The sequence below is a fragment of the Oncorhynchus nerka genome, linkage group LG15 (assembly GCF_034236695.1).
Source record: "Oncorhynchus nerka isolate Pitt River linkage group LG15, Oner_Uvic_2.0, whole genome shotgun sequence".
Lineage (NCBI taxonomy): Eukaryota > Metazoa > Chordata > Actinopteri > Salmoniformes > Salmonidae > Oncorhynchus > Oncorhynchus nerka.
The window spans coordinates 48969026-49022290 of record NC_088410.1 but is presented as its reverse complement, the minus strand read 5'-3'; the positions used below and the strand labels follow the sequence as shown (position 1 = coordinate 49022290).

General features: G+C 42.3%; 3 long non-coding RNA genes across 3 annotated transcripts; 1 reads left to right on the top strand and 2 right to left on the bottom strand.

Annotated features, from left to right (window-relative positions):
- The first annotated feature begins 1246 nt into the window (after positions 1–1246).
- LOC115143634 (uncharacterized) lies at positions 1247–3576 on the top strand. The gene is made up of 3 exons (XR_003865677.2): positions 1247–2175; positions 2290–2368; positions 2496–3576. It is a non-coding gene; the product is annotated as an uncharacterized LOC115143634 (long non-coding RNA).
- A 25006-nt stretch (positions 3577–28582) lies between these two features.
- LOC135559914 (uncharacterized) lies at positions 28583–42446 on the bottom strand. The gene is made up of 3 exons (XR_010458601.1): positions 42338–42446; positions 42043–42247; positions 28583–28978 (listed from the first exon to the last, which is right to left on the bottom strand). It is a non-coding gene; the product is annotated as an uncharacterized LOC135559914 (long non-coding RNA).
- A 332-nt stretch (positions 42447–42778) lies between these two features.
- On the bottom strand, positions 42779–43762 carry LOC115143633 (uncharacterized). Its single transcript, XR_003865676.2, has 3 exons — positions 43220–43762; positions 43007–43111; positions 42779–42859 (listed from the first exon to the last, which is right to left on the bottom strand). It is a non-coding gene; the product is annotated as an uncharacterized LOC115143633 (long non-coding RNA).
- Between the last annotated feature and the right edge of the window lie 9503 nt (positions 43763–53265).

Here is a 53265-nt window from a genome sequence, read left to right as displayed (position 1 = left end):
TGCCTGATGTTACACTCCAGGGGTAGTGTTAATGCAGAATTCTGTGTTTTTCAGGCAGAAAAAAAATGCAGAAAAATCTTTCTGTGTTTTGTAGATGAAGATCTAAAATTCTTCTTATTTTAATTTCCGCGGTGCATCAGACTAAATTTGTGCTTCAGTGCCTCAGATGAGAATTCACTAATGGGCATTCTATTTCTCCTGTACTTTTCATGGTGTAGCCTTTTATCTGGTAAAATGCAAGATTTAACTTAAAGCAAAACATTAGGAAATGTAGCTGGATACAATCTTTCTATGATAAACATTAGACATGTGATGGCCATGCATACAGTGGCTTGTGAAAGTATTCACCCCTTGTCATTTTTCCTATTTTGTTTAGAGGTCGACCGATTATGATTTTTCAACGCCGATACCGATTATTGGAGGACCAAACGAGCCGATATGGATTAATCGGTCTTTGTAATAATGACAATTACAACAATACTGAATTAACACTTATTTTAACTTAATATAATACATCAATAAAATAAATTTAGCCTCAAGTAAATAATGAAACATGTTCAATTTGGTTTAATTAATAATGCAAAAACAAAGTGTTGGAGAAGAAAGTATAAGTGCAATATGTGCTATGTAAGAAAGCTAACATTTCAGTTCCTTGCTCAGAACATGAGAACATATGAAAGCTGGTAGTTCCTTTTAACACGAGTCTTCAATATTCCCAGGTAAGAAGTTTTAGGTTGTAGTTATTATAGGACTATTTCCCTCTATACCATTTGTATTTCATTAACCTTTGACTATTAGATGTTCTTATAGGCACTTTAGTATTGCCAGTGTAACAGTATAGCTTCCGTCCCTCTCCTCGCTCCTTCCTGGGCTCGAACCAACAACACAACAGCCATCAATTGAGCAGCGTTACCCATGCAGAGCAAGGGAAACAACAACAGGCTCAGAGCGAGTGTTTGAAACGCTATTAGCGCGCGCTAACTAGCTAGCCATTTCACTTCGGTTACACCAGCCTCATCTCGGGAGTTGATAGGCTTTTTTTTTAATTAAAAAAAAAAAAAAATTATTAACAACAAATCAATACATAAAGCACATGAGGGAACACAAGCATACATAGATTACAAGCAATGGACAATCGAGCTAGGAAGTCATAAACAGTGCAATGATTGACGCACAACGAAGAGCTGCTGGCAAAACGCACGAAAGTGCTGCTGGCAAAACGCACGAAAGTGCTGTTTGAATTAATGTTTACGCGCCTGCTTCTGCCTACCACCGCGCAGTCAGATACTTAGATACTTGTATGCTCAGTCAGATTATATGCAACGCAGGACACGCTAGATAATATATAGTAATATAATCAACCATGTGTAGTTAACTAGTGATTGTGATTGATTGTTTTTTATAAGATAAGTTTAATGCTAGCTAGCAACTTACCCTGGCTTACTGCATTCGTGTAACAGGCCGTCTCCTTGTGGAGTGAACCGAGAGAGAGGCAGGTCGTTATTGCGTTGGACTAGTTAACTGTAAGGTTGCAAGATTGGATCCCCCGAGCTGACAAGGTGAAAATCTGTCATTCTGCCCCTGAACGAGGCAGTTAAACGGCCTAGGAACGGTGGGTTAATTTATTAATTCCCAGCTGCAGCAAAATGACCCAGCATCTGTCGTGTCAACTGGCCAGCAACAGGACAAATCAATCAGCCAAAGAGTCTGGCCGTCTGTGTTTAGACTTCCAGAATATCCAGCCATATTAAAAGAAAAACTTGAAAAAAAAGATATTGTTAGATATTACTGCATTGTCAGAACTAGAAGCACAAGCATTTCGCTACACTCGCATTAACATCTGCTAATCATGTGTATGTAACCAATAACATTTGATTCGAAGTGGACGAAAAGTCTGATAGAAAGAAATTGTAAAAAAAAAAAACGAATGTAACATAGCCAAGTACTGTCATCTGAATTGAAGATATGTAGTTGATGCATTATAAAGAAATTGACTTTCAGAATTTCTCAGAGATGAGAAGCAAATTCGGTATGGATGTGGACAGAAACGTTCTGTCCGAATTTGGCATAGTTGCCAACAAAATCATTGCAGAAACGGAGAGGAAGGGTATGGCCTTGGAGTTGCTGAATCTCTACAAGACTGCACTTCTTTCACACACGGAGGAGGCTCAAAGGGTATTTTTTTTAAAATCTGTTACTGCATTTAACATGTACCCTTAACAGAATGGAGCTGTTCTAATTCTATTGATTCTAATCCAGCCTTTTTATTATACACCCTCCAATTTAAAGTCTGAAGATCACTGCAGCCATTTTACTCTTCCCTTACCCCTTCAAAGAATATCCAAGTGGACTGTATGTCACAGACATGGTATGTATTTCCCAGCAGACAAATAAATAAATGCAAAGTTAGTAGTACTGTGTAAGGTGTACTGTACTCAGTTGTTACTTTACTGTTTGAAATATGACTCAAGTATTTATTTTTTTACGTCTTACAGTGTGTAAAGTTCCCATCACCTACCATAAGAATAGAGGGGAATCAATTTGCGGATGAGAGCCACATCCAACTCTTCCTGGATGTAGAAGAGTTACTCACTGAAGAGCTGGAGTACATCTCCATGGGATTGGGAGTGGCAATGGGGGTCCATTTCCTTTTTAATATTGAGTATGCAGCATCAGTGAAAAGCACTATGCTGCTAATTCTGAAATGTGTTGTGGGAATTGATGAGGGAGGTAAATTACCAACAAATGCACGAATGGCAAACTTTTTGCTGTAGAGAGGGATAAGAGAGACCAGAGATTTCTGTGATACCTGCGACTTTCAAAGTTAATCAAATTAATTTGTGACTTTACAAGTTTGCCACTCAATGTTATTATTATTGTTATTAATAATAGAATACTGTAGCAACTTGGACAAGGTATGCCCATATGCAATTCAATATTACTTTCCTTTACTTTAAACCTAATAAATAAAAGGTGTACAATCGGTACAAATACGGTAAAGCTATACAGCCCACTCATCCTGTGGTAGAGTTGCATTGAACAGGCACAACTCTGGGTGATGACATCACTCAAAGCAGAAAAGTCACGGTCAAGGCCAATGCCAAAAATAACCATAAACACATGAATAGTAATCATACTATACTGCAGGTAAGTACAATCACATATTCAATGTAATAATTTTGTGTCCACACTATAACAAATACATTGGACATAAAAGGAACCTTAACACCCTAAAATGTTATTTGTGGAACCTTTTGAAATGTTGCAATCTGAGGAACCCCTAAATGTGCCTCCAGGAACCTTCTCTTTTTAGAGTACATACTTACATTTTACATTTACCTTTCTTTTTTTAAAGACTGTCAAGCTGTCCTCAATTGGGGAACCTCTATCTGGGACAATGGCCTCAGGATTATGGAGCAGTGTGTTTTATAAACAAAACTTCACCATTTAAAGAGAAGTAAAAACTTGTCATTGTCCAGCTACTGTCTAATTTTGATATCTTCTTTCTTAAAATGTTTCAGATTGATGACCAATAAATGTGTCCCACTTCAATATGAAGGGACAGAGGAGCAAATATACCTTTTGTACCACTCGTTTGTGCTCCATTGAATTATGATACAATTACTGTATGCAGATTAAATGTAATTGGTACCTATGGAAACAAATAGAAATGTAATTAACAATGTTTTCAATATCCAACTTTATCCTCTGAAGTACAGTAGGTAATAAGCTGTAGTCAGGTGTTCATTACCAGGTTATGATTAGGTCTTAACTATTACCAGTATATAATATAGCACATAGGTCACAATTATTACCAACCTTTCACATGGTGGCCAGAAAAATACGTAATATTCTGGTCAGTAATACCCTGACTACACAGCTCGTGTCGGGTGCACGAGCGTTGCAAAATAAATTTAGAAGTCTATATTTCATTATTGTACCCACTGCTCGTGCGCGCCAACGAGCGTCTGCGTTACCTAAGGCTAAAATAGAAGTAAGCTCTATTTGTGACACAGATCGCGCTGCAAGTCCTGCCTCTCCCATTTCCTCATTGGTTTATAGAAGCAGATACCCACGTGCCATCTCCTCATTGGTTATGCCCACGTGGGTGATTGAAAGACAAACTAAGCTGTCGGTCGTCGTGGAAATACTATGAAAGTTTAGATACCAATCGCCATATAAGTTCAAAGAAGAAAAAGCCTGGAAGGAGGAGAGATGACTGGAAACAATTCGGTTGACCGTTTTATGTGTGGATTAATTGTCGGAGTAGAGGACTTTGTGCATTTCAGGAAAAATAACTACTCAATGTTTATATCCCAGAACAAATTAGTGCTAGTTAGCAACTTGCTTCAAACTGCACCCATAGACATAAAAATGGTATCCACAAGTTAATCTGACTCTGGGGAAGTAGATAAAGGGCCTCATTGCCAAAATCCAGAAGTATCACTTGTGTTGAGGTGGAGCAACTGAAATAAGTAAGATTCTGAAATGACTGCCTGAATGACTGCCTCGCCTGGTTCACTAACTACTTCTCAGATAGTTCAGTGTGTCAAATCGGAGGGCCTGTTGTCCGGACCTCTGGCAGTCTCTATGGTGGTGCCACAGGGTTCAGTTCTCGGGCCGACTCTTTTCTCTGTATATTTCAATGATGTTACTCTTGCTGCGGGTGATTCTTTGATCCACCTCTACGCAGACGACACCATTCTGTACACATCTGACCCTTCTTTGGACACTGTGTTAACAAACCTCCAAACAAGCTTCAACACCATACAACACTCTTCCATGGCCTCCAACTGCTCTTAAATGCTAGTAAAAATTAAATGCAAGCTCTTCAACCGATCGCTGCCTGCACCCGCTTGCCCGACTAGAATCATTACTCTGGATGGTTCTGACTTCAAATATATGAACAACTATAAATACCTAGGTGTCTGGCTAGACTGTAAACTCTCCTTCCAGACTCACATTAAGCATCTCAAATCCTAAATTAAATCTAGAATCGGCTTCCTATTTTGCAACAAAGCATCCTTCACTCATGCTGCCAAACATACCCTCGTAAAACTGACTATTGTACCGATCCTTGACTTCGGCGATGTCATTTACAAAATAGCCTCCAACACTCTACTCAGCAAATTGGATGCAGTCTATCACAGTGCCATCCGTTTTGTCAAAGCCCCAAATACTACCCACCACTGCAATCTGTATGCTCGTGTCCTCGCTACATATTCGTCGCCAAACCCACTAGCTCCAGGTCATCTACAAGTCCATGCTAGGTAAAGCTCCGCCTTATCTCAGTTCACTGGTTACGATGGCAACACCCATCCGTAGCACGCGCTCCAGCAGGTGTATCTCATTGATCATCCCTAAAGCCAACACCTCATTTGGCCGCCTTTCGTTCCAGTACTCTGCTGCCTGTGACTGGAACGAATTGCAAAAATCGCTGAAGTTGGAGACTTTTACTCCCTCACCAACTTCAAACATCAGCTATCTGAGCAGCTAACCGATCGCTGCAGCTGTACATAGTCTATTGGTAAATAGCCCACCCATTTTCACCTACCTCATCCCCATACTGTTTTATTTATTTACTTTTCTGCTCTTTTGCACACCAATATCTCTACCTGTACATGACCATCTGATCATTTATCACTCCAGTGTTAATCTGTAAAATTGTAATTATTCGCCTACCTCATGCCTTTTGCACACAATGTATATAGACTCTCCCTTTTTTTCTACTGTGTTATTGACTTGTTAATTGTTTACTCCATGTGTAACTCTGTGTTGTCTGTTCACACTGCTATGCTTTATCTTGGCCAGGTCGCAGTTGCAAATGAGAACTTGTTCTCAACTAGCCTACCTGGTTAAATAAAGGTGAAATAAAATAAAAAATAAAAATGTCTCCACTGCCAAGACCAGCATCAGGTCACGTTCTCTCAGCAAACGTCTGCGCGTGCCCTCGTCAATTATGCCAAACACTATTTTATCTCTGATCAGTTAATCTCTTAAAGCACCATAGTCACATGTAGCTGCCTTTTCCCTTAGCCTAGTGACAAAGCTGTCAATTGACTCCTCGTCCTCCTGTTTGCAACAACCGAAAACATAATGCTCGTAAATAACGTTCTTTGCTGGCTTAAAGTAATGTTCAAGAGCATCAATAATAGCTGTTGCGTTACCTTGCTGAGCTGCAAGGTTGTGTTTGTATACGTGTTGCAATTCAGTTCCCATTATAGTCCTCAAAGTGGCAGCCACTACCTCATCGTCCTTTTCCAGAAGTCCCGTGGCTAGTGCATAGTCCTCCCATTCACCTCTAAACGTGTCCCAGTTCGCACTCCAATATCCGCTGAGCTTCATAACGGCGGGAGGGGAAATGTTCGCTGCCATGTCTAACTGAAGCTATCTAGCAAACTCACTCTAGCTAAGGTCAATTCCGGCAAAGTTTTACTCAAATAAGCATTTTTTTGGTCAACCAGAACAGGTGACTTTAATTTACGGAAAGCATGGTTAGTTATCCGATCTTACACCATGTTTGAATGTTAAATGACGAGACAGAGGTATTGATGCGAGTAACCAGTCTTGTTCAGTACATTGGAATTAGATCCGGGTATCTCAAGTACACCGGTAAAAACACTGGAGTTGCAGTAATTAACATTTACCAACAGATGGCATCATTGTGCCATTTTACAGCCATAACATTATTCCTGTTCTGATTTCAGATTTGAATAGCAGAGAAGTAGACTAAGATTTCATATTTGTGTCTACGTTATTGAGAAAGTGGTGAAAGTAGCTGATGTGTCAAAAGTTACATTGTTTACTAATTGTCTCATTCTTAGAATGTGCTCCCTCAGTAGCCTCCATACCAGTCTTTTTAGCTAATATTCCACTCCTTGCCACTCCTGTAATATGCCCGAAAAGACTGGCCTTTCTTCAGCCTTCCAATATGAACATGAATATATCATTAATGAGCTCCAGGAGATCAGAGGATTTGATCCTGATTCGATAACCCTCATAGCTATCCTCCAGTCACAAAGGTTATGCAAATTTTGGAACTTTTCGTCCATTGGTGTTCGGTTGTTATCAATCGTTTTTTGTTGTTCAGACAATAACCCGTCTGTCAAAAGTTGCTAGCTCATGTCTAAATTCTTAAACTAAATACATACTGGAATTTCAATCAAAAAAAGTCTTAGCTTTGATTTTTAATCCTCAAAATACAACAACTTGCCTAACTAACAGCTAAATGTTTGTTTTTGACTTTGTTATTAATTCTAATTCTATTTTCGAGGCTCAACATGTTGTCATGGGATTTTTTTAATTTTTATTTACAACAACAAATGAGGAACATATGAGATTGCCAAAAGAGGAGTGAGTCTCTTTGGCAAATGACAGCACTGGAATGTTAGCTAAAAAGACTTTCCACTGGGAAAAGTAGTGCCTGAACTACTCCCCCAGTGCTATAATTATTCAGTTCTGATGGAGTTAAACAGTGGTAAGTTATCTTAGTAGAATGCATTTCTGTTCTGATTTCAGATTTGATTATCAGAGAAGTAGACTAAGATTCTATACCGTCTCAGTGTTTGTCTAACTTGTTGGGACAGTGCTCGAAGTAGCTAATTCTGTCAAAAAGTTCTTAATAATTAATAGAATGTTGGAAGTCTGGGAGTTTTTAATAATGGGACTTTCAGAATGTTGAAGAAATCCCATGAAAGAGGATGATATTTTTTAAGGTCAACACGAAGTTTAAAAAGTATAAATGTTATCAAAAAGTTGCATAATAGCAAATTAATCCAGATCAGTCTGCACGTTGTGAAGTTTGAATGGCGTCTCTCGCTTAAACATTGTAAGAGAAAAAGGGTGCTAAATAATAATAATAGGTCATTATTACAATATTTAAAGTGGGACTTTTGCTTTCAAAGTCCCATTAATTAGAATTCCATGTCTATGCAATAATGCAGGCTCATAATACCAACGCATCATCATCCTTCTCAGGTATTCACAGAATTCTCAAAATACGATTAGCTCAGCAATATTAATACTTATAATATATACTTATAATATCAATCTTCTTTTTAAAAAATGCTAAAATTGAGAATTATTTGATATCAGGTGAGAGGAATTCAATCAAATCAAATGTATCTATATAGCCCTTCGTACATCAGCTGATATCTCAAAGTGCTGTACAGAAACCCAGCCTAAAACCCCAAACAGCAAGCAATGCAGGTGTAGAAGCACGGTGGCTAGGAAAAACTCCCTAGAAAGGCCAAAACCTAGGAAGAAACCTAGAGAGGAACCAGGCTATGTGGGGTGGCCAGTCCTCTTCTGGCTGTGCCAGGTGGAGATTATAACAGAACATGACCAAGATGTTCAAATGTTCATAAATGACCAGCATGGTCAAATAATAATAATCACATGCAGAACAGTTGAAACTGGAGCAGCAGCACGGCCAGGTGGACTGGGGACAGAAGGAGTCATCATGTCAGGTAGTCCTGAGGCATGGTCCTAGGGCTCAGGTCCTCCGGGAGAGAGAAAGAAAGAGAGAAAGAGAGAATTAGAGAGAGCATACTTAAATTCACACAGAACACCGGATAGGACAGGAGAAGTACTCCAGATATAACAAACTGACCCTAGCCCCCCAACACAAACTACTGCAGCATAAATACTGGAGGCTGAGACAGGAGGGGTCAGGAGACACTGTGGCCATATCCGATGACACTCCCGGACAGGGCCAAACCTGAAGGATATAACCCCACCCACTTTGCCAAAGCACAGCCCCCACACCACTAGAGGGATATCTTCAACCACCAACATACCATCCTGAGACAAGGCCGAGTATAGCCCACAAAGATCTCCGCCACGGCACAACCCAAGGGGGGGGGGGGGGGGGGGGGGGGGGGGGGGGGGGGTGCCAACCCACTCAAGTGACGCACCCCTCCTAGGGACGGTATGAAAGAGCCCTAGTAAGCCAGTGACTCAGCCCCTGTAATAGGGTAGAGGCAGAGAATCCCAGTGGTAAGAGTTGAACCGGCCAGGCAGAGACAGCAAGGGCGGTTCGTTGCTCCAGAGCCTTTCCGTTCACCTTCACACTCCTGGGCCAGACTACACTCAATCATATGACCCACTGAAGATATGAGTCTTCAGTAAAGACTTAAAGGTTGAGACCGAGTTTGCGTCTCTCACATGGGTAGGCAGTCCATTCCATAAAAATGGAGCTCTATAGGAGAAAGCTCTGCTTCCAGCTGTTTGCTTAGAAATTCTAGGGACAATTAGGAAGCCTGCGTCTTGTGACAGTAGCGTACGTGTAGATATGTACGGCAGGACCAAATCAGAGAGATAGGTAGGAGCAAGCCCATGTAATGCTTTGTAGGTTAGCAGTAAAACCTTGAAATCAGCCCTTGCCTTGACAGGAAGCCAGCGTAGGGAGGCTAGCACTGGAGTAATATGATCACATTTTTTGGTTCTAGTCAGGATTCTAGCAGCCGTATTTATCACTAACTGAAGTTTATTTAGTGCGTTAACCGGGTAGCCTGAAAGTAGAGCATTGCAGTAGTCTAACCTAGAAGTGACAAAAGCATGGATACATTTTTCTGCATAATTTTTGGACAGAAAGTTTCTGATTTTTGCAATGTTACGTAGATGGAAAAAAGCTGTCCTTGAACCAGTCTTGATATGTTCTTCAAAAGAGCGATCAGGGTCCAGAGTAACGCCGAGGTCCTTCACAGTTTTATTTGAGACGACTGTACAACCAGTAAGATTGATTGTCAGATTCAACAGAAGATCTCTTTGTTTCTTGGGACCTAGAACAAGCATCTCTGTTTTGTCCGAGTTTAAAAGTAGAACGTTTGCAGCCATCCATTTCCTTATGTCTGAAACACATGCTTCTAGTGAGGGCAATTTTGGGGCTTCACCATGTTTCATTGAAATGTACAGCTGTGTGTCATCCGCATAGCAGTGAAAGTTAACATTATGTTTTCGAATGACATCCCCAAGAGGTAAAATATATAGTGAAAACAATAGTGGTCCTAAAACGGAACCTTGAGACAAACTGATATCTTTCAGACAGATAAGATCTAAACCAGGCCAGAACTTGTCCGTGTAGACCAATTTCCAATCTCTCCAAAAGAATGTGGTGATCGATGGTATCAAAAGCAGCACTAAGGTCTAGCAGCACGAGGACAGATGCAGAGCCTCGGTCTGATGCCATTAAAAGGTCATTTACCACCTTCACAAGTGCAGTCTCAGTGCTATGATGGGGTCTAAAACCAGACTGAAGCATTTCGTATACATTGTTTGTCTTCAGGAAGGCAGTGAGTTGCTGCGCAACAGCCTTTTCTAAAATTTGAGAGGAATGGAAGATTCAATATAGGCCGATAGTTTTTTATATTTTCTGGGTCAAGGTTTGGCTTTTTCAAGAGAGGCTTTATTACTGCCACTTTTAGTGAGTTTGGTACACATCCAGTGGATAGAGAGCTGTTTATTATGTTCAACATAGGAGGGCCAAGCACAGGAAGCAGCTCTTTCAGTAGTTTAGTTGGAATAGGGTCCAGTATGCAGCTTGAAGGTTTAGAGGCCATGATTATTTTCATCATTGTGTCAAGAGATATAGTACTAAAACACTTGAGTGTCTCTCTTGATCCTATGTCCTGGCAGAGTTGTGCAGAATCAGGACAACAGAGCTTTGAAGGAATACAGAGATTTAAAGAGGAGTCCGTAATTTGCGTTCTAATAATCATGATCTTTTCCTCAAAGAAGTTCATGAATTTATTACTGCTGAAGTAAAAGCCATCCTCTCTTGGGGAATGCTGCTTTTTAGTTAGCTTTGCGACAGTATCAAAAAGGAATTTTGGATGGTTCTTATTTTCCTCAATTAAGTTGGAAAAATAGGATGATCGAGCAGCAGTAAGGGCTCTTCGATACTGCACGGTACTGTCTTTCCAAGCTAGTCGGAAAACTTCCAGTTTGGTGTGGCGCCATTTCCGTTCCAATTTTCTGGAATCTTGCTTCAGAGCTCGGGTATTTTCTGTATACCAGAGAGCTAGTTTCTTATGAGAAATGTTTTTAGGGGTGCAACTGCATCTAGGGTATTGCGCAAGGTTAAATTGAGTTCCTCAGTTAGCTGGTTAACTGATTTTTGTCCTCTGGCGTCCTTGGGTAGACAGAGGGAGTCTGAAAGGACATCAAGGAATCTTTGTGTTTTTGATGAACTTTTGATGTTCCTTGGTTGGGGTCTGAGCAGATTATTTGTTGCAATTGCAAACGTAATAAAATGGTGGTCCGATAGTCCAGGATTATGAGGAAAAACATTAAGATCTACAACATTTATTCCATGGGACAAAACTAGGTCCAGAGTATGACTGTGACAGTGAGTAGGTCCAGAGACATGTTGGACAAAACCCACTGAGTCGATGATGGCTCCGAAAGCCTTTTGGAGTGGGTCTGTGGACTTTTCCATGTGAATATTAAAGTCACCAAAGATTAGAATATTATCTGCTATGACTACAAGGTCCGATAGGAATTCAGGGAACTCAATGAGGAACGCTGTATATGGCCCAGGAGGCCTGTAAACAGTAGCTATAAAAAGTGATTGAGTAGGCTGCATAGATTTCATGACTAGAAGCTCAAAAGACGAAAACGTCATTTTTTTTTTTGTAAATTGAAATTTGCTATCGTAAATGTTAAATACTTTTACAATATTCAACATTATAAAGGCAGAAATGTATTGATAAACTATTTTGACTCTTCTTAGAGTTGGCCACCTGGCCAAACTGAGCAATCGGGGGAGAAGGGCCTTGGTCAGGGAGGTGACCAAGAACCCGAAGGTCACTCTGACAGAGCTCTAGAGTTCCTTTGTGGAGTTGGGAGAACCTTCCAGAAGGACAACTATCTCAGTAGCACTCAACAAATCAGGCCGTTATGGGAAAGTGGCCAGACGGATGCCACACCTCACTAAAAGGCACATGACAGCCAGCTTGGAGTTTGCCAAAAGGCACCGAAAGACTCTCAGACCATGAGAAACAGGATTCTCTGGTATGATGAAAACAAAATTAAACTGTTTGGCCTGAATGCCAAGCGTCACGTCTGGAGGAAACGTGGCACCATCCCTAAGGTGAAGCATGGTGGTGGCAGCATCATGCTGTGGGGTTGTTTTTCAGCAGCAGGGACTGGGAGACTAGTTAGATGAACGGAGCAAAGTAGAGAGATCCTTGATGAAAACCAGCTACAAAGCGCTCAGGACCTCAGACTGGGGCGACGGTTCACCTACCAACAGGACAACGACCCCAAGCACACAGCAAAGACATCGCAGGAGTAGCTTCGGGGCAAGTCTCTGAATATGCTTGTGGCCCAGCCAGAACCCGAACCCGATCGAACATCTCTGGAGAGACCTGAAAATAGCTGTACAGCAACGGTCCCCATCCAATCTGACAGAGCTTGAGAGGATCTAGAGAAAAAATGGGAGAAACTCCCCAAATACAGATGTGCCAAGCTTGTAGAGTCATACCCAAGAAAACTTGGTTGTAATTGCTGCAAGAGGTGCTTCAACAAAGTACTAAGGAAAGGGTCTGAATACATATGGAAATGTTATATTTCTTTTTTTTTTAATATAAATTAGCAACAAAAATCTAAAAGCCTGTTTTTGCTTTGTCATTATGGGGTTTTATGTGTAGATTGATGAGGGGAAAAAACAATTTAATCAATTTTAGTATAAGGCTGTAACCTAACAATGTGGAAAAAGTCAAGGGGTCTGAATACTTTCCGAAGGCACCGTATGTACACTCAGTTAATTAGGTACACCACCCCGTTCAAAAAATGGTTTGTTCCTACAGTCATGTGGCCGTGGCTTGCTATATAAAGCAGGCAGACATCCATCAAGGCATTCAGTTACTGTTCGATTGGGCAAAATGAGTGACCTAAGTGACGTTGAGCGTGGTTCGATCATCGTTGCCAGGTGCACCGGTTCCAGTATCTCAGAAACTGCCGTCCTCCTGGGTTTTTCACACAAGACATTGTCTAGGGTTTGCTGAAAATGGGGCGACAAACAAAAACCACCCAGTCTGCGACAGTCCTGTGTGCGAGAACAGCTTGTTAATGAGAGAGGTGGAAGGAGAATGGCAAGAATCGTGCAAGCTAACAGGAGGGCCACAAATAGCACAATTCCACCAGAGAAACCAAACCCTGCCAGGCTGTGCCGGAACCAGTACGAACTAGCCTTTTTGGTTCGACAGCGACATTGTGATCCTCGGTGACTGGTATTTTTTGGAAGGAGGAGGGAGATGCACTGGAGGAGTTAACCGGGAGTTTTGTGCCATCCTTTTCATTTTTGTTTGTGGGCAGCAATGGAGTCTGAACAAGAGGAGACAGCTGAAAAGAGACAGAGAATTACACAGCATACTGTAAGTTATCAGGCAAGGAGAGGATCGCTACAGCCGGTTGAAAGAACAGCTTACGCATTGAAAGAAACATTTGTCTATCAGTCTTTGTGAATTGTTCAAAACTGATTTGGAATGAGGACAGCTATTACAGTTGCTTACAATAAGGTGCAGTCCTGCAATACGGTATTACTCTTGCAGTATGCTGTGTGTGATAGGCCCCTAGGATGTGTGTACAATGCATACATCCTACAGGCCTATCACACACATTGTATGTACAATGCATCTATTTAGCTAGCTAGCTACATAATGTGTATCTGTCTTTGTGATAGATATACATTGTATATACCTAGGCCTACATCATACACCGCATTTAAGTGTTATAGCTAACTGTCCTCATTCAATACTGCAAGTCATTTAGCAGCACATTCTTATGAGAAACCCTTCCTGACCTAATCAGATGAAAAGTAACCAACTATATGATTTCCACCTATGCTATGGTAAATTGATATGTGTCCCATTGACAAATGAACATAATGTTTAATCAAATATTTTCTCTATTTTCTTTCTTTGTGATTTTCTCCCTCCTGTTACAGACACCGAACTCCACCCTCACCATTTGGACAACAAAGTGCCTGGACCAAAAACAGAACTTCTAGCATGACAGACCAAGCCTGGTCCATTAGCTCATTGGCTCTCTCCCTTTTTTGGTCACAAACACCTCACCCAATTTTACCCTTGGGGATTATTAAAGTACCAAATATATTTTCATTTTACCATTAGTCAGACATTATGTCCTTATACGTTTTACCCCCTGTGAATACCCTACTACACAATTCTATGTTTGACGAATGTATGCCTAATCGTTATTTCCTACATTTAAAATCAACACAAGTAAGCATGTTTAAGACGTTTATTGCTCCAAAATGTACATTGTCATTGTTTAACAGCAGGCGATATTCAATTAACAGTAATTGAAACCCAGCTACACAATACTTTTGTTGTAGTACAAATTTAAGTGAACCAAAAAAAGTATTTTACATAAGAACTTAAGAACCAGTTTAGTTTAGTGACATGTCTGCTGCTGGTGTCTGACGTCCTTTTATGGCTTGGCAAACTGTCCAAAAGCTATGAAGCGGTTGTTAAACGAGGCGGTCTGGGCCATTTCAACCACCCTGGCTGTCCTGTCTGCTACACTGGCTGCTGCCTCATTTTCAAGCATCTGATTGAAGTGCTGATCCCGCTACTGACACTGGGCCTCAAAAGTGTTTCCATAAATGAGGCCTCGGCCTCCCTCCTGAAATTCAGATATTCGCTGGTTGTGCTCACAGTGTGTTCTCTTCCCTGTGAAAATATATAAGCAGAAGTAATGACATGTATAGTACATGAATGATAAGATACAGACGCCAAAGCATATCTGAGGGCAGCCAGTGTGAGTTAGGGTTGAATGGCGGGAACCAGGTTACAGAGATTTACCGCCCAAAACCACTCCCTTTTCCCGGTATAAATAACTGCGAGAAACCGGTAAATTATAATAATTTTTTATATGAACAGCATGGCATGAAATGGAACTGTTAAATGATATACGCTCAGGGTGGGGACTGACAGCTCATCTCAGTATGGAGTGCAGTTCACAATGCATAAGGACCTATAGTGTCATCTCATCATGGTAACTTTTTTTCTTGTGACAGGTAGGCCTACATTTTCTGCAGCATTTCCTATGATACAGTAAAATAAAGACCAAATGCTCTCTAATTTACCAATCTCCACCTTGTTTTTTAATTGTAAAGATTTATTTGTTATAGTTGCAGCTGCATAGTTTTAAAAACAGCCAAACACTCAAATATCGTGTGCACGCACAATCACTCTCTCGTAGTCTTTCTCTCTCCATCACTCCATTCAAATTGCATCCAAAATAGATAATCCTGTTCTAGATTGATATATAGCCTAATACAGTGCATTCGGAAAGTATTCAGACCCCTTGACTTTTTCCAATTCTTTTTACGTTACAGCCTTATTCTAAAATTAGCTGCACAGCTATTTTCAGGTTTCGCCAAAGATGTTTGATCAGGATGAAGTCTGGGCCCTGGCTTGGCTACTCAAGGACATTCAGACTTGTCTTGAAGCCACTCCTGCGTTGTCTTGGCTGTGCGCTTAGTGTTGTTGTTTTCATCAAGGATCTCTCTGTACTTTGCTCTGTTCCTATTTGTCTTGATCCTGACTACTCTCCCAGTCCCTGCTGCTGAAAAACATCCCAAAGCATGATGCTGCCACAACCATGTTTCACCATAGGGATGGTATTGGCAAAGTAATTAGCAGTGCCTGGTTTCCTACAGACGTGACACTTGGCATTCAGGCCTAAGAGTTCAAACTTGGTTTCATCAGATCAGAGAATCTTGTTTCTCATGGTCTGACAGTCCTTTAGGTGCCTTTTGGCAAACTCCAAGCGGGCTGTCATGTGCCTTTTACTGACGAGTGGATTCCGTCTGGCCATTCTACCATAAAGGCCTGATTGGTGGACTGCTGCAGAGATGGATGTCCTTCTGTAAGGTTCTCTCATCTCCACAGAGGAACTCTGGAGCTCTGTCAAAGTGACCATCAGGTTCTTGGTCACCTCCCTGACCAATGCCCTTCTACCCCGATTGCTCAGTTTAGCCGGGCGGCCAGCTCCAGGAAAAGTCTTGGTGATTCCAAACTTCTTCCATTTAAGAATGAGAGAGGCCACTGTGTTCTTGGGGACCTTCAGTGCAGCAGAAATGTTTGGGTACCCTTCCCCAGATCTGTGCCACGACACAATCCTGTCTCGGAGCTCTACAGACAATTCCTTTGATCTCATGGCTTGGTTTTTGCTCTGACGTGCACTGTCAACTTATATTGACAGGTGTGTACCTTTCCAAATCATGTCCAATCAATTAAATCTACTACAGGTGGACTTCAATCAAGTTGTAGAAACATCTTAAGGATGATCAATGGAAACAGGATGCACCTGAGCTCAATTTCGAGTCTCATAGCAAAGGGTCTGAATACTTATGTAAATAAAGTATTATAGTAAAAAATCTAAAAATCTGTTTTCGTATTGTGTGTAAATTGATGAGAAAGAAAATAATTGAATCAATTTTTGAATAAGGCTGTAACGTAACAGAATGTGGAGTAAGTGTATGTTGTTTATATAAAAATATTATGAATCTAATATTTTCATAAATAAGCAAAAGACTGTAAATGTTACTTTTTGCCCCGGTCACCCCTACAGTAGTTCTTCACACAGAAGTGGTGACTCACATCAGACTTGCTCTTAGGCTTTTTGTCAGGCCGGTTCCAAGATTAAAGTTTCCTTGGAAGATAGCTCATTGAGTGCTAATAAGATTGGTTTCCTGTGCCTTCCAGGGTTCAGATTTGTTGACCATCGACGTGCTTGTTTGAGAGTGACCATTAGTTAGTGGAGTGGTAACATTGTGTAGACATCTGTGGCCTAATGTTTGAATATCTGTTTGAAAATTACGGCCAGAAAAAAAACTGATTTGAACGTAATTTGGGGCAAGAAATAGATTTACGGAGATTTGGCCGTGCAGTCATATTTCGATATGCAAAAACAAAAACTAAATAAAACGAAGAGACAAACAAAGACAAATGCTTCTCCATTATGTCGGCTGGTTCGATTAGGCCTTCCTCTAATTCAGAAGTTTTATTACATTTCTTGTCTCACACACACACAGCTAAATGTTTTGAGGTATGGATTTTCATTGGGCAATGGATTGCTCTCACTGTTAGTAAAGTCTCTTTGAAATACTTCAACTCCGTAATCTGATGCAAACCAAGACTCCAAGCCTGACTCTGGCGTTCTATCACTGTGGCAAAGTCAAAGTCATCCAGTTTTGGTTGATATTTTATTGTTGTTAACAAACTTGAATTCAACTTGAAATAAACCAAACGTTGAGACTTGAAAATTGGCCGATTTTTTGGGGGGTTTAAAACTATGCAGGTTGATGACTTTTTGAAAATTCAACCAATCATGTAACAGGGGTATGGAGATATGTAGATCGTTTAATTGTTATTTAAACGTACAGTACTATTACTATGTTTACTCAACCAATTTTTGCCCAAGAGGTAAGCAGCAATGTGACAGGGATGGACCAAACACGGATGGAAACAGAATGTATCATATTTAGCGTACAGTAGCCTTATATGCATAACTATGAGTAGAAGTCATTCACCTGAAAATCAAGTGACATTTTCAAGCTGTTGTCACAGTTTATCCCCTGTGTAATGATACAGTTATCAATGTTCCTATAGTCCATCCACTGTGGCAACATAATATCATCATCAACTGCCCTGCAGTACTTCCCCTCACATTTTAAATTCAACCCTTGATGGATAAAAGTATTATTGCTACCAAAGTTACACACCACCGGCTGAACCATTGAGAACCACAGCCACTGAATGTCCATGTCAGCTCTGTTTAAAAGTCTACAATTGTCTCTGCACAATCACACCACCACTTGCCTTGAACTGTAACTGTATCCATTTGAACCAGTCAGTGGAGACGAGGGCAACATTAATTGCACGTATCAGACTAGGCATGGCACCGAGTCAAATGCATTTAGCGTTTCTAATTGGTAAGGAATTGCTCTGTTTGAATTGGCCAGGGCTACCAGAACTAGACCCCATTCCAGACACACACATGAACACGCACACACACACGCATGCACAATACACACACACACGTTCGCGCACAGACACACACTGGTAGAAACCTGAGGCTGTACTTCATCTGGCCTTTCAAACGTCACTTGGAGAGCAGACAAGGAAATGATGGTGGACAGAGTGATACTTCAGCCAGTTCAGGGATAAAAAATAAAAAAGTTAGGTTCTTTTGAAAAGCCTTTTCATGATTCTATATGGGTACAAAGGATGGGCCATGAAATGACACCATGCTGTGTGCAGACATGCTCAAGAATATGAGCTATTGTAAAGTTCTGTTTAACGGTTTTGCCCTGCTATAACTACAATTTATTGATGTGCTTACATTTAATAAGTGGAATATTTTAAATCTAATACTTATGTGGATGTTTCAGATTCTGTCAATCCTGTACATTAAGAGGTTGTGTTCAGTTTGAGGACGTACTTTTTTTCTCCCTGCTCCTTCTTCAGCCGACAGTTGCCTTCCCAACTGATAATGAGCCATAGAAACTACACCTAAACTATATTGAAACTAATTAAACACATGTAATAGATATAGGCAAAATACAAAATTAAATTGACAAGTCTGATGGGTGACAACATTATCAATTGTCAAGTTGTGAAATGAAGAGACTGCGTTTATACAGGAAGCCCAATTCGGATCATTTTCCCACTAATTGGTCTTTTGACCAATCACATCAGATCTTTTTCCATACTGATCTGATTAGTGATAAAAAATATTGCATTGTTTACCTCAGTCAACAGCTGTGGCTCCAGTCGATACAGCAGACAATAAGGTGAGTAGTTGTTGGAGCCCTGGACTCTGCTGTTGTGTGCAAAAAAAATGACTTTCAGGTTGTCCTCCCACCATTCCCGATACCCGTCAAGGAACTTTCACATGGCAATCTTGAGGGTCTGGATGGTCCATTCATCCAAACCTGGAGGAGTAGGTAAGAAAGGGATATCTATTGACAATGTAAGATATTGAAATATAATATACAGTGCATTCGGAAAGTATTCAGACCCCTTGACTTTTTCCACATTTTGTTACGTTATAGCCTTATTCTAAAATGGATTAAATAGTTTTTCCCCCTCACCAATCTACACACAATACCCCATAATGACAAAGCAAATTGACAAAAAAAAAAAAAAAAAAAAATACATAAGTATTCATAACCTTTACTCAGTGCTTTGTTGAAGGACCTTTGGCAGCAATTTCAGCCTGGATTCTTATTGGGTATGATGCTACAAGCTTGGCACACCTGTATTTGGGGAGTTTCTCCAATTCTTCTCTGCAGATCTTCTCAAGCTCTGTCAGGTTGAATGGTGAGCGCCACTGCACAGCTAGTTCGGGCTCTGGCTCTGGCTGGGCCACTCAAGGACATTCAGAGACTTGACCCAGAGCCACTCTTGCGTTGTCTTGGCTGTGTGCTTAGGGTCGTTGTACTGTTGGAAGGTGAACCTTCACCCCAGTCTGTGGTCCTGAGTGTTCTGGAGCAGATTTTCATCAAGGATCTCTCTGTAATTTTCTCTGTTCATCTTTCACTTGATCCTGACTAGTCTCCCAGTCCCCACAGCATGATGCTGCCACCCTCATGCTTCACCGTAGGGATGGTGCCAGGTTTCCTCCAGACATGAAGATGGGAATTCAGGCCAAAGAGTTCAATATTGGTTTCAACAGAGCAGAGAATCTTGTTTGTCATGGTCTGAGTCCTTTAGATGCCTTTTGGCAAAGTCCAAGCGAGCTGTCATGTGCCTTATACTGAAGTGCTGCAGAGATGGTTGATCTACTGGAAGGTTCTCCGATCTCCACAGAGAAACTCTGGAGCTCTGTCAGAATGACAATCGGGTTCTTGATCACCTCCCTGACCAAGGCCTTTCTTCCACGATTACTCAGTTTGGCCGGTCGGCCAGCACTAGGAAGTGTCTTGGTGGTTCCAAACTTCTTCCATTTAAGAATGATGGAGGGCACTTCTTGGGGACCTTCAATGCTGCAGAAATGTTTTTGGTACCCTTCCCCAGATCTGTGGCTCCACACAATCCTGTCCCGGAGCTCTACGGACAATTCCTTCGACCTGGCTTGGTTTTTGCTCTAAAATGCACTGTCAACTGTGGGAAATTACATACAGGTGTGTGCCTTTCCAAATCATGCCCAATGAATTGAATTTACCACAGGTGGATTCCAATCAAGTTGTAGAAACATCTCGAGGATGATCAATGGAAACAGCATGCACCTGAGCTGAATTTTGAGTCTCATAGCAAAGGGTCTGAATACGTTTGTAAATAAGGTATTACAGTATTTTATTTTTAATAGATTTGCTAATAAAAGTTAAAATCATTATGGGCTAAATGTGAAGATTGATGAGGAAATAAGGCTGTAACATAACAAAATGTGGAGAAAGGGAAAGAAAGAATACTTTCTGAATGCACTGTATATACAAAAGTATGTGGACACCCATTCAAATGAGTAGATTCAGCTATTTCAGACACACCCATTGCTGACAGTTGTATAAAATTGAGCTCACAGCCATGCAATCTCCATAGACAAAAATTGCCAGTAGAATGGCCTTACTGAACTGAAGAGCTTAGTGACTTTCAGCGTTGCACCATCATAGGATGTCACCTTTCAAACACGTCAGTTCGTCAAATTTCTGCCCTACTAGAGCTGCCCCAGTCAACTGTAAGTGCTGTTTTTGTGAAGTGGAAACGTCTAGGAGTAACAACGGCTCAGCCGCGAAGTGGTAAGCTACACAAGCTCACAGAATGGGACTGCCGAGTGCTGAGGCGCGTAAAAATTGTCTGACCTCGGTTGCAACAGTCACTACCGAGTTCCAAACTGCCTTTGGAAGCAACATCAGCACAATAACTGTTTGTCGGGAGCTTCATAAAATAGGTTTCCATGGCCGAGCAGCCGCACACAAGCCTAAGATCACCATGCGCAAGCCAAGCATTGCCTGGAGGGGTGTAAAGCTGTCTGCCATTGGAGCACTGGAAATCACAATTCACCATCTGGCAGTCTGACGGACGAATCTGGGTTTGGCGGATGCCATGAGAATGCTTCCTGCCGGAATGCATAGTGCCAACTGTAAAGTTTGGTGGAGGAGGAATGGCCTGGGGCTTTTTTTAATGGTTCGGGCTAGGCCCCTTAGTTCCAGTGAAGAGAAATCTTAATGCTCCAGCATACAATGACATTATAAACGATTCTGTGCTTCCAACTTTGTGGCAAAAGTTTGGGGAAGGCCCTTTCCTGTTTCAGCATGATAGTCCCCTCGTGCACAAGCGAGGTCCATACATAAATTGTTTGGCGAGATCGGTGTGGAAGAACTTCACTGGCCTGCTCAGAGCCCTGACCTCAACCCCATTGAACACCTTTTGGATGAATTGGAACGCATCTAGTGGAAAGCCAACTCCATATTAATGCCCATGATTATGGAATGAGATGTTCGACAAGGTGGTCATGTAGTGTATTTCTTATGTACCATGGAAAAACAAAGAGAAATTGTAAAAAATAAACAAAACAAACCATTGGTGACAGAATATAACCTAGAACATTGTTCCAGAGTTCCAGAGTTCAAAATCTTGGTCACCCCGGCAGAACCGTGGGGTCTCCTCCTTGATGGGTATCATACAAAACGGAAATCTATTTTTGGTTCCAAGCCCCCTTTTTAATGGGTTACAGAAGGGGATTTAGAGTTAAGCACATTCTCTTCCTTTACTGACCTTAATGGGGTATTGCCTACATCCACTTGGTAAAGTGATCGGTTGCCGTCAGCTGCCAGCTGTTGCCATTCCTGGATTTCATGAAGGGTCCGATGAGGTCCATCCCTAACATTTTAAGTTTTAGAGAGAATATTACTTCCTTCTTACCCGTATCTGTGTCATACAGTATGCAGATGTTCATATTCGTAAGGATGCTGACTCACATTCTATAATATTGAACTCAAATAAAGCAGCCATTACAAAACAATTTATCAGGGAAAAATGTTAATTGTGCCACTTACAGGTCATGTGCCATGGTGATACAACTGATGGGCTTCAACTCCGGCGCCACAGCCTTCACCCTCTCAAACTTCTGGCAGGCTAGACAGATACTGACCTTTAAGTACAAAGTGACAATTTGAAACATTGTGTGCTCTATGATATGACATTCATTGAAATCATAATAATTTCAGATATAATCAAATTGATAAACAAAATGTCATTTCACTTGCTCAGCTGTCCACATCCTTCCCAATCCCACGCCAGAAGAAGCTGAGTTGATTTCGGCAGTAATGCGCTTCACTCCAAAATGTCCAGCATGCATCTTGGTCAGCGCCTTCTCCTTCTCCTCAGTGAAAATCACCCTCCTGTGTGGATGGCCATCCTTCCCCTGTAGGTACATGTGATTTCCCAACAAGTTGGACGAGAAGAGTTGGTGAAATACTGAAGTCTAAGTAAATTTGCACTGCTGTCTTTCTCTCTCTCTCTCCATCTATCTCTCTGTCTTCTTCTCGCTGTCTAGCGAAGACACCTAGTTAAGAGCAGTTGGAATTACCATAATTGCTTACAGCTATCCATTTGATTGATCAGGTTTAACTTATAGCTAGATACCTCAATATGACATGACAGACATATAAATGCACTGAACAAAAATATTAAATATTTAAAAAAAATACATATATAAAATATAATAAAACAATATAAATGCAACAAAGTGTTGGTCCCATGTTTCATGAGCTGAAATAAAAGGTCCCAGACTTTTTCCATATGCTTATTTCTCTAAAATGTTGTGCACACATTTTTTACATCCCTAGAGGTGAGCATTTTTTCTTTGCCAAGACAATCCATCGACCTGACAAGCGTGGCTTATCAAGAAGCTGATTAAACAGCACGATCTTTACACAGGAGCACCTTGTGCTGGGGACAATAAAATGCCACTCTAAAATGTTCCGTTTTGTCACATAACACAATGCCACGTCTCAAGTTGAGGGAGCATGCAATTGGCATGCTGACTGTACGAATGTCCACCATAACTGTTTCCAGAGTTGTTGATGTTAATTTCTCTACCGTAAGCCACTTCCAATGTCATTTTAGAGAATTTGGTAGTACGTCCAACCGGCCTCACAACCACAGACCACGTACGTATGTCGTCTTGTGGGTGAGAAGTTTGCTGATGTCAACGTTATGAACAGAATGCCCCATGGTGGTGGTGGGGTTATGGTATGGGTTTTTATTGATGGCAGTTTGAATACACAGAGATACTGTGACGATTTACTGTGACGAGATCCTGAGACCCTAATCCATAGATTAATGAATGTATTTTAATTGACCGATTTACTTATATGGACTGTAACTCAGTAAAATCTTTGAAATTGTTGCATGTTGCATTTATATTTTTGTTCAGTATACATGTATAGCTAGCTACATGTAGATGACCAACTAGCTAGATGGAAAATGCTTGTTGAAAAAGGGTTGTACATAGCTAAATCCTTCCAGTTATCTAATAGAAGTTAACTGCTTAAATGTTATCCGGAATTGTGAATTTCTCTGCTGCTTACGAATGTTGTTGAGATCAATGGCATCACTCGAGGAGATTTTACCACTGAAGTGCAAGCTAAAGAAAAACAGAAAAATACAATAACAGTTAGCCAGCTAACGTTAGCTAAATAAAACTGTCTGGTTCGCTATCTGGCTGACAAGGCAGGCTGGGGTAAATAAATAAAGTAACTAGCAACGTCAATCTAAAAACAACTTAAATTATTTCTTCCTATTTAACCAAATTTTCTTATATAAAGACAAATACATGGTAAAGAAAGTGTTACATTCTTGTCAGTCCTCTGAAGCAGTAGGTAGTCAGCAGGTAGTAGCCGTCAAAAACACCATCCTTGGAGAGCGATTCTGAGGTAATAATTTTGAGCGGACTGAGCTAGCATTTGAGAGGTGAAATAGAACTAGAACTGCCCGCGTCCTCTGTGACCGCTAGGTAAAATGGAGCCAAGCAACCAGCATAGCAAAGGAAGCTAGAACTCATCGAATCCTATTGTGACGCTGTGGGGGACCCTTTTTGGTATGACAGGCCCCCAGAACCAGTGGGCTCCCAGAGCCCGTAGGCCCTCACGCCTTGCAGTGGCTGCAGGTGTGTGTGGTACGCCAATGGCCGGTAAGCTTTTCACAACTGCAAACACAAGTTACAAATATCCATTGAATAAAGAACTTGGATTATGTGAGCAGCGCTACACCACACCGGTAAGTATAACAAACATGTAATCTGATGTGTGCCGACACAATGTTACTGAGAAACACATTCATGAAATGACTCAGGTCTGTCTGTATAGGTGCTTCAATACTCTTAATCTATAGGGCACGGTTTAGCCCCATGATAATATTCCTTGACATTTTTATAATGTGGTTTCCTCTGTTGATTTGCTCTGGTCACCTCTCATTTGCAATGAATGAGTTGCAAAGTATGAGGTAGAAATACTCAGGATCTGTGGTTTCTCTCCCTTGCGTGATGTATCACTCTTCCTTAGGGGATGAAGAGACATAAGTTTATGTTGAGTGATTCTTATAGTAGGCCATGCTTATTAACAGCAATACTCCTACATGTATTCAAAATGGCACCATATTCCCTATATGCCCTTAATGACCCAGGTCAGATTTCAGATGCACCCCTATAGTAACAGTCTCGGCTCAACTCATTTCATTTCAGCTTATTTCTTCCATTCACCAAGTCATTTGCGATAAACCACTTCAGAAAGGCCTCAGATCCTTCCAAGGTGAGGCTATGGTGCCAGACAGGGAACCACTTTTACTGCACCTGCCCACACTTATTATGCAAAGTCCCAATTTTACATGATCTTTTCCACAGTCACAGATCAAGACTCTACCACTCAGTTCCAGCGAGCTCGTTTAAGCTGAAACCGAAAGGGGAAAATCTCCATATATCAGTCTAAGTTGTGTGTGTGTGTGTGTGTGTGTGTGTGTGTGTGTGTGTGTGTGTGTGTGTGTGTGTGTGTGTGTGTGTGTGTGTGTGTGTGTGTGTGTGTGTGTGTGTATGTGTGAAGACATTATAATGGAACAATCCTCCAAGTCGCTGGCTGCTCAGCTCTGATCAAATCTTGTTAGCATGCGGAGAGAGCTTGAGAGGTTCTGACAGCTGATTGGCCGGGCCTAGGGTTGCCGACGGGACATACATGTGGCCGTCCCTGTGTACTCTGTGGGCACGTGGCATAAATCACACACAGAGGTTGATGGCCATTTTGAAGCCGACATGTCCCAGTTTCCAACCGCCGCCTCACCGTGCACCTTGGTAATAGCACACTGCTACGTGCTGGGGGAATGCAAATTAGCCACACTTTCCATTTTTTTTTGCTTAGCCTCAGACACCCATGTAAGAAATGGCAAAATGGTGATTCCACAGACTGCTACGGACGATGAGCTCAGTGCTAACTTTGAATCAGATGCAGAAAACCAAATATACATGTACGTCGATGTTGTGATTATTCGGTGAGTTTCAATGTACAAACTGAGAGCCTGGCGACCAGGTCTTCCAGGTCACATCCACATGGCCTTGTTTATTTCTTTACTTGCACCACGGCCAGATGAAACCCACCACCGCTTTTTCCTTTCTGATGTTCTTACTAGTTCCACACAGCTCCCCACACAGCTCTCTCTTCTACTACTTTGAGTAGTAGAAGTCTCCGCTGGGACCTTTGGGTATGGGGCTGTGGAGGAACACGTGGTTTTTATAAGGGTCTGCGCGTCTGTCCTTGCATAAATGTTTTGTTATACCAAGGAGCCTAATCAGCTGTAAATTCTAGTTTTAAAAAGGAAAGGGGAGGCAGGGAAGGAAGGAGTTAATCTCCCATTCTGACCTGCATGGCCCGTTGGTTGCACAATAACTCTCACCGAAGGGAAGACAAAAAGAAAAGAGAGAAGAAAATCTTTGGGGCTTTGACAAATGATCTAATAAACCGGGAAGGAGATTACAGCCTTGGTGCCTGTGGGGAGAGGAAGTTGGAGCAGTAAAATATTTAAAGGCTGTCAATAAATGTGCAGTGTTGAGTTGAGAGGGGAGTCCAGGGGCTGCAGCCCCACTCAGCTCCAGCCCTAGTCCAGCTCAGTGGCAGACTCCTTTACACTGGCTAGAGAGACTTGTACAGTACCACACCCATGATGCACTGCTCTCACTCACATATGATGTAGTGACTGATGCTGTGTGTATAGAGTACGAGCAGCCAAATTGATGCCTACTATTGCAGTTACATTAAGGCTAGTGAAGAGTGACTCGGACTGTGTTTTGCTTACAGCTTATGTAAAGTGAAGGGACTGTTGGGCACATGCACGTATCACATATGGTAAAGAGACTGGAATCTGGTGGAAACAACGTAGGATACCCACTAGTATTGTACACAGGATAGACACGGTAGCAATAACATGGAATGACTACTACTGCACATGTCTTGCAGCAGGTAAATGTTTGAAATGTTAATAATGTGGCTGAAATGATTATTAATAATTTCATATTTGGATTAGTTGAATGTTCATTGAATATGGCTTCTATAGAGTTCTGCCCATCAAACCTTGTTTCTACACAATATTCATTACGGAGGATCATTTACGATATTTCCCTCTGCACCCGGCTGGCACAGAGTCATTTATACCACAAAAAGACAACACGGCTAACTTTCCCACACCTTTCACACAGGCTTGTGAGTCACCTGTATGTCTATTAGCAAACACGCCCTGGGGGCGATGCTGTCCTCTTGGTGACCCAGGAGAAATGATTGATAGGATGATGAGATAATGATAGACAGCCATAGGACCCACCTGCGGGTTCTTGTTCTGACACCCAGAGAGTGATTGTCTAATTACTGAGATAAGGAAAAGTGTAATGAAAAACAGTCACACAGGAAGTAGTTTGACTACACAGAAATAGTATTTTATACTTTGCCCCTAAGGACTACCATACTTTTATGAGTAGTATCAGCGAGGAAGAGGTTTCACTTTTGCCCAAATCTTTCCAAAATAAGCCTAATGCGTTTCTATGGACTTATTTTGGAGCTCAGCTTGTCGCCTGCCTTCCCCACTTAGGGACAACCACTACCATTGTTAGGGCATAAACATGAGCATCTTGTCATGATATACAGATCTCTGGTAGTTTAAGCTCAGGTTGCACCCAAACATATTATTTGTTCCTGTTGACATTTTGTACATCAGCATTCATTTTCATGCTGATACAGTCATCTCTTTTGCTATCACAAAACCCTATTTCTGTTTCAAAGAGGTTGTGATGGTTTTTTGCCTTGCTTGATGGTGATATACATCACTTAAGGTTTTACTTTGACAAGCCTATCATACTCTGTCAGCAAGTCATGTTATAGTGGATGTAATTCTGCGAATCTGGGTGGGAAGCAAAACCCGAATTACTACACAGGACATTAACTCAATTGTATTGTGCTTGCTGATATAAGAAATCAAGTAAATTGGATTTCCAGGACCTCCCACTTCTCTGGCAACATGAGGATATAAGTGAGTTAAGTCTCTGCTACTCCCACTCCCACTAGGGCACATTCACATTACATTAGATCTCTACAGATCTAGGATGCAACACAAATGGCACCCTATTCCCTAGATAGTACACTAAAGTAATGCACTATACCAGGAATAGGGTGCGATTTGGGACAAACTCCCTAATCTGGAAAATAAAAGTGTTTGTCAGATAATTGGTTAAAGCAATGGCATGTGTTGTCTTAACATTCTGTATACTCCCCTTGTTCTTAAGGGTCAAAAATGGCCCACCTTCACTAAACCTGTCACGCCCTGGTCTAAGTATTTTGTGTTTTCTTCATGTATTGGGTCAGGCCAGGGTGTGGCATAGAGTTTTTGTATTGTGGTGTGTTTTGTCTTGGGATTTTGGAATGTGTGTATAGTGGGATTGTAGCTTAGTGGGGTGTTCTAGGAGAGTCTATGGCTGTCTGAAGTGGTTCTCAATCAGAGGCAGGTGTTTACCGTTGTCTCTGATTGGGAACCATATTTAGGCAGCCATATTCTTTGGTTGTATTGTGGGTGATTGTCCTGTGTGTCTTGATGTCCTGGTTAGAGGTTAGTAGACACTTGTATAGGCTGTTTTCGTTTTTTGTAGTGTTAGTGTTTTGTTGTGTGTTACGTTGGTTTATTAAAGATGAATCACAATAGACACGCTGCAGTTTGGTCCGACTCTCCTTCACCAGTAGAAAGCCGTTACAAAACCCCTCAAATAAAGCAGCTTAATTGAAATTTTAACCCCAAATCTATGTTGCATGAAGAAACAACCTGTCATTCATCACAAACTTTGTGAATATCTGGGTTTTCCCTCTTCCCAATGCAGAAAGACTGCATTTAATCAGTGGACACCACTCGTTTTTATTACAACACACCTGTCAAAATTGTTTTCTTTACTAAAGTAGAGGTTTATTATTATGATTATTGTTATTTCTAAAGGTCCTGCATAGGTGTAAACATATTTTTTTGCAAGAGATAGCACTTGTATAACCTAAGAAAGTAGCAGAAATGTGCATAAAGTAGTTTTGAATGCATTTTATTGAAGGGGAACAATAACAGTCTTTTTGGCAACAACGTGATATATTCTTATATACTGTACAATGAGGAATTGAACTACAAAATATGAGTCTTCCCCCATTTTTTTTAAACCATTGCCGCCACACACAAGCTGTATAAACAGCAATAACAAATAATAAAATAAGTTAATAGATACTAAACAACAACGTGAAGAACATAAATCTATCAACTCTAATAAGCACATGTAGGACAGTATGCAAGTGTGTGCATGAACATTGCAGATGTATTTCTCACATGTGCAGCACATAGTATTTGTTTACAGTCCTTCTTTTGGGGGCAGAATTGGTATCTCCTCCTCTTGCCTGCCCCAGCCTCAGGTGGATCAGGATGAGATTCAGCCCCCTGAACAGCTTTCAAAATCAAATAATTTTTATTTGTCACATGCACATGGTTAGCAGATGTTAATGCGAGTGTAGCGAAATGCTTGTGCTTCTAGTTCCGACAATGCAGTAATAACCAACAAGTAATCTAGCTAACAATTCCAAAACTACTACCTTATAGACACAAGTGTAAGGGGATAAAGAATATGTATATGATAATATATATATATATATATATACATAATAATATATGATGAAATCTCGCGTCTTGTGACGGCCGGCCGCCCAACAACCTGCCCGCTTGACCTTATTCCCTCCTCTCTTCTCCAGACCATTTCCGGAGACCTTCTCCCTTACCTCACCTCGCTCATCAACTCATCCCTGACCGCTGGCTACGTCCCTTCTGTCTTCAAGAGAGCGAGAGTTGCACCCCTTTTGAAAAAACCTACACTTGATCCCTCCGATGTCAACAACTACAGACCAGTATCCCTTCTTTCTTTTCTCTCCAAAACTCTTGAACGTGCCGTCCTTGGCCAGCTCTCCCGCTATCTCTCTCAGAATGACCTTCTTGATCCAAATCAGTCAGGTTTCAAGACTAGTCATTCAACTGAGACTGCTCTTCTCTGTATCACGGAGGCCCTCCGCACTGCTAAAGCTAACTCTCTCTCCTCTGCTCTCATCCTTCTAGACCTATCGGCTGCCTTCGATACTGTGAACCATCAGATCCTCCTCTCCACCCTCTCCGAGTTGGGCATCTCCGGCGCGGCCCACGCTTGGATTGCGTCCTACCTGACAGGTCGCTCCTACCAGGTGGCGTGGCGAGAATCTGTCTCCTCACCACGCGCTCTCACCACTGGCGTCCCCCAGGGCTCTGTTCTAGGCCCTCTCCTATTCTCGCTATACACCAAGTCACTTGGCTCTGTACCTCACATGGTCTCTCCTATCATTGCTATGCAGACGACACACAATTAATCTTCTCCTTTCCCCCTTCTGATGACCAGGTGGCGAATCGCATCTCTGCATGTCTGGCAGACATATCAGTGTGGATGACGGATCACCACCTCAAGCTGAACCTCGGCAAGACGGAGCTGCTCTTCCTCCCGGGGAAGGACTGCCCGTTCCATGATCTCGCCATCACGGTTGACAACTCCATTGTGTCCTCCTCCCAGAGCGCTAAGAACCTTGGCGTGATCCTGGACAACACCCTGTCGTTCTCAACTAACATCAAGGCGGTGGCCCGTTCTTGTAGGTTCATGCTCTACAACATCCGCAGAGTACGACCCTGCCTCACACAGGAAGCAGCGCAGGTCCTAATCCAGGCACTTGTCATCTCCCGTCTGGATTACTGCAACTCGCTGTTGGCTGGGCTCCCTGCCTGTGCCATTAAACCCCTACAACTCATCCAGAACGCCGCAGCCCGTCTGGTGTTCAACCTTCCCAAGTTCTCTCACGTCACCCCGCTCCTCCGCTCTCTCCACTGGCTTCCAGTTGAAGCTCGCATCCGCTACAAGACCATGGTGCTTGCCTACGGAGCTGTGAGGGGAACGGCACCTCAGTACCTCCAGGCTCTGATCAGGCCCTACACCCAAACAAGGGCACTGCGTTCATCCACCTCTGGCCTGCTCGCCTCCCTACCACTGAGGAAGTACAGTTCCCGCGCAGCCCAGTCAAAACTGTTCGCTGCTCTGGCCCCCAATGGTGGAACAAACTCCCTCACGACGCCAGGACAGCGGAGTCAATCACCACCTTCCGGAGACACCTGAAACCCCACCTCTTTCAGGAATACCTAGGATAGGATAAAGTAATCCTTCTCACCCCCCTTAAAAGATTTAGATGCACTATTGTAAAGTGGCTGTTCCACTGGATGTCTTAAGGTGAACGCACCAATTTGTAAGTCGCTCTGGATAAGAGCGTCTGCTAAATGACTTAAATGTAATATGTACATAAAGATATATGAATGAGTGATGGTACAGAGCGGCATAGGCAAGATACAGTAGATGGTATTGAGTACAGTATATACATATGAGATGAGTATGTAAACAAAGTGGCATAGTTAAAGTGGCTAGTGATACATGTATTACATAAGGATGCAGTAGATGATATAGAGTACAGTATATACGTATACATATGAGATGAATAATGTAGGGTATGTAAACATTATATTAGGTAGCATTGTTTAAAGTGGCTAGTGATATATATTACATAATTTCCCATCAATTCCCATTATTAAAGTGGCTGGAGTTGAGTCAGTGTGTTGGCATCAGCCACTCAATGTTAGTGGTGGCTGTTTAACAGTCTGATGGCCTTGAGATAGAAGCTGAAAAACATATTCTATCTCAAGCACTGCAGAGGCTGCTGTGTGGGCGAGGCGCGGGGAGGCGACTCCTTCTAGGCAGAGGAGCGGGGATGCTGGCCTTCTAGGCAGAGTTCGCAAAGAAAAAGCCCTATCTCAGACTGGCCAATAAAAATAAAAGATTAAGATGGGCAAAAGAACACAGATACTGGACAGAGGAACTCTGCCTAGAAGACCAGCATCCCGGAGTTGCCTTTTCACTTTTGACGTTGAGACTGGTGTTTTGCAGGTACTATTTAATGAAGCTACCAATTTAGGACTTGTGAGGCGTCTGTAGTACACCGCGTTGGGAGTAGTACACCGCGTTGTACGAGATCTTCCGTTTCTTGGCAATTTTTCACATTGAATAGCCTTCATTTCTCAGAACAAGAATAGACTGACAAGATTCAGAAGAAAGTTATTTGTTTCTGACCATTTTGAGCCTGTAATCAAACCCACAAATGCTGATGCTCCAGACACACAACTAGTCTAAAACAAATACAGTTTTATTGCTTGTTTACTCAGAACAAAAATTTTCAGCTGTGCTAAAATAATTGCAAAAGGTTTTTCTAATGATCAGATAGCCTTTTAAAATGATACACTTAGATTAGCTAACACAACGTGCCATTGCAACACAGAAGTGATGGTTGCTGATCATGGGCCTCTGTACGCCTATGTAGATATTCCATAAAGAAATCAGCCGTTTCCAGCTACAATAGTCATTTACAACATTAACAATGTCTACACCGTATTTCTGATCAATTTGATGTTATTTTAATGGACAAAAATGTTTGCTTTTCTTTCAAAAACAAGGACATTTCTAAGTTACCCCAAACTTTTGAACGGTAGTGTATAAAGAGTGCTTTCGGGAAGTATTCAGACCCCTTTACTTTTTCCACATTTTTACGTTACAGCCTTATTCTAAAATGTATTTATTTTTAATTCTCATCCATCTACACACAATACCCCATAATGACAAAGCGAAAACAGGTTACTAGACATATTTTCAAATGAAAAATTATAATAAAAACAAATCCCTTATTTACATAAGAATTCAGAACTTTTGCTATGGAACTCGAAATTGAGCTCAGCTGCAACATTTTCCCACTGATCATCCTTGAGAGGTTTCTACAACTTGATTGGAGTCCACCTGTGGAAAATTCAATTGATTGCACATGATTTGGAAAGGCACACACCTGTCTATATAAGGTCCCACAGTTGACAGTGCATGTCAGAGCAACATTCAAGCAATGAATGTAAAGCTCCGAGACAGGATTGTGTCGAGGCACAGATCTGGGAAAGGGCAACAACACATTTCTGCAGCATTGGAGGTCCTCAAGAACACAGTGGCCTCCATCATTCTTAAATGGAATAAGTTTTGAACCACCAAAACTCTTCCTAGAGCTCGCCGCCTGGCCAAACTGAGTAATCAGGAGAGAAGGGACGGTCACTCAGACACAGATCCAGAGTTCCTCTGTGAAGATGGTAGAACATTCCAGAAGGAAAACCGTCTCTGCAGCACTCCACCAATCAGGCCTTTATGGTAGAGTGGCCAGACGGAAGCCACACCTCAGTAAAAGGCACATGACAGCCCGCTTGGAGTTTGCCAAAAGGCACCTAAAGACTCTCAGACCATGAGAAACAGGATTCTCTGGTATGATGAACCAAAGATTGAACTCTTTGGCCTGAATGCCAAGTATCCCATCTGGAGGAAACCTGGCACCATCCCTACGGTGAAGCATGGTGGTGGCAGTATCATGTTTTGGGGATGTTTTTCAGTGGCAGGGACTGGGATACTTGTCATGGTTGAGGGAAATAGGAATGGAGCAAAGTACAGAGAGATACTTGATGAAAACCTGCTCCAGAGTGCTCAGGACCTCAAACTGGGGCATAGGTTCACCTTCCAACCGGACCTTCCACCTTCCAACGACCCTAAGCACACAGCCAAGACAACGATGTAATGCTTTGGGACAAGTCTCTGAATGTCCTTGAGTGGCCCAGCCAGAGCCCGGACTTGAACCCGATCGAAAATCTCTGGAGACCTGAAAATAGGTGCGCAGCGACGCTCCCCATCGAACCTGACAGAGTTTGAGAGGATCTGCAGAAAATAATGTGAGAAACTTTTCAAATACAGTTTGAAGCATCCTACCCAAGAAGACTCAAGGCTGTAATTGTTGCCAAAGGTGCTTCAACAAAGTACTTAAAGAGTCAGAATACTTATGTAAATGTGATATTTAATGTTTTATATTTTAATACATTTGCAAAAAAAATCTAAACTTTTTGCTTTGTCATTATGGGGTATTGTGTGTAGATTGATGAGGGGGGAATACAATTTAATACATTTTAGAATAAGGCTGTAATGTAACAAAATCTGGAAAATGTCAAGGGGTCTGAATACTTCCTGAATGCACAAATATATATATGAAATTTATTGTCAATCAGTATTGCTTCCTAAGTGGACAGTTTGATTTCACAGAAGTGTGATTGACTTGGAGTTACATTGTGTTGTTTAAGTGTTCCCTTTTTTTTTCAGTATCTATATATATATATATATATATATACATCACATGCTGTTGTGCAAATAGAATAGACAACAGGTGGAAATGATAGGCAATTAGCAAGACACCCCCAATAAAGGAGTGGTTCTGCAGGTGGTGACCACAGACCACTTCTCAGTTCCTATGCTTCCTGGCTGATGTTTTGGTCACTTTTGAATGCTGGCAGTGCTTTCACTCTAGTGGTAGCATGAGACGGAGTCTACAACCCACACAAGTGGCTCAGGTAGGATCCAGGATGGCACATCAATGTGAGCTGTGGCAAGAAGGTTTGCTGTGTCTGTCAGCGTAGTGTCCAGAGCATGGAGGCGCTACCAGGAGACAGGCCAGTACATAAGGAGACGTGGAGGAGGCCATAGGAGGGCAACAACCCAGCAGCAGGACCGCTACCTCTGCCTTTGTGCAAGGAGGAGCAGGAGGAGCACTGCCAGAGCCCTGCAAAGTGACCTCCAGCAGGCCAAAAATGTGCATGTGTCTGCTCAAACGGTCAGAAACAGACTCAATAAGGGTGGTATGAAGGCCCGACGTCCACAGGTGGGGGTTGTGCTTAAAGCCAAACATCGTGCAGGACGTTTGGCATTTGCCAGAGAACACCAAGATTGACAAATTCGCCACTGGCACCCTGTGCTCTTCACAGATGAAAGCAGGTTCACACTGAGCACATGTGACAGACGTGACAGAGTCTGGAGACGCCGTGGAGAACGTTCTGCTGCTTGCAACATCCTCCAGAATGACCGGTTTGGCGGTGGGTCAGTCATGGTGTGGGATGGCATTTCTTTGGGGGGCCGCACAGCCCTCCATGTGCTCGCCAGAGGTAGCCTGACTGCCATTAGGTACCGAGATGAGATCCTCAGACCCCTTGTGAGACCATATGCTGGTGCGGTTGGCCCTGGGTTCCTCCTAATGCAAGACAATGCTAGACCTCATGTGGCTGGAGTGTGTCAGCAGTTCCTGCAAGAGGAAGGAATTGCTGCTATGGACTGGCCCGCCCGTTCCCCAGACCTGAATCCAATTGAGCACATCTGGGACATCATGTCTCGCTCCATCCACCAACGCCACGTTGCACCACAGACTGTCCAGGAGTTGGCGGATGCTTTAGTCCAGGTCTGGGAGGAGATCCCTCAGGAGACCATCCGCCATCTCATCAGGAGCATCCCCAGGCGTTGTAGGGAGGTCATACAGGCACGTGGAGGCCACACACACTACTGAGCCTCATTTTGACTTGTTTTAAGGACATTACATCAAAGTTGGATCAGCCTGTAGTGTGGTTTTTCACTTTAATTTTGAGTGTGACTCCAAATCCAGACCTCCATGGGTTGATAAATTTGATTTCCATTGATCATTTTTGTGTGATTTTGTTGTCAGCACATTCAAATATGTAAAGAAAAAAATATTTAATAAGAATATTTCATTCATTAATTTCATTCATATTTTAGTGTTCCCTTTATTTTTTTGAGCAGTGTATATAACATTCTATTGGTTGCAAGAATTTTGTATAATAATTTCAATTGAAAAAGTGTGTTTTGAATCCAGTATCTTTTTGCGTTTCGGTTCATAAACCATGTGCCATGGAATCGGTACATCGAAAATCTCTTCCCAAATATTTTGCAATATATATGGCATAGCTGTACATTTTTTGGGTTCTTAAATGAAACTGGTATACTTTTGTATTTTTCACAATTTTATTTAGCCAATTTTGGTCTTTAATGCAGGGCTGACAGACAAGTTCCTTACTTTTTGCCCAATACACTTGCCTCTTCCATTTTTGTGATAATGCTGCAAATAGTTGGTCATAATTTTGGGTAGAGCAAAGATTTCCATATATTTGTTTTAGCTGAATCACTACCCACACCTGCATCCTGAGACCAACATAACAGCTAGACAACTCCTTGAGTCATTATGTAAGTACTTTGAACATGTTTGATATTGGTTAAATCTATTGATGAGTGTATCGTAGAGTATCATTACATTTGGATATTGTAAAAGTCACAGAAATCCATTTAAAAAGCCAAAAATGAAGCAAATGCGTCCCATAACATTTTCATTTGAATATTTTGAAGTGTAAGATTCTGGTCTACAATGTCATGAAACGAATGGTGGTTTGTGCAAGTTGCTGTCACCCATAAAAGCTGTAAAGATTAAGCTACCCAAAATGTCACCTTATTAAGAGAGTGAACATTAAATGGGGATGGCCAGTGCCAAGCGGTTAGGTACTACCAGGTCTCAGGTCCGCCTGAGTACGGGACTCTACACGTGATGGTGGGAGCTCTCTTCCACGCTCCTCGGAGCATGAAGTGGAATGGCATGCTACCAACCAACAGCGGGCACTACCAGGCCTCAGGCTTGCCTGAGTGCGGGACCTGACACATTGTAGGTGTGTTTGTCTCCCCTATGTTCGGAGACTCGAGGCGGAGACAACCCAGCATAATAATGTCGGCAGCATCGCAGTCTCGGGAGACCATTGATTTCTTGAGCCTGGGGATTGGGTTTTAGCGCACCGTCTGCTGTGGCTGTGAAGTCCAATCCACTAGAGGCAGACTGTTGTGGTGGTGTCCTAATGTACTATCGGTGTTGAGCCAGGGTTATGTTGTTTATCAGCAGCCCGCTGCGAAGTGCCTGCTATCAGTGAAGACGGTCCTGGGCGTTATCTTCCCAGGTGTCAGTGTTGATGGCGAAGAAGACTTCTTTGCAGCACAGCTGTGGGCGGCAAGTTGGTCTCTTTCCAGAGTACCTCTCGCTCGTCAGCCATCCGACAGACGTGGCCCAGCCAGCGAAGACGTTGCTGTCTCAGGAGAAAGTAAATACTGGGTAGCTGTGCTCTCTCCAGGACTGCTGTATTTGTAATCTTGTCCTTCTAGGTGATGCCCAGTATTTGCCTCAGGCAGCGCTGGTGGAAGCTGTTTAGCCTCCGGTCTTGGTGCGAGTATGGTGTCCAGGCTTCGCTGCCATAAAGGAGCGTGCTAGTGTCCACGGGCCTGTTCGGTGCCCCGTCCCATTTTTAAGATTTTCTTCAGGCTGATGGTCAGGCTGAAGTCCTGACATGCTTGCGTGAACCAGTCCATGGGGGTTTGTAGGTGCTCCTGGGAGTCTGCTGCGCCGTTTGCAAACAGGAAGTCGTGTATGAGGAGTGGTCGCACCTTTGTTTTTTCTTTTAACCGAGCAAGGTTAAATAATTTCCCATCTGATCATTTGTGAAGGTATACTCTACTCCCTCAGTGGATGTCCCAAAGGCTTGCCGTAGGAGGAGTAAAAATAATATCACGAACAAGGTGGGCACGAGCACACATTCTCCACTGAAGGATTTCAATTTTCGCCTTAAATGACATACCCAAATTTAACTGCCTGTAGCTCAGGACCTGAAGCAAGGATATGCATATTTTTGACACCATTTGAAAGGAAACACTTTGACGTTTGTGAAATGAATGTAGGAGAATATAACACATTAGATCTGACAGTATGAATGTTTGAATCAAAGAGGATCACAGGACCTACTGTACGTCATGTACCAATGGCACCTCTAGGCTGGCTGCACAGCAATTTCTGGCCAATGGTTTCTATCCGTTGTGTGGCGATATAAATATGTTGGGCTGTGAAGTTTACCTGAGCTGGGACCTGGAGAAGGCTAGCAGATGCCTACTGAATCTCCCTGAGCATCAGAGGCTCGTCATCAGAGTTATGGTCAATGTGGAAAGAGTGAAAAAAATCACCTACAAAAGAGGTTGGCAGAAGACCTGGCAGGACCATGAGAACTGTGTCTGCGACCCAAACAGCATCACTATCATAGGTACAGTACCATCCAACCAAATATACAAATCAATCAATATCAGCCAGGCTTGAGATGTAATCTCAGTGATGTACCGGCCTTTCTTGCACTTGCAGTTAGATTACACTTAGTCTAGCCTTTCTTGCACTAAAACTTGCACATTTCGGAATATCACAGATGTTGCTGATTGCTGCTTTACTGAGGAAAGTTTTACTTACAATGACTGTGCTATACATTTTTGCAGTTTTAAAACAAATTTCCTGAAATTCTACACATTTTGTAATGACTTATGTTATGTTAATATGATATCTGAGTGAGAATGACTAACAAAATCAATGGGGCCCCCTGCATGCCAGGGTGGTATTCTGCCATGATTACTACACGTTTAGATAACTGGCTAAACGAACTACTAGTCAAAACATTTTTTCTGACATGGCTAATTGAGTAACTAACTGTCAGTGACTGCTGATGCACAACCACATGTTTTAATTGCACCTTGTATTCTACTATTCTTATTGTCAATAGTAACTTGAGACCCTGACTGAGTTCCTCAAAATTTTATTTTTTTGTCGGGGGCCTGTTATGCCAAGTAAGTGTCCCCCTTCCCTCACAATGGGAAATCGATCAACTATTAGCGTCTGTCGCTATATCAACGGTGTGATGACCTAATGTGTCACATTTTGGAGATATTACAGCCTAAATTACGTTATTTTCATCCTCGTTATGCAAACAAGGCTGATTTCCGCAACAATTTACGAGTTTTGTTTAGCAAATAAGATGAAAACATTACTTCAAACTACTTTTGGGTACCTTGCTAACATGAAATCCATGTCTTAAACGTTGCTATGTTTTGGAAATAGCAAAGAAAAAGTGTAATCTGCTTGGCACATTAATGTTACTTACCTTAATGATCAAAGTCAGCTAATTTCCACTCCATTCATATGCAAATTAATTAGATTCATACACTGGTTTGCCTGGCTAGCCTGTTTTTATTTTAAGCTGTCCTTCCCTTATTCTCTGTCAAGATGGTGCTGACAGAGATGGTCGCCTCACTTCAAGTCCTTAGGAAACTATGCAGTAATACATTTTTATGTATTATTTCTTACATTGTTAGCCCAGAAAATCTTAAGTGTTATTACATACAGCTGGGAAGAACTATTGCGACGTCAACTTACCAATATTACAACCAGGAATACAACTTTCCCGAAGCAGATCCTTTGTTCGGACCTCCACCCTGGACATTAGATCTAATCCCAGAGGCGAACCCAAAACAACGTTGGCGCGGCAGGAGAGGCAAACGGAGCGGCCTCCTAGTCAGACTTAGAAGGCGAGCACAACATCCACCACTTCCGAGCATATTACTCGCCAATGTCCAGTCTCTAGACAACAAGGTGGACGAAATTAGGACACGAGTTGCCTCCCAGAGAATATTGTAACATTCTCTGTTTCACGGAAACATGGCTCACTCGGGATATGTTGTCAGAGTCGGTACAGCCACCGAGTTTCTTCATGAGTCTCGACGACAGAAAAAAAACATACCTCTGGCAAGAAGGGCGGTGGTGTATGCCTCATGATTAACAACTCATGGTGTAATACACCTAACCCAGAATTCCTTACAATCAGATGCCGACCGAGAATTCTCTTCGACTATAGTCACAGCCGTGTATATCCCTCCCAAACAGATACCTCGATGGCCCTGAAAGAACTTCACTGGACTATGTAAACTGGAAACCATTATTCCTGAGGCTGCATTAAGTGTATGTAGGGGTTTTAACAAAGCTAATTTGAGAACAAGGCTACCTAAATTCCACCAGTACATTGATTGTAGCATCCAATCAAGCAAAACACTGGACCACTGCTACCCAAGGCCCTCCCCCACCCTCCCTTCGGCAAATTTGACCATGACTCCATCTTGTTACTCCCCTCCTATAGGCAGAAACTAAAACAGGAAGCGCCCATGCTTAGGTCTATCCAACGCTGGTCTGAAAATTCGGATTCCACACTTCAAGATTGCTTCGATCACGTGGACTGGGATATGTTCCGGGTAGCCTCAGACAATAACATTGACGTATACGCTGACTTGATGATACGCTGACTCGGTGAGTGAGTTTATTAGGAAGTGCATTGGAGATGTTGTACCCACTGTGAATATTTAAACCTTCCCTAACCAGAAACCATGGATTAATGGTAGCATTTGCGTAAAACTGAAAGTGCGAACAATCCCATTTAATCATGGCGACTGGAGGCGACTGGAAACATGACCGAACACAAACAGTGTAGTTATTCCCTCCGCAAGGCAATCAAACAAGCAAAGCGTCAGTATAGAGACAAAGTAGAGTCGCAATTCAACGGCTCAAACACGAGGCATATGTGGCAGGGTCTACAGACAATCACGGATTACAAAAAGAAAACCATCCCCGTCAACATCGAGGTCTTGCTCCCAGACAAATTAAGAAACTTCTTTGCACGCTTTGAGGACAATACAGTGCCACCAACACGGCCCACTACCAAAGACTGTGGGCTCTCCTTCTCCATGGCCAATGCGAGTAAAACATTTAAACGTGTTAACCCTCGCAAGGCTGCCGGCATCCCTAGCCGCATCCTCAGAGCATGCGCAGACCAGCTGGCTGGTGTGTTTACGGACATATTCAATCAATCCCTATCCCAGTCTGCTGTTCCCACATGCTTCAAGATAGCCACCATTGTTCCTGTTCCCAAGAAAGCTAAGGTAACTGAACTAAATGACTATCGCCCCATAGCACTCACTTCTGTCATCATGAAGTGCTTTGAGAGATGAGTTAAGGATCATATCACCACCACCCTACCTGACACACTAGACCCGCTCCAATTTGCTTACTGCCCCAATAGGTCCAAAGACAATGCAATTGCCATCACTCTGCACACTGCCATATCCCATCTGGACAAGAGGAATACCTATGTAAGAATGCTGTTAATTGACTACAGCTCAGCATTCAACACCACAGTACCCCCAAAACATATCATTAAGCTTGAGACCCTGGGTCTCGACCCCGCCCTGTGCAACTGGGTCCTGGACTTTCTGACAGGCCACTCCCAGGTGGTGAAGGTAGGAAACAACATCTCCACCCCGCTGATCCTCAACACTGGGGCCCCACAAGGGTGCGTTCTCAGCCCTCTCCTGTACTCCCTGTTCACCCATTATTGCCATGGCCATGCACGCCTCCAACTCAATCATCAAGTTTGCAGACGGAACTACAGAAGTAGACTTGATTACTAACAACGACGAGACAGCCTACAGGGAGGAGGTGAAGGCCCTCGAATTGTGGTGTCAGGAAAATAACCTCTCACTCAACGTCAACAAAACAAAGGAGATGATCGTGGACATCAGGAAACAGCAGAGAGAGCACCCCCCTATCCACATTGTGGAGTAGTGAAGAAGGTGGAAAGTTTTAAGATCCTCTGCATACCCTCACAAAAAGGTACAGATGCACAATCAAGAGCATCCTGTCGGGCTGTATCACTGCCTGGTACGGCAACTGCACAGCCCTCAACCTCAAGGCTCTCCAGAGGGTAGTGCAGTCTGCATAACACATCACCGGAGGGAAACTACCTGCTCTCCAGGACACCTACAGCACCCAATGTCACAGGAAGGCCAAAAAGATCAACAACCACCCGAGCCACTGCTTGTTCACCCCGCTATGATCCAGAAGGCAAGGTTAGTACAGGTGCATCAAAGCTGGGACCGAGAGACTGTAAAACAGCTTCTATCTCAAGGCCATCAGACTGTGAAACAGCCATCACTAACATAGAAAGGCTGCTAACAACAGACACTCAAATCACTGGCCACTTTAATAAATAGATTTAATAAAGGTATCACTAGTCACTTGAAATAATGCCACTAATGTTTACATATCCTACATTACTCATCTCATATGCATATACTGTATTTGAAACCATCTATTGCATCCTGCCTATGCCGCACGGCCATCGCGCATCCATATATTTATATGTACATATTCTTATTCCATCCCGTTACATTGTGTGTGTAAGATAGTCATTGTGAATTTGTTAGATTACTTGTTAGATATTACTGCACCGTCGGAACTAGAATCACAAGCATTTCGCTACACTCGCATTAACATCTGCTAACCATATGTATGTGATTAATAACATTTGATTTGATTTGATATTATGATAGATTTGTTTTCATTCTGTCATAGCTTATTAGTACACATTTGTTGTTGAATATATATGTAACTATTGTCGGTCCTAGGAAACAACAATGAATATTGTTGAAATAACAAGGGATACCTTACAATTTAGAACAATGAACACCATGTGAAACAGCTGTGAAAACCAATCTGGCAATATTTAAGATTTAAATATTTTTACTTTGATATTTGTATTGGTTCAGGTGTGTCAGTCATTTATTTTCACTGGAGTCATACACCTTAACAGCACCTACCTGTCAGCGGAGGTTACTTAACATGACCCAGTGGTTAGTCTTTAGATTTACTATCTGGTCAAACCCCTGGGCCAGGTCTCGCCTTCCTTTAATCCTTCTTCCAAACCAAGTCGTTCACCCGGATGTCAAAGCACTTGGTCCTCTTCTTGATTCTTCTCTGGTAGCTCCCCTGTTTCTCCTGCACCTTGTCGATGTTCAGTCTCACCTTGATTATATTTCATATTATTACAAATGCATCTCTTACATATATCTTGGAGTGCCAGCAAATGTATTAAAAGCGGACAATCATTTTTACTTGCTCAAAAACCTCCACATCCTTCTCAGCCCATGCCTGAAGGTGGTCCTAGAAGGCGTTCTGATCTTCTTCGACAACTTCCACCACATCAGGTGGAGTTTCAGTGATCTGAAAGTACTGTATGTTATACAAAAATAGGAATAGTCAAACAACAACACTAAGTCAATCACAAATTTTAAAGACTACAGTATATGCAATAATTGTACATACAATTGCATTGTTAACCTCAGTCAACAGCTGCGGGTCCCGTCCGTACAACAGGCGAGTACTTGGTGGAGGCCTGGATGCTGCTGTTGTGTGCAAAGAGTATTACCTTCAAATAAAATTGTATTGGTTACATACACATGGTTAGCAGATGTTAGTGTAGCGAAAGGCTTGTGCTTCTAGTTCCAACCATGCAGTAATATCTGACAAGTAATCTAACAATTTCACAACAACTACCTTTTACACACCGTTCCCGGTACCCATCAAGGGACTTGCCCATGGCAGCCGTGAGGGTCTGGTTGGTCCGTCCATCCAAACCTGAAGGAAGGGGTAGGAAGGATATATCTATTGACAATGTAAGATATAGAAATATGTCTGATTATGTACCATGGAAAAACAAAAACAAATTGTAAAAAAAAATACTAAAAAACATTGGTGGCAGAATATAACCTAGAACATCCATACCTTGATCCAGAGTTCACAACCTCTGTCACTCAAGATGACCTCAAGAGAACCGCGGGTGTTGAAGATGTCCATCATCACCTTGGTTGTGGCCTCGCCAGTCTTGTCCTTGATGGGTATCATACAAAACAAAAATACATTTTTGGTTCCAAACACCCTTTTTAATGGGTTACAAAATGGAATTCAGAGTTAAGCATGTACTCTTCCTTTACTGACCTTAATGGTATTGCCCCCACCCACTTGGGTAAAGTAATTGATCACCGTCAGACACCAGCTGTTGCCATTCCTGGATTTCGTGAAGGGTCCAATGAGGTCCACTCATAACATTTAAAGTGTCAGAGAAAAGACTAAATTCTTACCCGTATCTGTCATACAGTATGCATAATTTCACATTTGTAAGGATACTGACACACATACACACATTCTATAATATTGAACTCTGCTCTGGTCAAATGAAGTGACATTTGAAACATTGTGTGCTCTCTGATATGACATTCATTGAAGTCATAATAATTTCAGATATGATACAATGTGATTGATAAAGAAAAGGTTATTTCACTTGCCCAGCTGTCCACATCCTTGACAATCCCACACCATAAGAAGCATAGGTTGATTTTGGCCATCATGATGGCCATTTCACCCCAAAATGGCCATCATGCATCTTGGTCGGCACATCCTCCTTCTCCTCAGTGAAAATCACCCTCTTGTGTGGCTGGCCATCCTTTCCCCATAGATACATGTGATTCCCTAACAAGTTGAAAGACAAGAGTTGTTGAAATACTCAAGTCTAAGTAAATTTGCACTGCTGTCTTTCTCTCTGTTTCTCTGTGTCTTTTACTCTCTTCCCACGTCTCTCTCTCCCTCTCTCACTTTCATCCTTTCTCACTTCCCCCCTCTCTGTCTTCTCTCTGTCTAGCAAAGACAACTAGCTAAGGGCAGTTTGAATTACCATAATTGCTTATGCCAGGAAATTCGGCACTCATTCATCCCGCTATGATTGTGTTGTCAGCCACCAGTAGTTTGTGCTTTATATGCACTACAGTCAATTATGATTGCATGTCTACTTATTAACTATATAATTATTAATATACACCTACTGTATGAGAGCTAGCAAATTAATTAGCTAACTAACATTAGCCTGTCTAGCTGGAACTTCTGAAGAAGGAAACATTTTTATTTCTACAATTTCCAAAAGCTAACCAAACAAAAATTTGTTTTTCCTTCACTTGTATGTTGACTCCATATTGACGATGAGGTTTTAAGTTTTGCCTGACTTTTCTTAGCGGATGTACAACCATCGCAAATTGAATTATTGGGCGTTTAAGGCCCCGAAGTGAACATACAGTAATTGTACACTCGCAAACTCCATTAAAAACGAGGGCTGAGGGGCTTACGTTGCAAACTTCCCTTGCTTGGCTAATCATTTGGATGGACAACAAATATGGCTGTGGGGATTCCCCCAAGGGCATAAGGCGAGGGTAAGTGGCGAGGGTGTGTTTTTATGAGTTTGAAACACAGCCAGTGTTTCATTGACCCCCTGGTGGTAATTGCGGTTTAAGATGCGGTGCCTGGCCAGAATGTTGGGTCTTACAGAATGAAAGAAAACAGGATAACACGCTCTACTCTATTAGGAGCACTTATACTTTATTTTACAGCCTATTTCAGCAGATACAGTGGGGCAAAAAGTATTTAGTCAGCCACCAATTGTGCAAGTTCTCCCACTTAAAAAATATGAGAGAGGCCTGTAATTTTCGTCATAGGTACACTTCAACTATGACAGACAAAATGAGAGAAAAAAATCCAGAAAATCACATTGTAGGATTTTTTATGATTTTATTTGCAAATTATGGTGGAAAATAAGTATTTGGTCACCTACAAACAAGCAAGATTTCTGGCTCTCACAGACCTGTAACTTCTTCTTTAAGAGGCTCCTCTGTCCTCCATTCGTTACCTGTATTAATGGCACCTGTTTGAACTTGTTATCAGTATAAAAGACACCTGTCCACAACCTCAAACTCCAAACTCCACTATGGCCAAGACCAAAGAGCTGTCAAAGGACACCAGAAACAAAATTGTAGACCTGCACCAGGCTGGGAAGACTGAATCTGCAATAGGTAAGCAGCTTGGTTTGAAGAAATCAACTGTGGGAGCAATTATTAGGAAAGACCTAACAAGACCACTGATAATCTCCCTCGATCTGGGGCTCCACGCAAGATCTCACCCCGTGGGGTCAAAATGATCACAAGAACGGTGAGCAAAAATCCCAGAACCACACGGGGGGACCTAGTGAATGACCTGCAGAGAGCTGGGACCAAAGTAACAACGCCTACCATCAGTAACACACTACGCCGCCAGGGACTTAAATCCTGCAGTGCCAGGCATGTCCCCCTGCTTAAGCCAGTATATGTCCAGGCCCGTATGAAGTTTGCTAGAGAGCATTTGGATGATCCAGAAGAAGATTGGGAGAATGTCATAAGGTGAAAGCACCAATTTGTAAGTCGCTCTGGATAAGAGCGTCTGCTAAATGACTTAAATGTAAATGTAAATGTAATGTCATATGGTCAGATGAAAAAAAAAATGGGGTAAAAACACGTTGGAGGACAAAGAATGCTGAGTTGCATCCAAAGAACACCATACCTACTGTGAAGCATGGGGGTGGAAACATCATGCTTTTGGGCTGTTTTTCTGCAAAGGGACCAGGACGACTGATCCGTGTAAAGGAAAGAATGAATGGGGCCATGTATCGTGAGATTTTGAGTGAAAACCTCCTTCCATCAGCAAGGGCATTGAAGATGAAATGTGGCTGGGTCTTTCAGCATGACAATGATCCCAAACACACCGCCCGGGCAATGAAGGAGTGGCTTCGTAAGATGCATTTCAAGGTCCTGGAGTGGCCTAGCCAGTCTCCAGATCTCAACCCCATAGAAAATCTTTGGAGGGAGTTGAAAGTCCGTGTTGCCCAGCAACAGCCCCAAAACATCACTGCTCTAGAGGAGATCTGCATGGAGGAATGGGCCAAAATACCAGCAACAGTGTGTGAAAACCTTGTGAAGACTTACAGAAAACATTTGACCTCTGCCATTGCCAACAAAGGGTATATAACAAAGTATTGAGATAAACTTTTGTTATTGACCAAATACTTATTTTCCACCATAATTCGCAAATAAATTCATAAAAATCCTACAATGTGATTTTCTGGATTTTCTTTCCTCATTTTGTCTGTCATAGTTGAAGTGTACCTATGATGAAAATGACAGGCCTCTCTCATCTTTTTAAGTGGGAGAAGTTGCACAATTGGTGGCTGACTAAATACTTTTTTGCCCCACTGTATGTACCCAGTGTTTACGGAGAAATTTTACGGTAACTAACAACATTTTCTTATTATTTAAAATGATTTAAGATGATTGGTAACTACCTGGAATTTGTCCTGGAATGGTGCTTGTTTGAATAACTCAAAGAATTGACCATTTAATTATTAAATATGCACTATGCAGAAATCGCACCGCCATTTCCTGGTTGTAATAAAATGAACAAGTAATTAAAGAGCAGCAGTAAAATAATAATAGCCAGACTATATACAGGGTACCATCTAAACCGCTGTAAAATATATATTTCAGCTGTTTGACACCGGCGTACAAAACCAAAAGTAAAATACGCAAAAAATAAAACTTAAGAGGGTGGGAGTATAGAAACAGTGCACATAGAACCTTCCAATGACAATGACAGATCTATAACACATTTAAATGTGAATTTGGTCGCGTCGTCCAAAAAGTTACATATTGCAGCTATAAATCAATATTCTGAAATTATAATTTTACAATGTAATATCCCTACACAGGCAAGAAGTTAGTTGACTGTTAAATAAAGCATACCCAAGTTATGCAAGCTCTAGACTTTCACCTTTGTACCAATTTCCCACTGGGCACAGATGTCAATTCAGTGTCTATTCCACGTTGGTTCAATGTAAATTCATTGAAATGATATGGAAACAACGTTGGTTCAACCAGTGTGTGCCCAGTGGTTTGCACGTATCTGGAAAGGTATGGACTGACAAAAATTACAGTGAAAATGATGACGAAGATGATCATCATGATACTGTTGATGATGATGATGAGGAAGATAATGATGATAATACCGCTGCCTTCAATAATGGCAATGATGATGATGCTAGTCGCTATCATCATAGTGCAATATTCACCTCCTCACCCAATCCCAATGCTTTCAATTCAGCTACTATACTCTCTTGGGGCCTAGACTCCTGTTGGAGCTGCTGCTACCAAATACACATCACTACTAATTATCATCAGAGCCTCTGAGCGCTGAGAGAGAAGCCCTGCTCTAAATCTAGAGTTTCAGCTCGGCAGCCACGCTTCCCAAAAGTCCAGCAGCTTTCCCTCCGAACTCTCCCTCTCTCATCTCCTGGAACCTCCTGGAATGTTTGCCATTTCCCTCTAACGAGATGGAAATTGTGAGAAAATTGGAAAACATATGAAAAACATGGCAGGATAATAAAAAGGAGGTGCGTGCATGATTTGCAAACTTTTTTTGATGGCCTATTTACTCTGGTGGGCTGTTGGGTGTTTCGCCAACAAGGGGTAGGCCTCAAGTAGGCCTCAAGCTCTATTCTCTGCTATAATTTGTACTGGGCTGAGATTTGCTTGGCAACTGCCTTGATTCGGTCTTATGCAAAATTTGAAATTGTGCTTTTTACGTTGGATAAAAGCAGAGACACAGAGCTACAAAATGGTATATCATACACTGCATTATTTGTATTTATTTTTTACCACTTTTTCTCCACAATCCAATTGGTAGTTACAGTCTTGTCTCATCGCTGCAACTCCCATACGGACTTGGGAGAGGCAAAGGTCGAGAGCAGTGCGTCCTCCGAAACACAACCCAACCAAGCTGCTTCTTGACACAATGCCCACTTAACCCGGAAGCCAGCCACACCAATGTGTCAGAGGAAACAACGTGACCTGTCGACCGTGTCAGCATGCACTGCACCCGGCCCGCCACAGGAGTCGCTAGCGCGCGATGGGACAAGGACATCCCTGCCGGCTAAACCCTCCCCTTACCCTGACGACGCTGGGCCAATTGTGCGCCGCCCCATGGGCCTCCCGGTCACGGCCGGCTGTGAAAGAGCCTGGACTCAAACCCAGAGTCTCCAGTGTGCACAGCTAGCACTGCGATGCAGTGCCTTAGACCATTGCGCCACTCAGGAGATCATACACTGCATTTGAGGAACAATGGCTAAGTAATTCTGCTTTGAAAGTTGATAAATTTGTAACCTCACTTTTGAGATAATGGCTGTTGAATGTTTTGGTACCTACTGGAGAGCTCTTCTTTGTCTACACCCATTCAGCATCGTTCACACCCTCTTAAGCATTAGCTCCACCAATCTATTTAAGGGTTAATCCAAGCGTTCTGTCCTAACAACAGCAGTCAAGCACCCAAGCTAACAGGCTAACAGTTGTCACAGTGACATTGTAGTAAAATGGACACTTGCATAGTCTATTGTTAAGACATGTAGCTAGCTAGCTAGCTAAGCAATGAACAATAATCCCAACTCATGACATTACTACCCTGCATGAATTTGCAGGTAGCTAACCAACCAGGTTCAATGTTAGCTAGCTAACACTAGGCTATAACTAGCCAATCAAATGGCTCTGAGATACGAATAATAAGATCATGCTAGCTAACAGTACACTTAAACTGGAAATGAAAATGTGTCAAAAAAACATTGTCAAAATTAGAAAAGTGTAATATCTGAAAATGTAGCTAGCTAGACTATCTTACCCATACACATCATGGCTGGATGCTTCTCCCTGTCACGGATGCCATGGTTGCCGTTAGTTTGAAGATGTACTCCGGAGACAGGCGTTTTCTCCATCTCCTTAGCTATCATACTCGAATTCCACTGATTTCAAAACTCTGTCCCCCAGAAAGTGGAGAGCAACACTTACCAGTTCTACTAAGCAATAAAAAAATGTAAAAGCCGCCTTGGACAGGATTACCTACTCATACTAACCAGCTCAAATAGACAGAAGTGTGCTATATGTCAGACCAATCCGAACTAATCTCTCAGCATGTCCAGCCCACTCATTATCTCAGCCAATCTTGGCTAGCGGGAAGGTTGCTTACTTTTTCTGTGGCTAAACCAACTAGGTTCGTAATTTAACAATTTTATTCGTATTTACAAATGGCATACAAGTTTGTTCTTAAGGCACATGAAAGTTAACATGTTTCAGAAGGCATTTCTGCCCAAAAAACGGATTTGGATAAAAAAAAAAGATTACATTAAAATGGTAGTGACCCATGACATATGCCTAGTTTCCTGAAAAGGGTCAAAAATGGGGCTGTCCTGTTGTGACATGAACACCATGCAAAATGGCTGAAGAGAGTCATTTCTCATTCAGCACTGTACCTCAATGTCTCATATGTTTGTTCCATTTCTATTTTTTTGTTTTGTAGTTTCAGGGAGAAGAAGAGACTGGGTACCGAAACGTTGGTTTAACAATAAATAACTGGGAAGATTATAGAATGTGCAAAAGTTTAGTCTGCATCTTGTCAACTTTTCAAGAAGATCATTATAAATGTGTACAGCTATAGCACAGCTTCAAATGCTCTCGTCTAATCAGATTGCATGGCCCGGAACTATCCGTTTTATATTATTGCTTATTGGATGTTTGGATCAGAACTGGGTCACAAACTGGCAGACAACTGATAAGCTGTCGCTCACCTTTAATGAGCTTGCAGCCTCAGACCAAACGTAAACAGGTTGGATTCTGAAAGGAGAAATTACCATTTGCATATATTGTTTCCTCCGCCCTCTCCCCCCTGACCCTTGAACCCTGTGTCTCCTGTACTCATTGTGTATGCGCCCCGTGTTCATCAATTAACAACCCACTTGCTATTCAAAAACAAACAACGGCAACTTCCCCAGGAATCCCAGTCAAAACAAGCACAGCCTAGCGTGTCCACAGCACCCCTCCAAATCAAATCCAGATGTCCTCCTCTTAACCATTTAACCTCTCTTTCCTAAACCACTCCCCCTTTCCATTCCTCTTCTCTTTTTCCCCCCTTTTTCCTGTCTGAGATTCCACATGTCAAGTGGACTGGACTGGTCCTCGCGGTCGTGATTTGGCCGCCCGCGCTCTCTCTCTCTCTCTCTCGCCGAGAATTGGCTTCCTGTCGAGGAAGCACGAACCTTCGACCGACCTCCCTGAACAGTCACAATCATTTGGGGTGAAAAATTAGGCCTACATGGGCGAGTCACTCAAGAAAAACAGAAATACAACGTTTGACTAAATAAGCACCTCCAAATGTGATAGTCCTCTTTGAGTTTGTGCCACGGACCATCCGTCTTGGTGTGGACTGAGTTGTGTTTCCATGTTCACCATAGCCCCATCTAAGATCAGTGCAACTCTGTGGCTGTCAGACCATTCAATTTGTTGCCAGAGCCAGGGGGAAAACTAATTTACTTTTCCACCTCAGTGCTGAGAAAAACACTGGGCCTAGAGTAACTAAACAATGTGGGCATACCTTGTGCGCTAATGGTTCTATAGGGAGAGCAGGTCCTCACCTAGCTATCTAGGAAGGAGTCTTTAATCTCAAGGCAAATAGCTCCCAGTGTTGTCTTAAGAGCTCAGGCACAACTCAGGCTTGCCGAATGGGTCCTGTGAGAGGAGCAACAAAAAAGCATGAGTCAGTGCATTTGAAGTCTAGCTCTTGATGGGCAGTCCTTTACGGCTTCTTTCCCCATTTTTCCTCATTCAACCATAATTGAGTCTGTCTCTACGTTGCCAACTAGAATGGTACAGCCAGAATGTCTCTTTCTTTTTCAACTGTTGACGGAAATTCAATGGTTGAGTTGAACTCTGAAGCGCTTTACTATCATATGCATGGAACCAATAAAGTGTTGTAGAGAACAGCCGCATTTAATTTCATTTCATCTCTCTCTCTTTCTCCCTCTCTGTCTTTGATAAATGTGTGAACTACCTGTCTATCTATATCTACAACTATGTATCTAACTTTAGAAATTTGATATACAACTACAACATCAACCATTCCACATGAGGTATTTCACAAAGATCACCCTCCAGGCTCGTTGGTGTATTCACTGTAACACTTCTCCATGATGTCAATATGGCGTCTATCATTCTGTTTACCAACCAGCACTCCCAACCTACCCACTCCCAACCTACCCACTCCCAACCCAATGCACCCCCATGCACCCTCAGTGGGGCTCAACAGTCCACCACTGAGGCAAAGGACTGAAGGTTGTGGTGATGGTGGTGGTAGTGGTAGTGGTGGTGGTGGTGGTGGTCGGGGGGAGACTTGAAGGGGACACTTGTGGGAAGGAAAATATATCATTGCGAGAGATCAGCTTGTGTAAACATTCAGGTTAATGAAGCTCAGTGCGCCTAATCCTCCCCTCGTCCTCCATAATCCCCCCGGAGGACCCAGCCCTGCCAATCAGACTGCCTCATGGGGAAGGCCCGGTGGACAGGAGTGGCGGGTATGGGGGTTGGGAGATTTGAAGGGGGAGATGGTTGGGATCAAGGGAGATTTTCAGCATGGGCTTGTGCTACAAACCATATTAAGGGAGAAGGGGTGGTGGTGGAAGCCCTTGGTCTGGAGTCTCAGGACAGACTTGGAGGTAATGAACAACACATGATTGTGAGGACGTTTGGGGTTTTCTGGGCGAAAGCTCAGTAAACACTGCCATCACAGAGCACACACGGAATATCAAATGTGAGACACGAAGGTGGAAGTTATGTTGAATATGGGCAGGAGGGCCTGTTACACTAAATTACAGACATAGCAACAACAACGTTAAACATAATATTAGTACAGTAAATATAACTTAAGTTAAGTATTATCTGCTCTTAGGTTTTTACCTTTGTATTTATTTTCACAAAACTAATATCACCCAAATTCATCAACTGCTCCCTGCGAGTTGTCAATACAAAATGTTTTCACACTGTAAATAGTTTTACTCTTTTCAACAGCTTGAAATGAGCTGTTCTATATGATAGAGATAAAATAAGCTCGACATATTTGAATATATTACAGTAAGTGCCCCGTCAACTTTAAAATACAGCAGTGTAGGTTGTGCAGGGTTTCCTAGTGAATAAACGACCACCGCCCTTGCCAGTTACCCTGCAGATGAACAGTAGTATGCCTCCTCTTCCCCCTGAAGTGTTTACAAATCAGTCGTCTACTTAAACTTTAAAGGATCCTTGGGAGTATACCGTAGCTCAGCTATGGGCTAAATGTAAACCCAGTGAAATTGTAGCTTTTACTTCCTCCTCAACCGACTCCTTTCGCAACAACAACAACAACAGTCCCCTTCAGGGCAGTCTGAGGTAACCATTCTCGAAAGTTGCCATATCAATTCCGTCTCAATGACGGAGTGGACTTTCTTTGTAGCGGCTAACAGAAGATATACAGTACTCCCTTGCCATTATGTTATACCCAGGAAATACATGGCTAATACAGTAAACCATTTTATAGTTTTGCAAACTTAGTAAGGTATTCGCACAACTAGAAAGGGTTAAGGTTGTAATTCAGCAAAGCAAACAGGTAAGTAGGTACACACAGTTCTACCGTACTATGCCATCATTTGAAGCTGGGGAAATAAGGGCCATTTTCCAGGCCATCGAAGGCATGACTAATTCTACCGGGTTTGGTTTACTGGACATATCTGTCCTCTTCTCTGTTCTCACACTTCTCACTTTTCTGTCGACTTCACGGTTTTCCCCCCCTTTCTCCTCTCTCTCCCTCACTTCTTTGCAGCATGAAAGGTTGAGCTGGTGTTTTATTATAGCGTCGTTATTGTGATGATGGTGATTTATGTTCTAAAAGTCTCCCCTCTGTTTTTTTTATTCCTGTTCCCTGGGATACTATAAATCACAGGGAAATAGTGAGCTTGGCTTCATGCCACTCATGCCACAGACATACCTCGGGGGAATTACAGAGGCCAAAAGCACAAGGTATACACGGGTGAATTGAATAAATACCTTGCTATTCATTTCAGTGTCTATTCACGACCGTGTTGATAGACTTTGTGACAATGGCCGATGGGCTGATGTTACTTGTAGTTTTTCCTGTCCCTATGATCGTGTACTTTTTCTCTACAAATTATGAAATCTTCAACTATTTATTGCCTCCTTATTTCTTGGCAGAGAGATATTGGCCCCAGTGATTCAGCGTTGAGATTTTCTTTTGGGGGGGGGGGAATAAAATAAGCCCTCTTAACA